The 72,089-nt window shown below is 42.9% G+C and overlaps 2 protein-coding genes across 3 annotated transcripts in view; one reads left to right on the forward strand and one right to left on the reverse strand.

Moving 5' to 3' along the window:
* Window positions 1–1,677, forward strand: part of Pdzk1ip1 (PDZK1 interacting protein 1) — a 4,790-nt gene extending 3,113 nt beyond the window's left edge. The window contains exons 3-4 of the mRNA XM_069987294.1: window positions 964–1,059; window positions 1,321–1,677. Coding sequence (XP_069843395.1) covers window positions 964–1,059; window positions 1,321–1,393 — 169 coding nt within the window. The 3' untranslated portion in view covers window positions 1,394–1,677. The remainder of the gene's footprint in view (window positions 1–963; window positions 1,060–1,320) is intronic.
* Window positions 1,678–11,818: 10,141 nt separating this feature from the next.
* On the reverse strand, window positions 11,819–39,258 carry Cyp4x1 (cytochrome P450 family 4 subfamily X member 1). Of its 2 annotated transcripts, none has more exons than XM_069987295.1 (12): window positions 39,082–39,258; window positions 37,915–38,056; window positions 36,486–36,530; window positions 35,033–35,160; window positions 31,135–31,262; window positions 30,894–31,048; window positions 25,007–25,107; window positions 23,229–23,419; window positions 20,116–20,249; window positions 18,246–18,310; window positions 16,377–16,459; window positions 11,819–15,485 (listed from the first exon to the last, which is right to left on the reverse strand). In XM_069987295.1, the coding sequence occupies exons 1-12, from the start codon at window positions 39,256–39,258 to the stop codon at window positions 15,320–15,322; spliced, it is 1,515 nt and encodes a 504-aa protein (XP_069843396.1). In that variant the 3' UTR covers window positions 11,819–15,319. The 2 variants fall into 2 exon arrangements, with proteins under 2 accessions (XP_069843396.1, XP_069843397.1); XM_069987296.1 differs by lacking the exon at window positions 39,082–39,258 and adding an exon at window positions 38,897–38,915.
* Between the last annotated feature and the right edge of the window lie 32,831 nt (window positions 39,259–72,089).

Raw genomic sequence — 72,089 nt, forward strand, 5'->3', positions numbered from 1 at the left:
TTACAAAGGTGACCCGATGGGCCAGGGTGCCAAGAGCAGCTCTGCATGGCTTGGAATGGAAACATAAGCGACTCAGTGAGTAGAGAGAAGAACAGAGATGCCCAGGATGAGGCTGGTGAGGTAGGCAAGACCTAAGCTAATTGATACCAATGGGCTTTAATTTAGTGCAGCAGGAATCCAGTGGGATGTTTTTAAAGCATGTGGCATGGCCTCAGCAGTCACTCTGATTGTCTCGTGGCAGATGTATGTTAGTGAGCATGAAGAGTCATAAGGAGGTTGAGCATCTCTAGACAGTCTGGCTCTGAAGAGGGCGAGGCAATGCAGAGAGGGGAGAGGTCTAAGAGCTGGTTAGAAGGGGGACCCATGATAGCTGGGCTGAGATAGGACTCAGACTAGGAACCAGGGAGTGATTTAGGAACCTCGAGGCAACAAACACAAGGGGAGAGCAGGTTTGGGGGTGACTACTGAGTTTAACTTTGAATCTGTGTGGGATGTCTAGGGACAGAGGAACAGATGGCAGGGTCCCTGTGGCCCAGAGTAGTCTCTGGGGTGGGGGAAGAGCCCACATTGTAGGGAGTTCACACTTGAGTAGGTGATAAGGAGCTTCCTGTAGGAAATGCTTTGTTCTCCACTGAGCCCAGCTCTGCCTTAGGTGTCCATTGATCACATCCGTTCCTAATTTGGAGCAGACCCTGAGACCTGCTGGGGTATGCTTTGAGGGTGCTGAGCTAGAGGAGTTGAAGAGGCAGTGGAAGGAGGCCTTGGACGTAGGACAAGTCTTTCTCAAATCTCTGCTCCCTCATTATGAAGATCATGTAGGCCGGAAGCATGCCATGGCGGAAACCCTGCTGGATAAAGGTGCTTCTGCCTTAGGGCTTTGAGAACCAGAATGTAGGGTAGGATTTGCTTGAATGGGGTTTGCAGGTGGTACTGATGAGCCCTACTCAGGATCCTCATTCCCAGGGAGCTCGCGAATGTGGTCATGACTGTTGGAAACAAGGCAGATGGAGTCCTGGTGGGAATGGATGGAAAGTACTCCTCAATGGCATCCAACTTCAGGTGAGGTGCTGGTACAGGGCTCCCTTCCGGTGCTCTAGGGGCCATGGGGGAGGGGGGAGGGGAGGAGTTCCCATGGGGAAGGGGATGATGAGGAGAAGCATTAGCAAGGTTCACTATGTGACGACCACAGAGTCCTAGGGGACAGATGAAGTTTACATGAGGAGAGGGATTTGTAATAGAGGAGGGGGCCCCAGAGAAGTGGGAGATGGGGCTTAGGGAGCTGGTGCTGAAGGTCTTCCGACCTGCCTTCTCCTCTCTCAGGTCCAGTGAGCATGAGAATGCCTACGAGAACGTCCTGGAGGAGGAGGGCAAAGTCCGCAGCACACCCATGTGACTTGGTTGGCCTGTGACCCTCAGCTGGGGCCTCTCACGTGCCTGTGGTGACATCCACCACCCTTCAGCCCCTTCTCTGTAGGAATCTGTAACAATAGATCAACTCCTTCACCTGACAACGTCATTTGAAGCTACAGCCAGGCTGGGGCCCTGGGGCCTCCTGGGATCTCTTATCCAGTACAGAAAAGGACAGCCAGCTCAAAACTTCCCACCCCACTTCCCATCTTCCCCACCATTGTGGACATGGCCCTTATTTCTGTGAAATAAAGACCTTTTGTACTTCCAGGTTGAGCTTCTGAAACAGCCCTCAGACTTGCAGGTTGGCCCTGTCTCCCTATCTCAATCAGGACAATTACCTTCGAAAGCCATTGTCATGGTGGCTTTAGAGATTACCCAGGAAGCTCTGGGATCTCTGGACAGCTGGAGCCAAAGGGCCCAGGCTGGAGAGGCTGAGAGCTCTACATCCAGGTAGAGATCAGAGCTGGGGTCTCTACCAGGCATGGAGGAGTTGGGGAAGCAGGAAAGCCAGAGACCGGTGAACCCACCCTGCCTGTGGGTCATCCTTGTCTCTTTTTTTAATTTTTTAATTTTTATTTTTTAAAATTTTTTATTGTAAAGATATTATACAGAGGGTTACAGTTACATGAGCAAGGTACACTTCCTATTGAGCATTGTTACCCCCTCCATTGTTTTTCCCCTACTATTCCTTCCCTCCCTACCTTCCCCGAGGTTCTTTTTTTTTTTTTAATTGTGATTAAGTGATTACATAATTTCCCAAATTTCACAGTATTGTGGCATAATGATGCTCATTTAAAGTCACAAGTTCATTCTAACTTTCCTGGAGCAAATTGTCTATCACAGTCTATAAGATATAACGATGTACACATATACACCATACATGTGATCAGCAGCATGGGGATAGTTAGTAGTCATCCTTGTCTCTTGGAGATTCATCTTCCTTTGGCTAGAGCAGTTAGAAAAGCTTCCCAGGCAGGGGACAGATCTGAGTGCCCCCAGGATGATTCTAATAATGGTCAGTTTCAAGATGTATCCTACGTTCTTTCATGTACCTAAGGCTGGAAGACGGTCTCAGAGGCCCGTGGGCTGGGGAACTCAGTCACTGTGCTCTTGTTTCAGGCATAGCCCTTCCTGTCAGTCTGCGTCCCCCATCCCACCTTCACCCAGATTCTGGGGTCCTTCCTTGTGCATGGTCACCACCCCACCTCTGTGCTGCCTGCACTACACTGGGTTCATCTTTCATCCTCCCAAGTGCAAGGCTTTGGCCGGGAAAGTCTGCGACTGTGATCACAGAGCCCAGATTTGTCTCCTTGGTCTCTTGCCAACTTGCTATGTGATCTTGAGAGAACTTCTATCCACTCTGAACTCTGCTTTCTCTGAGGGGGATCTGGCCAGTCTCTTCCCAGAGCTGGAGCCCTCACCAAAGACTCTGACTTGACTTCCTATCCTGGGATGGGGTGGAGGTCAGAAAATGGAGTCCTAGAGGGAATAACATGGAGGAAGAGGGCAGATGAGCGAGGAGGGATGCCTGAGCGCCTGGCTGTCCAGGGACCACCGCTGTGACTAGCTGGATATTTTGTTGTTACTGTTGACATGGGGCTTAAACTCAGAGCCTGGACATTCTCCCTGAGCTTTTTTTTGTTGTTGTTGGTGGTGGTCATGGGGCTGAACTCTGGGCCTGAACGCTGTTCCTCAGAACTTCAGCTCAGCGCTCTACCCCTTGAGCCATAGTGCCACTTCCGGCTTTTTTCTTTTTGCTTATGTGGTGCTGAGGAATCGAACCCAGGGCCTCAAGCATGCAAGGCTAGCACTCTACCACTTGAGCCACTGTGCCACTTCTGGTTTTCTGAGTGGTTTATTGGAGATAAGAGTCACATGGACTTTCCTTCCCCGGCTGGCTTTGAACCAGGATCCTCAGATCTCAGCCTCCTGAGTAGCTAGGATTTCAGGCGTGAGCTTTTGTTTTTAAGGCTAGCTCTACTTCTTAAGCCACAGCTCCACCTTTAGCTTCTGGTTGGTCAATTGAGTTTTCCTGCCTGGGCTGGCTTCAAACTGAAATCCTCAGATCTCAGCTTCCTGAGTATTTAGGATTGCTAGAGCCACCCATGCCCAACTGTCTTAAGACTATCTGTCTTAAGGGAACAGCTTCTGTCCTACTCCCTCCATATAAAGTTGCAACTGGAGCTAGTCTCGCAGGGAAGCATTCCTAAATCCACAGATGAGTGGGGCTAGAAGGCAGGAGGCAGTGCCCCTTGTCCCAAGATGGCCCTTGGGTGAGTCACCTGACTCTGTCACAGCTACCTGGCTTCACTGACACAGTCATTCCTTTACTGTCCAAGGCTCACCTGAATGCCCAGGAAGGCACACTTGAAATCAGAACCGCCCTCCTCATCTTGCTGGGCTTTGGGATGCATCCTGAGGCACACATGACCAGTGTCTGGTCTAGATCATCTTGGCCTTGCTGTGTAATCAGAGTCAAGTCACCTCCCCTCTCCGGGCTTGTGCTTTATGAATTGTGGCTGTTGCTCCTGTGATTCATAATCTAGGTTTTTAGGCCTCTCATGACTCATATACCTTCTTCCGTTTAAATCCACCTAGCTTTTCCCTTGGCCTAGCCAGGGTTCTTCCTCCTTTAAGAAATCTTCCTTGATTAAAACAGAAGACAAAAGCAGGTGACCGGGCAGCCCAGATTCTCACCCACTGAAAGAGAGACAGAGATTCCTAGAAGCCAGGCCTCTGCTAGGTCACAAAGGTCCCTTTTACCTTCCCAGCCCCTGGGTTGGGACCTTTTGGATGTGTGGCTCTCCTGGCTCCCTGCATGAGGCCACATCCCCACCACCTCTGTCCTTACTTGTCCACAGAAGGGGCAGCTGGGTTCATTTCTGCCCACCCCCCCCTCCTCCTGGCCTATCAGGGCTGTAGTAGTACCTGTGAGGTGTGGCCAGGAGGGGCCTCTGGCTTCTGCCAGGTTTCTGCTTTAAGGGCCTCCTTAGCTCCTCCACCCTCCATTTCCCTCAGTTTGGGCAGGAGGAGGCCGGTGGGAGCCCTGAGCGCCCCTGATGGCATTGACCTTACCCTCCACCCCCACCCCTTGCTCTTGCCCTGCCCAGGGCCTGGGATCATAGAGCTGCCCGCCCTAGAACCGCCAAGACCCCCAAGCCTTATCGCTGTCTCCCACCTGCCAGGCTGGCCAGATCAAGGAAGGGATGGGGGACTGGGCCGGGGCCAGGGCGGCTGCTTAATGACCCTCCCGGGGCCTAATCTCAGGCTGGCAGCCGCTTAGTGGCTCAGGCTCGCTCCTGGAGGAGGCTGATAACGCACCAGCTGGGCCCCCATCATCTACTGGGCGGCACTACCGGTCCTGGGGCGGTCTCCCAGGGACTGGGGCAGGGCTGGAGTAGGCTGGGCTGGGAGGGGCTCTGGGTTCTCGGAGTGACTGCGTAGCCCCCCTCCTCCCCTTTCTAACAGCAGTGGCTGATCCTTGCGCATCTCCTCTTTCCCGCTCCCTCCCCATCCTTTCTCTCCCCGAGCCAGCCTGGTCTCCTCTCCGGTCTCTTAGCCTCTGCTTTCACCTCTGGTCTCTCCGCTCTTCCTCCCTCTTCATCTCCCTCACAGAACTCACAGTCGACTAACCTCTGTCCCTTAGCATCTCTTCTGGTTCCAGAGCTTTCTCCCTGATCGCCTGCCAGTTCCTCAGCTCTCTGGAGCCCTTTTTCCTGATGTTACCCCCTTGGCTCCCAAGGACCCGGGGTTCTTCCCAAAGCTTACTTTGTGCAAGTCTTCCTCCCACTGATTCCTTCCACTAACTCTGCCCAGCTGAGAACTGCAGGTCTGCCTGAAGCCCCAGCGGGCTCGGGAGACCAGGATCTTCTTGACTAATTGGGAAGGTCTTGGCCTTCTAGAACAGGGCTGGCAGCTTTCTTTCCCTGTCCTACTTCAAATAGGTGAATTTCACAGGCAGGCATTATAGCTTATAGACAGGAAAGGGAAACCTCCACCTCTGCCCACCCCTACACAAGTAGAATCTTGTTGGAAGCACCAGGACTTTGGTAGATTTGAAGAGGAATTTTCAGTCTGGGGTTGATATTGACAAAGGCTGTGGAGTTCCATTTCCAGAGTCTCTCTGGTTGTGGGACAGAGTAAATGTGGTCAAGAAAAGTTTCATGGTCTCCTGTACTCAGTGTAACATGCAGAAAGACCATGTGCTTTGGGCAGGGTGTCCTTTCCCAGCCTCACTGGGGATAGAGGGAGGGTAATAGGGGTAGGATGGGCAGAGTCACAGCTGTCCATCCTCCTGGGCCAGCCTCTGGTGGCTGGAGCCATCAGAACTTGTTCTGGGAGGCATCTGCTACTTGCCCAGACCTGGCTGAGGGCCTGGACTCTGCAGCTCAACTCTCCTCCCAGTTTTTAGCTGCTGTCAATGTGCCAAGTGACCAAAAACTTGAGCTTGAGACTCCTGGATTCTGGTTCAAATCCCAGCTCCACTTCTCTCAGGTATGAGATCCCTTAGACTTTCAGATCCTTGCCAATAAAATTGATTTTGAAAGAACTTTCTTTCAGGGCTCAGAGTCACTTCTCCGGTGCCCCTCCCCCATCCCATCTCTGGGTGGCTTCAGCCCCTGCACCTCCCTCCCTCTTTGCACCTGCCCCACTGCCCCACTGCACTGGCTGTTTGCTTGTTGCATCCAGGTCTCGCTCCATTCAAGGGCAGGAATGGGGCCACATCCCTCTTTATGTCCCCAACACCCAAGATAGGACTTGTACAAGGACAAAGGAAGTTCAGGATGGGAGGAAGAGACACAAAGGAAGAGGACTAAACTATAACAGTCTGTCTGGCTATATGTGTGCTCTAATCTCTCTACCCACTCCAGGGTGTATGCACACGAGACGTATATACATGGGCACACTTATGTCTTCCCTTCCCCCTACCCCTCTGTGGTGGAAGGTTCTAGTGGATGACTGTCTCTGAAATATGGCAGCAGCACTGGTCCACTGAGCCTTCAGTTTCCTGAGCTGTTTGCCCTGTCTGCTGGTGGCCTTGGCTGCCACCTGGTGGCTACCTACTATTCAAGAAGACAGGGCTCTGCAGAACTCTTCCTTCCCTTTAGGTGTGAGGACCAGAGGCCTTTCTTGAGACGCCTCCCTTGTGGTGAGAGTCACTAGGCCTTCCTCCCACTGCAAGGGCTTCTGGGCCTCTCTGTGTTTGCAGTGGCCATGTCTGAGAATGTCTCAGGTTCGGCAATGTACAGGCAGAGTCAGGCTTTTGGGAATTTAACAGTCCTGCTCCTCATGCCACACCTGCTTCTCTCAGAAATAGCCCGGAATCCCAATGGTTTCTTCTGTGGGTATCTTTGCTCAGGGAGTAAGAGGTAACAACACTTGTGGGTCTTTGTCCCTTGAAGGCCCTGGCTTCCCAGAAAAGCAAAATAGAAAGAAATTAGAGCTGGGTGTCTGTGGCTCACTTTTGTAATCCTAGTTACCTAGAAGGCTGGGGTCTGAGGGTTCTGATTCAAAGCTAGCTTGGGCAGACAAATCTGAGACACTCTTTTCTGCAATTAAGCAGCAAAAAGCTAGAAGTAGAGCTGTGGCTCAAGTGCTAGTGCTGAGGAGGAAACGCCTAGTGAAAGCATGAACCCCAGTATTGGTGAAAGAAAGAAAGATAGATAGGAAGAAAGAAAGAAAGAAAGAAAGAAAGAAAGAAAGAAAGAAAGAAAGAAAGAAAGAAAGAAAGAGTAAGGAAGAGATGGAAGGAGGAAGGAAAGGAGAGGAATGGAAGGAAGGACAGAGGAGGAGAGGGGAGAGAATCCCAGTACCACTCCTGAGAGCAAGCTGGAAGATGTAGAGCTTTGGACTCACCCACACTGGGGCATGGTTCCTCAACCACACAGGCCTTGCTTGCTTCCTGTTCTTGTCACCTGGAGAGAGGAGCACCCTTTGCAGATTCTCACAAAGGTACTATAGAGACCAGTGGATGACACTGAGAATGGCAGGTGCCACGGACAAACAACAATGTGTGTGGGACAAGGCACATTTAGGGTTACTTGGAATTAGGGGCTCACGGGACATCAACATGGCAGGACTGGAAGGGTGGTTGGGAACACAGTTGAGCCAGAGGTTTTGTGTTAAAGTTGGACATTTCCTGAATGGTAAAGAAGCCAGGTCTGGGTCAGGCAGCCCAGATGCCACACAGCATGATGGTGGACAAACTAACTTCTGGTGTATTGTAAATTGGGGCACCTACCTAGTAAAAGATGTTGTGAATACTGAAGGAAACAATTCACATAAGAGTGATAGTACCTATAATTGTAGCTACTCAGGAGGTTGAGATCTGAGGATTATGGTTGGAAACCAGCCTGGGCAGGAAAGTCCATGAGACTCTTTATCTCCAATTAACTTCCAAAAAGCTGTAAATAGTACTGTGGCTCAAAGTGGTAGAGACCGGTGTGTGTGTGTGTGTGTGTGTGTGTGTGTGTGTGTGTGTGTGTGTGTGTGTGTGTGTGTGTGTGTGTGTGTGTGTGTGTGTGTGTGTGTGTGTGTGTGTGTGCATACATACACAACAAAAACAAAAAATACAGAATATTACCTAGCTCACAGTCAGTGCACAATAAATATTAACTATTTTAAATATTGTGCTTGTTATTATTGAAGGAAGTAGTTGCATTAGCTTCCAGAACGAGCTAGATTCTTACAATCACTAGTTACTATTACACAATCTACTATTGCACAAAGAAAGTCAAAACCAAAGGAAGAGACAGAACCTGCCCGGGGCCACCAACTGAGGAGGATGAGAAGCAGGCTGTTGCTGCATGGCTGGTGGGGACAGAACATGCAGACCATCTGCTCTGGAGGCATCAAGACAAAACTAGTTACACCCATTTCTTCTGTATTCTTAAGGCTGGTACAATCTGTGTAAGTAAATACTGGGTACTTGGCCAGCTCTAGCTGTGGGTGTGGGATACACTGGAGGTGTTCTGGCATGAGGGCAAAGGGTCAGGGGAGTGGGGATAAGAGGAAGGGAGAGGGTTGGGGAGGGGCTGGTAGAGGAGAGTGTGCCAGACCCCAAGGACACTAAGCTGGAACAGGAAGCTGAGAAGGGACTGTCCCCAGATACAAACACAGTAGTGTGATCATTTTTAAAAAATGCCAGTTACTAGGGCTTGAATTCATGGTCTGGGCACTGGCCCTTAGCTATTTTGCTCAAGGCTAGCTTTCTTCCACTTGAACTACAGCTCCACTTCCATTTTCTGATTAACTGTAGATAAATGAGTGTCACAGACTTTCCAGCCAGGCTGGTTTCTAACATGGATCCTCAGATCTCAGCCTCCTGAGTAGCTAGAATTATAGGTGTGAGCCACTGGCGCCCAGCTTCATCTGCCAATTTTATATTAACATGATGTTGGGCAAATTATTAAAAATATACCTCAGTGCCCATATACTGCCAATTAGGGGTAAAACGATGATGAGGTGTGGTAAAGAGTTGATGAATTACTAAGAAAGCTTATGGCAAGCCAGGTGCCAGTGGTTCACACCTGTAATTCTAGCTACTCAGGAGGTTGAGATCTGAGGATCACAGCTCATAGCCAGCCCAGGCAGGAAAAGTCCATGAGACTTATCTCCAATTAACCACCAGAAAAAGAAAACAGAAATGGCACTGTGGCTCAAAGTGGTAGAGCATTAGCCTTGAGCACAAAAGCTTAGGGACATTCCCAAGCTCTGAGTTCAAGTCCAATGAGTGACTCCCCCCCCCCCACAAAAAAGATGGTAAATGCTAGCAACAACTCTTTCTTGTGAAGCAGTTCTCTCTCTCTCTCTCTCTCTCTCTCTCTCTCTCTCTCTCTCTCTCTCTCTCTCTCTCTCTCTCTCTCTCTCTCTCTCTCTCTCTGTCAGACATTTGACATTGAGGAATTATCTCGCTTCCCCCTCTGTTCCCCATCATGTTTCATTCAGGGCCTCTACTTTTCTTTTGGCCAGCCTTGTCTCTTTTAAGATGGCTCTTACACCTCTTTGTACCTCACTGTCAGGTGGAGGTATGCTATGCTCTGGATCTGCCAGATCTTGGAGGACTGGGCATTCCTCAAGACACATTTCCTGCCTAGAGCAAAAGCTCAGTGCATGTGTGTTAGCCATTCCTTGCACAACCACTTCTATCAGCTGCATAACCTTGGGCAAATCATTTAGCCTTTCTAAGTCTCAGTTTTTTCTATCCCTAAGTGGACCCTAAGTGAAGATGCACTTCCTATTTGTGGTAACAGTCCAGTGTAAAACTCTAGCATATACCTGCCGTGCTATGAGCTTAGAGCCACCATATACAGTATCTGTCTGTCAGCCATTACTTGTGTCCACTGTCCATCAGCCTTGCCCAGCCTATACTCAGCAATGTTACATGGCTAAAGCTAAATTTAGCTAAATAGCTAAAGCCATTCAAATTTGTTTCTTCTCAAGAGTCTTTTTTTTAAAGAGAAGGTTCTAGACTTAATATGGAGTCCAGCTGGATCAGCTGAGGCAGGGTGTTCCTGTGTCTGGGAAGCAGACAGACTTTGCTTTCCTGAAGCCACTTGGCTTACTGTGCTGCAGGTTCTATTTTCTCTACCTGGCATCCTAGCTGGATCTCTGCATTCTGCTGCTGCCTCTGGATGGCATTGTCTTTGTGTCTCTAAAGAAAAGCCTCAGTTTTGTAGAGCCAACTCCCAAGCATGGAGTGCCTCCACTGAAGAATAAATGATCTGGAAGGTCCAAAGTGTATGTTCTCTCTTGCTTTTCTTAAGTGTTGAACCAATTTACGTTTAATCAGTTGTTAGGCATACAGTGAATGTGGGGGAATCTAGTTGGCTTTGAGGCCTCTTTCTAAAAGCTGCTCACAGCATATGTGTTTTCTTTCTTTTTTCTTTTTTGGGTCTGGTCGTGGGGCCTGAACTCTAGGCTTGGGTACTGTCCCTCAGCTCTTCAGCTCAAGGCTAGCACTCTACCACTTGAGCCACAGCGCCACTGCCGGCTTTTTTTTCTGCTTATGTGGTGCTGATGAATCGAACCCAGAGCCTCATGCATGCAAGGCAAGCGCTCTACCACTGAGCCACCTTCCCAGCCTGAGCATATGTGTTTTCTCTTTGCCATATCTGTTTGGTACCCCCACCCGCTTTTCTTCTCTCTATAGTGCTTGCAGTACCTGTAACAACAGCAAGAGGGAAGAATGTACACAGTTGGTGGGCAGATTAGTGCACCAGCAAGGACCACTTTACCTGTGCATAATAGTTGAGCCTGCCCAGATGAGGGTCTGGGTTGAGTGGCCATTGATGGGATAAAATGATGGGGTATGGTGGTGAACTAGTAGAGAAAGCCTTGTTAGAAGTTAGATGTTTGTGATTTCAAAACTGGCCTTGTCCTGCCTCGAGTTTAAGTTCTACCTTTTTTTCTTTTTTTTGAGGCAAGATATAATGAAAATATCTTGAGACTGATGGCATACTTCATAATGGTGTCCAGGATTGATAGGAAATGTATTAACAGGATTTCAGGCATGGGTAAGGGGTCATCTGGAAAGAGAGGTGAAAATCATATTATGTAAACTGCTCATCTGTGCCTAGTTGCCTCTTTTCTTTCACATCCCTGAACTTCCAATCTTCATTGGTCCCTTAAAAAACTTCTTTGGGTTCTGAAGGAGCGAGAAATGACAGAAAAATGACTCTTTATTAGCTGGGTGCTGGTGGCTCACGCCTGTAATCCTAGCTACTCAGGAGGCTGAGATCTGAGGATCATGGTTCAAAGCCAGCCTGGGCAGGAAAGTCCTTGAGACTCTTATCTCAAATTAACCACCAGAAAACTGAAAGTGGCTCTGTGGCTCAAGCGGTAGAGCGCTTGCCTTGAGCTGAAGAGCTGAAGGACAGCACCCAAGCCCAGAGTTCAAGCCCCAGGACTGACAAAAAAAATAAAAAATAAAAAAACCTCCTCATTATAATTACAACTACATAACGTAAAACAGTCTGTGAGTGAGAAGGGAAAGGCAGCACCAAAATACCTCTTCCATCAACTGCTTTACAAGGCTCTGCAGTGTCCTGTATAATTGCCGGAAGGCATTTTAATTCTCTTGAGCGAAAGCAGAGCCTCTGCAATTCATCATACCCTGCGCTCATCACTTTATAAAACTCAGTGTATGGAGATTCCTCCAAGCCTAAAAATAGTACTCACTGGACTCTATGATTCAGTGATGCAACTCTTAGGCATTTATCTAAAATATTTTAAGCCAAGATACAACTGTCACCTGAACACTCAGGCTTACCACAGCACAATTCACCATAGCCAACGTATGGAAACAGCCCATATACCCTTCAACCAATGAATGGGTCAAGATAATGTGATATGTATACACACACACATATGTATTTTATGTATCAGAATTTTATTCATTCATCAGGAAGAATAATGTTACGGTCATTTGCAGGGAGATAATGGAGTTGGAAAAAAAATAGTATTTATTGAAGTAATTCAGACTCAGAGATGAAAGAAACATGTTTTCTCTCATTTGTGGTAGTTAGATTTAATTATAAACATATATGACAATCCATATGGGGCCATATGCATACATATATATTATATAAATACATATATATATATATGATCAAACTGACTGAGGTATAGTATACATAGCTGTGGGTTTCTATGGTGTAACCCTTTTAACAATTAACAGCAAGTTTAACAAAATGAATGTTAGGAGGATGAAATCTGTCTGAGAAGGGTGGGACTTAAGGCGAGGGGGACAGACAAATGGAGAAAGGAGTGGTGGGCAAATACAGTTATAATACCCAGTGTAAATATGTGAAAATGGAACCAAGAAAATTGAACAGATGAGTGGGGTTGGGTAGATTGGAGGGGATGAGGGAAGGGATGACACTGATCAAGATATATTGTATACATTACTGGACATGTAAAATTGAGGCCAGCCCAGGAAAAAAGTTCACAAAATTCCATTTCAGCTAAAACTCCATTTTAATTGAGCAACGTAGTAAGTGCAAATAGGTGGATCATGTTCCAGGATGACTCAAGCATAAAGGGAAACACTATCTTGAAAACAGCCAATGCAAAAAGGGCTGGTGAAGTGGCTTGAAGCTACTTGCCCAGCAAGTACAAGGCTCTGAGTGCAATATCCAGTACCACAGACACAAAAATAAATTTCAGATTAGTTTCCCATGAGTGATGAATCTAGAAATTGTTAGATAAGTACAACTCAGAGTCTAGGGATATAGTTCAGAGGCAGAACACTTGCTTAGCATGTGAGGCCCTGAGTTTGAAACTCAGCCCCAGCAAACACATCAGTCTCATTTAGATTTCACAATAGTGACTACCATCAGAAAAGTATATAGAATATTTTTTGTAATATTCCAAATGTATACTTCCTTTTTTTTTTTTTTTGTCTGTCAGTCATGGGGCTTGAACTCTGGGCCTGGGCGCTGTCCCTCAGCTCTTCAGCTCAAGGCTAGCACTCTACCACTTGAGCCACCGTGCCACTTCCAGTTTTCTGGTGGTTAAATGGAGATGAGAGTCTCATGGACTTTCCTGCCCCGGCTAACTTTGAACCACAATCCTCAGATCTCAGCCTCCTGAGCAGTTAGGATTACAGGCGTGAGCCACCAGTGCCTGGCAAGACTTCCTTTTTTATATTTTAAAGAAAACAAAACACATAAATTTTACTTCACAAAATTTAGAAAGTTCCATACTGTAAAAGGTATCAGAAATACAGTTTTAAAAATTAAAATAATCTGAGGAATTAAAAAAAAAAGTAATTGAGATTTACTATCACAACATATCAAGAACATATGAATCAGGTATGGTAGTTCACGTCTGTTATCCTAGCTCTGTGGGAGGCATGGAAAGCAGAGTCAATCTGAGATTGTCCCTGGACAAAAACATGAAACCTTATCCAGAAAAAAGTCTAGCAAAAAAAAAAAAAAAAAAAAAAAGAGCCAGGCACTGGTGGCTCATGCCTGTAATCCTCAGGAGGCTGAGATCTGAGGATCATGGCTCAAAGCTAGCCCGGACAGGAAAAGTCTATGAGACTCTTATCTCCAATAAAAAACACTAGAAAATCAGAAGTGGCACTGTGGCTCAAGCAGTAGAGCGCTTGCCTTGTGCTGAAGAGCTGAAGGATAGCGTACAAGCCCAGAGTTCAAGCCCCATGACCGACAAAAAAGGCTGAGCACATGATTTAAGTGGAACAGAATCTGCCTAGAAAGTATGAGGTGCTAAGTTCAAACCTCAGTACTGTATAAAAAAAGTGAGTAAATAAAAAGACAACACCATAGAAAAACAAACGGAACAAGGCATATATCTGCACATATGGACATGACAAAATGAAACCTTGTACTACTAATTGAAGCTAATAGATGTGAAAAAAATAACTATAGATGACTTACAGACAAATTACAGAAAACAAGTCGATGATAAATGGCCAATAAGCACATTAAAAACTGGAAATAATTTAAATATCCAGTAAGAAAAAGGATTAAATAAATTATAGTACATCCATATATGATAGTATGCTATGAATCCATGGAAAGAGGTAGGTTTTTATGAAGTAAAAAAAGTAAATTAATAAAGATATGATTCCATCTATAAGAACACACATATATACATGTATGAAGCTTACAAGAAAAAGAATACACACATACATGTGCATGTATGCAATATTCTGTTTTGGGGAGATTGGTCACAGCATAGGGAGTGGCCTAGGTAAAGTGGGGTGTGTGTGTGTGTGTGTGTGTGTGTGTGTGTGTGTGTGTGTGTGTGTGTGTGTGTGTGTGTGTGTGTGTGTGTGTGTGTGTGTGTGTGTGTGTGTGTGTGTGTGTGTGTGTGTGTGTGTGTGTGTTAGAGCCTAGGGTCCCTGTTTGGGCACTGTCCTTCAGCTTTTGTGCTTAAGCCTAGTGCTTTATCACTTGGAGCCACAGTGGCATTTCTGGCTTTTTGGTAGTTAACTGGAGATAAGAGTCTTGTGTTTATATGCACATGTCAAAAGAATATGCTAAGACTGGCTTCAATCTGTGATCCTCAGATCTCAGCCTTCTAAGTAGCTAGGAGTACAGGTGTGAACCACCAGCACCTGGCTGAAGTGGGGTTTTAAATTGTATTCTACATGCTTTTGAGTGTTGGAAACTTTTTACACTGAGGAGCATGTGTGTATACCTTTTACTTGTGTAACTCTGAACTACTTAAAGAAGAAGATAACTGGGCATACACATGTGATCCTAGTTATTCAGAAAGTTGAGATCATGAGGATTCAGCCTCCAAGTCAGCTCAAATGGAAAAGCCCAAGAGATTCCATCTCCAAAACAAACAAACAAAACAAAACAAAAAACAAACAAACAAAAAACTTGGGCTTGCCGGGTGCCAATGGCTCACACCTGTAATCCTAGCTACTCAGGAGGTTGAGCTCTGAGGATCTCAGTTCAAAGCCAGCCTGGGCAGGAAAGTCAGTGAGACTCTTATCTCCAATTGACCACAGAAAACCAGAAGTGGCACTGTAGCTCAAGTGGTAGAGTACTTGCCTTGAGCTGAAAAGCGGAGGGACAGTGCCCAGGTCCAGAGTTCAAGCCCCAAGACATACAAAGAAACAACAACAAAAAACCAGGCTTGAGGTGGTAAAGCACCAGCAAGAAAGCCAAGTAAGTACAAGGCCCTGAGTTTAAGGCCTAGTACTCAAAAGAGAAAGAAAAAAAACTGAAGTATCTCAAAGTCACAGGGAAACAGATCTAGATGTCACCTGTGTTGCCTGGAAATGGGTTTGTGCAGCTCTTTCTTTAGTTATGTCCAAATCGCCCACCTCTGACTTTCCCTCCACAGCATGGCTCCTCTATATTTGCTTGGACCATTAGCTGTCATCTCTACTTTCAAACCAAATAAAGACATGATCCCCTTGGGCTACCATTCAGAGTTTTTTCAGGTGCAAATGGATTCCATGCTTGGGTTGGAGGACAATGTGGTGAGCAAAGGCGAGAGGCCTGGTGAGGTCTGGAGTGACTTTGAAGCGGAGCAGAGTCAAGGCGATGGCCACCTTTAACTCAGCCATGGCAAACTGCTGCCCGATGCAGCTCCTGCAGACAGTGAGGGAGAGACAGTGTCGCTTGAAGAAGTGATATTTCTTCTGACTCCTTAATAAATTTCTACAATAACAAGCCTGAGGTTCATTGTCTAGCAGTGAGTGAGTGAGTGAGTGTGTGTGTGTGTGTGTGTGTGTGTGTGTGTGTGTGTGTGTGTGTGTGTGTGTGTGTGTGTGTGTGTGTGTGTGTGTGTGTGTGTGTGTGTTACGTATGGGAGGGGGGCTGTCCTGGGGCTTGAACTCAGGGCTTGGGTCCTGTCCCTGAGCTTTTTGATTAAGGCTGGCACTCTACCATTTGAGCCACAGCACCGCTTCCAACTTTTTGGTGGTAAATTGGAGATAAGAGTCTCACAGGACTTTCCTGCCTGGGCTGACTTTGAACCATGGTGCCCAGATCTCAGTTTCCTGAGTAGCTAGGATTACAGGCATGAGTCCCCAGTACCTAGCTAGTGTAACAGCACTTTTGTACTAAATGTCTTAGAGACCTTTGGACTTTAGCCTTATTATTATTTCTACAAGAATATGGATTGGGAGGCTCCTAGGTGCTGCCCTCTCTAGGCAGCTGGAGTTACTGGGAGAACTGTTTCTTTTGCATTGTACGTACATATACATGTATGTGCGTGTGTGTGTGCTGCACTGAGCCTGTAAGCAATAAGCAATACTTATACCATGGGCTTGTTTTCTGAGGCATGTTACATAGGCTATGAAAGATGATAGGGTTGATCTTTGTGAGACTAGTTGACTTTTAGGAGCACTATGAGGGCCATACCCTATAAGAAGATGAGCTTCCAGGGAGGAATTTATGGAGCTGAGGGGCTAGAGAGAATGAGCAATTTCTAACTAAACATCTTTATACATTTTTCAAACATCTTCAAATTATACTCACCTTGGTCCTGCTGAGAATGGTAAGTAGGCATAAGGATGTCTCTGGTCAGAATTCTCCTTGGTAAATCTCAAGGGGTCAAAGACCTGAAATGAGAAAACAACCATACCTCACCCCCCAAAATGAACTCATTTCTTAATCTACTATTTTGTGTTGATCAATAGAAACATGAACTATATATGTATTTACAAATATTATGATAGCCACAATTCAAAAAGATATTACTTTTAATAATAGTTATATAACAAAAAAGCCCTCTATTGTTCCAACATAAATAATTACTAAGAATATATTTCACAGCCAGGCATTGGTGGCTCAAACCTGTAATCCTAGCTACTCAGGAGGCTGAGTTCTAAGGATCACAGTTCAAAGCCAGCCTGGACAGGAGTCTGTGAGACTCTTTTTTTTTTTTTTTTTTGGGTCCGGTTGTGGGCCTGAACTCTGGGCCTGAGCACTGTCCCTCAGCTCTTCAGCTCAATGCTAGCACTCTGCCACTTGAGCCACAGCGCCACTTCCGGCTTTTTTCTTTTTGCTTATGTGGTGCTGGAATCGAACCCAGGGCCTCATGCATGCAAGGCAAGCGTTCTACCACTGAGCCACCTTCCCAGCCCCTGTGAGACTCTTATCTCCAATAAACTATTACTCAGAAAAAGCCAGAAGAGGTGCTGTGGCTCAACTGGTAGAGTGCTAATCTTGAGAAAAAAGAAGTTCAGGGACAGTGCATAGGCAGAGTTTAAGCCCCAGGACTAGCAACAACAAAAAATAAAAAGAATATTTTTTACATTTTTTAATACTATGACTTCAAAATCGACACCTATTCTCAACTAGCCAAAATTTAAGCGATCAGGAGCCACATATAGCTGGCAGCTGCTTTGTTGAACAATGTACCACTAGACCTGCAGACTTTATTGGAGTCCCTAGTTGATTTGTTTGCTAGCCAGATTAAAATATGGTGGCAAGAGTGATATTATTTTCATGTTGGAAGTAAGAATGCTCACCCACTTAGAACTAAGTCAAACAAAATGACATACAGTAGTCTAGCTTCCTATTTCATGTCATGATCATAAATTCCAGTGGCTATGTTAAGGAAAGCACTGGTACTTATGTTTTGAGTTGTGAGAACGTTGAATGAAGGAACTCAGGGTGACTACTTAGCTTCTCTTTACATGCCCAGAACTTCTTTCCTCTCTTTCTCAGACTATTCTAGGCTCCAGGAAATCACCCTGTATGGTTTTCCATTGGGTTTGGAAAGGGCATTGGCAGAAGGGAAAGAGAGAGAATTTGGGGTCCTGATTCCTTGGCTTCTCCCTACCAGCTTGCTTTCTGAATCTCAACCACAGATCCTGGCTGATGGTCTTTTCTCTTGAAGCACTCCCTCCAGGTTCTGTTACCCTCTTCTGTGAGTTACAGAAGGCCTAAAAGAAGCAAGCATTTCTGGAAGATATCTATTTGCTTCCCTTAAATCCTGTCCATAAACAATTCCTTTGCAAAGCACTATAATCACTCAATTTAAGTGTGCCATCTTGTTCTATACAGCAAAGGAAAGGCTGAGTTGCCTGAATGACTCCATCAACTGTCCACAGTTATGTGGATATTTGGGTGAGTGGTTGGTACAGTTTGATAGATAAGTAGCTAAAATAGAGACTGGCTATTTAGAGCAGATTGTGGAACATTATGGCAATCTGGAGTACTTTATCTATCCAGGTAAAGTAGAATAGGGAAAGAAAACAGTTCCCATTATAAAGTTTGATACACTTTTGGTTATTATGTTGATTTTGGTTTGCTTTTTGTCATTTGCTTTAACTGTGGAGCTATCAAATCTTGAATTCTATATAGCCTTCCCTATACAGAAGGTCCAAGGAAGAGTCCTACCTTGGGGCTTTTCCAGACAGCAGGATTGTGGTGAAGACCCCAAATACTAAGAACCACGGTCATTCCTGAGGAAGGAGGGAAAGAAAAGAGAATGTGGGAGAAAGAGAAAATAGTGGGCTACTGCTATATAACTCTTCTGGTAAGGCTTTTCTTCTAAAAGGAAAGAGCTAGATCTTATCAGAGCTATGTGGAAAAGCATGTGCCACCAGGAAGGATGAAACTTGGGTCTGTAACCTTCATTTTTAATCTGTTTCCAATCTATTCAAGTCAGGGTCCTATTCTCTGGAACATTTGGTGTCTTTTCAACTGCTAGACTGTGTTGATGTCATGGCCACATTGAGAAGTTACAGACGTATCTGTTAATAGACTAGAGCACCCAGTAGACAGTATGGTTACCTAATATAGAAAAGATCTGCAATTCCATTACAAAGACCCAGTGACTAATTTCTCTTGCTGTTGTTCATTCATGAAAGGTGGAGAATTCTGGGAAATATTTATGTGGGTTGGGATAAGAAAAGAGTTGGGTATAGTGGCTCAAGCTTGTAGTCCAAGCTACTTGGGAAGTAGAGATGAAGAGATTCATGGTTTAAGGTCAGTCTACGCAAAGGTTCATGAGATGTTATCTTAACCAATAAAAAGTTAGGTAGCATGGCAAGTGCTTGTCACCCCAGTTACTCAGGAAATGTGAATAAGAGGATCCTGGTCCGTGGCCTGAGTACAAATGTGAAATCCTATTAGAAAAATGAAAGCAAAAATGATCCAAGTAGCAGGGTACCTGCTTAGTAAGTACAAGGTCTTGAGCTCAAACCCCAACACTGCAAAAGAGAAAGAAAGAAAGACAGACAGACAGACAGAGAGAGAGAGGGGGGAGGGAGAAATGGAAGGAGAGAGGGAAGAATGAGGGAGGGAGGGGAAAAAGGAAGGAACGAAGGAAAAAAGAAGGAAGGAAGGAAAGAAAGAAGGAAGAGGAGAGAGGATGTGAGCATCATTTTGGCACAGAAATAATTAATTCAGGCTCTGTTAACACAGATACAGTAACAGTGACAAGTTTGTCACAAGCAGATCTGTTATCTTATTCCTTAAGGCAAGTATTACTAGGACACACAAAAAAAGGCAAGGGAAAGTCTGTCTCTTGTAACCCTGCCTTCCCCTAGGTACACTGCTCAGAAACCTGTATATTCATGTCAATTAACCTCATCAGCACAATGGGATTCCTCCCATGTTTTGTTTTGTTGTTTTTTTTTTTGCCACATTAGAAGGTTTGCTTTTTTTGTGTCAGTCCTGGGGCTTACATTCAGAGCCTAGGTGGTGTCCCTGAGCTTTTTTGCTCAGGACTAGTACTCTACTACTTGAGCCACAGCTCCACTTCTGGCTTTTTGGTGCTTTAATTGGAGATAAGAATCTCATGGACTTTCCGTCCTGGTCTGGCTTTGAAGTATGATCCTCAGATTTCAGCCTCTTGAGTAGGACTATAAACATGAAACCAGCTCACATCAGAAAAAATTTTAAAAAGTGTTTATAAATATGTAAAGCATTATACAGGTATCTGTTAGGATTAAAATAATAACACTCATTTCCCATGAGTCTCATACTCAGCCTAACAAAGATGATCATAGAGACCATAGCTCACAATGAGAGAAACGCTGAGTGGGATTCTGTAATTGTGGATTCTGGGCCTAGCTTTACTACAACAGTCTATGTGGCCTGGGAATCACCAAAACTCACATCTGAAAAAGGAATTATCCTCTGAGTTCTTAGTACAAAGGCTAAGAAGCACACTTAGGAGCTAAAACCCACCAATCATTGTCACTGGTCCCAAGAGTGGATCTCATGCTCTCTAGGAATTGGTTAGAAAAAAAATGGAAAAGACCTGCAGGCAAGGAACGTCCATCTGGGAAGATAAGAGGCTTGCTGAGTTCTCTGGAAATGGATGGGACTGGGGGAAGCAATCGAAACATCTCCTTGATGCACATTGTGGTGTACGACAGCTCATCCAGCTTGTCCCTATGAGGACAAGGAAAAGAGGAAGAGAGAAAGGGAGGGAGGGAGGGAAGAAAGAAGAAGGGAGGGAAGGAAGGAGAGATTTAGACTCATCCACTTTGTAAATATTGGCATTTGTCTTTTTCCTAGAAAATGTCACCCTCAGGGGACTATTTTGCTATGCATTTATGCAGTACATTATTGTTTATATGAATTATATTAGCTGAGGTCCCAGAGGTGAAGTCAGCTGACACTGGCTAAGCTACTGGCAGAAGGGTTTGCCAAGGAGATTTCTTAAAACCAATGCTGCAAACCTTAGCTCATCATATATAGGAAAAATATTTAAGAAATATTAAGGATGGGGCTGGGAATGTAGCTTAGTGGTAGAGTGCTTGCCTTGCATGCATGAGGCCCTGGGTTCGATTCCTCAGCACCACATAAGCAGAAAAAGCTAGAAGTGGTGCTGTGGCTCAAGTAGTAGAACACTAGCCTTGAGCTGAAGAGCTGAGGAACAGTGCTCAGGCTCAGAGTTCAGGCCCCACAACCAACAAAAAAAATTAAGGAATGAAGATAGGAGATGAAAGATGTTTGAGAGGGGGAGAGAGAGAGAGAGAGAGAGAGAGAGAGAGAGAGAGAGAGAGAGAGAGAGAGAGAGAGAGAGAGAGAGAGAGAGAGAGAGAAGAGAGAGAGAGAGAGAGAGAGAGAGAGAGAGAGAGAGAGAGAGAGAGAACCTGTGATTTGAAGAGAATTTTCAATGCTGGAGTGCTGTGGACAGGCAGTAGGGTGTACTCCATGTTTAATGAAAAAAGAAAGGCTTTGTGACAGTCACTAAGGTGATCACACACATTCTCTTGGAGTTTGGGAAGCACAGGACAGACAAAGGCTGCAACTCAGAAGGGACAGAGGCAGCTGAGGGAAGATAAGGATATGGGGGGGGGTGTCCTATGGACTAGTATACTGGACAGAAGAGGGAGAGCTCTGGAAAAGCTGGATAAAGATTCTGCCCAAAGACCAGAATTCTCATGTCCTGTGAATCACCATGGGGATGTTCTAGTGATGGAGTGATACCCACTAATGAACCCTGTGAGAGAATAGCCCAGAAGCTCTGGGCATGATCAAGAGCCAGCTCCCTTTTCCTCACCTCTTTTCTCTTTGTAATCATTTCTGGAAGGTTCATAACTTCTGAGCAGAGAAGGAGCTGGTTGGTAAGAATAAGTCAATGACAAACCCCTCACTCTGGCAACTTCCAGGCCCAAAGAAATACCCAGCTGGAGTAGAGGAAGACATTTAAACAGACAGCTGCTATGGGAAGGGTTTGTTATTACATTAGGCTTCTGATTTAAGTGGATAGCAAGGAACTTCTACAAGACTCGCTCAAGGTTTTTGCCTCTTAATTGAAAAGAAGTTGCCCAAGAGCAAGTTTGAAGTATCAGCAGAATAATGAATTTTTTCATTTTCACTTATTTATTTTTTACTGGTCCTAGAGCATTTATGCTCAAGGTTAGTGCTCTACCACTTGAGCTACAGCTCTACCTCTGGATTTTTGGTGGTTATTTGGAGATAAGAGTCTCATGGGCTTTTCTGCTTGGGCTGGCTTTGAAGCAAGATCCTCAGTAGCTAGAATTGCAGGTGTTAGCCACTGGTGCCCAGCAGTTGTTTTTGTTTTTGTTTTAATTTGCATTCTAGCCAGTCAGATGCCTTTGATTAAAAATGATTGCATGTATTTGGTCTATTTGCCTAATTGTATTTCTAACATTTTTTGATTATGTATTTTGAATGCAGGCTTTGGCCACTCCTCAAGCAGAGGATAAAAACAGGTAAAGCTGCTTATGATGGCACTTTGAATAATTAAAGAAAACAATCGTATCCAGCTCAATCATTGTGCAAAAAGGAGAAAAGAATTTTGAGCCTACTTAGAAATGGCCTGACAGAGATTCAAAGAGAGAAAGCTGGACAGCTTTCTTAGTAATTGCTCTTTGCAATGTGTTTTTATTACTTGTCTAGAAAAATCATAATTTCTCAGAATACCACATAGAAATTTTACTAACTGTAACAATATGTACATGTTACAGAATGAAAACATATTTTGTTCTGTGGTATGTTTGCCTTTCTTTAAAGTACATGCAATTAACAGATCATCTGGGTATTTACTTTCTCACCTACTGGAGACTTAAGTTACTATTTTTACTTTTTAGCTAAACAAGAATGAGAAAAGCAATCTGGGCACTGGTGCCTCATGCCTGTAATCCTAGCTACTCAGGAGGCTGAGAGATCTGAGGATTATGGTTCAAAGCCAGCCCAGACAGGAAAGTCCATGAGACTCATATCTCCAATTAACCACGAGAAAACCAGAAGTAGAGCTGCTGCTCAAAGTGGTAGAGAAACTAGCCTTGAGCAAAAAAGTTCAGGCCCTGAGTTCCAGCCCTATGGCTGACCAGAGAAAGAGAGAGAGGGTGGTGGTGGCAATATTTGACACATGAAGGCATCTACCCTAGTCAATGTTAAAATATCTAATTTATGTTGGAAGGTGCTATTCAGTGTTTCCAAATTCAATGACTGAATAAAAATGATTGCTTAGCTAGATAGGCGGACAGGGGCTCCTACTTGGTTTTTCTTATGGCAGCAGTAATTTCACAGCCAAGCACAGACAAAAGTACTTTTGTGAGGCACTGCCTGATCTGACAATGTACTAGAAGCCTATGGCAATCAACTCAGCATTGCACTTTGTAAGAACAGACACATCAGCCTCCTCTTTTCCAATGTCCCAGAGCTTGGGTAAAAGGAAGAAATGTGGTATTTTACACAGGATTGACTAGAAAAACAATGACAGGAAATTTCTGGATGAGTATACTTCTTTTGCAAAAGACAAGGGGGCAAATATGAGATTCTCTTGAGGAAGAATAGAAAAGTAACCTGCCTTTTCTGCGTTCCCAAGCACATATCTTGAGGAGCTGCCATCACTAAGGTAACAGGAAAAAAATAGTTCAGGGATGCAGATCTTACCAGGTGATGGAAGACCCATCCCCCAGGATGCTCCTGACTTCCTCCCGGCATTTCTCCTGGTGCTCAGGGTTCAGAGCCAGGCAGTAGAGGAGCCAGGATAGGCTGGATGCTGAAGCCTCATGCCCGGCCAACATGAATGTGGCCACCTCAGAGCGCAGGTCAGCCTCTGAGAAGCTGTCTTCATTTTCAGCCTAGGATGTACAATGGTGACATTTTAATGAAATGTCAGCATACTGATGTTTGGAGGCACAAGTGAAATAATGGCTGTTGGGAAAATTTTCAGGTTTTAAAGAAACTTGATTTTAATTCAGTGCAGCGAACCGCAATGAGCCACACTGCTGTCTAGAGCTCAAAAAGGGAATCAATGTTAGATAAGAAAAGCAGGTTTTTGCAAAGCGGGGCTTTTAATGTTTCCATCAAAATATTTAGATGAAAACATTTTCAGATTTTGTTAAATACATGTTTATTAGCTATAAGAGCATGAAGATTAACAAGTTAATAATTACAGTTCCCCATGGAGGTTTAGCCAGTGGTATACAGCACTTGGCTACAAATGCACAGCCTTAGGTTTGATTTCCAGAAGTGATAAATAAACCCCACATATATATGTACCTGCATTTATGTAGGTATATGTAGTTTATACACATACTGTTTATATATAACCATATATTAAATATAGTTATACATGTTTTCATCTACATACAAATACACACATTTACACACACACATATATATATATATATATATATATATATATATATGAACACTGACATTGTAATTCCTACTACATGTGAATGAGTATGTTTTATTCAAGATCAGGTAGGTTAGAGATTCATTCAGAGATCAATTAGAGCTTTACTCTTTGATTGTGGATTGTCACTTAATGCATGAATAGTCCTCCTTTTTGCTTGATAAAAAAAGCCAGCATTTAATAATAAAGCAATGTAGGAGGGATTTATCATCACTTTAATTAAGAACTGACTGGCTGGTGGACCTGTTGCAACAATGAGAAGCACAAGTTGTCATGTCCAAAACGAGCTTTACAACATCGGTGCGGGGGGGGGGGGGGGGGGGAGAGGGGGAAGGAATAGGATTGGGATGGGGGGGAGGGGGGAGGCTGGGAAGGGATGTGAAGGGTAAACAAAGGAGGAGGCTACAATGCTTGGTAAGAAATGTACGCATTATCCTGCCCATGTAATTGTAACTCCTCTGTACAGTATGTTCACAAATAAAATTAAATTAAATTAAAAAAAAAGAAATGTACTCATTATCTTACTATGTAACTGTAGCCCCTCTATAATCACTTTTACAATAAAATAAAATATTTTTAGAAAAAAAAAAAGAACTGACTGGCATTCTTCCATCCAGCATATCCAGATTAAAAATACCAGCTCCTCATTTTACATGTTTGCATGTATGACCCATTTCCTGGGATTCTCTGTATTCCATGTACTATATTATAATTCTCCAATCCTGTCAAATAAGTAATTTAGTCATCACCGAATCCCTCTAGTGGAAGAATTGCAGAATTCACTCTACCCCAAATTGCATGGAGCCAATCTCTCCACAGTGCTGTTGTGCCAATACTGAGGTTTGAACTGGGGTCTCATGCTCTTGGTTGGCTTTTTTGCCAAAGTCTAACACTCTACCACTTGAGCCACACCTTTACTTTCAAACTACTGTTGCATTTAGTTGGCCAGTTTTGCTTTTGTCTTGACACCCCATCTCTACACAACGGACTAGCTGTTTGAGCAGATTTAAATATTTGGAACATTTACCTGTGCAGAAAGAATAATATCCAGAATATCCTGATCCTTCTGAGTGTTATCCTGCTTCATTCCAGTTCTGTGGGAATTTGTTCTTTCTTGAATTATCTTTTCTGAGAAGAATATATCTCAATTACCAAAGTGACGGCAAAGCCAATCCAAGTCAAATAAATTATGAACCAATGCAGGGCCTATGAATAGCTTCAACCTTTGCCTGCTTTCCAGAGGCCAGAGTTAGTCCATTACATTTAAATAGATTAATTTTCACAGATAGTTTATTTAGCTCAAATGTATGACATTTGAGAAAGTTGCAAAGATAAACAGAACTCATAAGGTAAATAGTTTATATTCAACAGATAAGCAATATGATTTCAGATTATTTTCTTTCTCAGTTTAAAAATCTTCTCTTCATGGAAACCATTAAATAAAAATTCAAAACAAACAATTATTTGAAACTACCTTTTTCTACAGAAAGTAGTCCAAGTTTTCTCTCTTGGGGTGAATTTTTGTCACTCCATTTTCTATTTTGTCTAGCTTTTAAAAATAGGAGTAAAAGAAAAGCAGTGTATTATGTTTTTCAAAAACATCTTCTGTGTATCAAGAACTTTTTTCCTCCTCGCCAAGCCTTATTTTGTAAATTTGTGATTTCCCCCCCCCTTTTTTCCTGTTTAAAACTAGCTAATATTTACTCTGTGTGTGTGTGTGTGTGTGTGTGTGTGTGTGTGTGTGTGTGTGTGTGTGCGCGTGCGCGCTGGTCCTGGGGCTTGAACTCAGAGCCTGGGCTCTGTCCTGAGCTTTTGTGCTCAAAGTTAGTGCTCACCCACTTGAGCCATGGCTGGGTCCACTTCTGGCTTTTTGGTGTTTAATTGGAGGTTGAGTCTCACACACTTTCTTGCCAAGTTGCTGAGCAAAGATCCTTAGATCTCAGCCTCCTGGGTAGCTAGACTTACAGGCGTGAGCCACGGTGCCAAGCTTGTCGTTGTACCTTGCTAATTTTTGTATATTGTTATTTTCTTTTGTATTATTTTTATTATATTCTTTTTTTAAAGATGATTTTTTTCCTCGTTAATGGCTTCATTTTAATTTTTAATGCTTTATGGGAGTAAGGTTGGGACAAAACCTGGAATAGCTAACCTAACATTAAAGAACCAAGCTAGAGGATTGATACTGTTCAACTCCGAGATTTACTCTAAAATTACAATAATCAAGGCAGTGTGCTATTGGTAAGGGAATTGGTGAACATATAAAAGGGTCACAATAAAAAACATAGAACTATTCAAATAGAGTCAACTGGTCTGTGATTTAAAAGGACAAAGATACTTTTTCAACAAATGGGGTTACTAACTGGACATGCACAGAAAAAATCCAGACAATCTTCTTTCACCAAAATTAACTTAAAACAGATCACACATTAATTTTTAATACAAACTTATAAACTTCCTAGAATAAAACATCGGAAAAAAATCTAGTTTGGCAATGACTTTTTAGACACCATACCAAAACATGATTCCTGAGAGAAACGAACTCGTAAGCTGGACTTTATGAAAACTTAAAAGCTTTCATTCCACAAAAGGTTCTGTTAAGAGACGAGAAAGACAAACCACAGACTTGTAAAAGTCTTTGCAAATGGTATATTGGATCAAGGACTGGTATCCAAAATTTTAAAATATCGGGGCTGGGAAGGTGGCTCCGTGGTACAGCGCTTGCCTTGCACGCATGAGGCCCTGGGTTCGATTCCTCAGTACCACATAAGCAAAAAGAAAAAAGCCAGAAGTGGCGCTGTGGCTCAAGTGGTAGAGCACTAGCCTTGAGCTGAAGAGCTGAGGGACAGTGCCCAGGCCCAGAGTTCAGGCCCCACGACCGGACCCCCCCCCAAAAAATATATAAAGGATTATTTTGTGTGTGTATGTGTTGGTCCTGGGGTTTGAATTTAGGGCCTGGGTGTTGTCCCTCAGTTTTTGTGCTCAAAGCTAGCATTCTACCACAGGTCAACTTCTGGTACGCTCTCTCTCTCTCTCTCTCTCTCTCTCTCTCTCTCTCTCTCTCTCTCTTTTAGGTGATTAATTGGAAGTGAGTATCACAGACTTTCCTGTTTGAGCTGGCTTTGAACATCTTCAGATCTCATCTTCCTGAGTAGTTAGGATTACAGGCATGAACCACTGGCACCCAGTGAAACTTTTTTTTTAAGACTTACACAATTTGGCCCAAATAAAAAAATGGGCATAGGATCTGAACAGAGATCCTACCCAAGAAAATATGAAGATGGCAAGCAGGTATATGAAAAAATGCTCAAAACCATATGATATCACATGGCTAAAATCCCACATAGCAGTAATGCCAAATGTTGCCAGGGACAGGAACTCATGGTAGGAATGAAAAATGATTTAGGCATTTTGAAAGACAGTGTGGCAATATCTTACAAAGTGAAACAAAATCTTAGCATGTGATCTAATAAGTGTGTCCTTTGCTACTTATCCAAAAGAGCTGAAAACTGATGTCGACACAAATCCTGCACATACGTGTTGTGTTGCTACTAGCTTTGCTAATTACCCAAATAATTATAATTATCTAAACTCAAGATGGTTCCCAGTAGGTTAATGGGTGGTAACTTGTGGTAAATGCAGACAATAAGTTATTATGTAGTTAAAAAAAGAAATCAAGCCATGGAAACCTATGGAAGGAACCTTGAACTCATATTGCCAGATGGAAGAGGCAGTCTGAGAAGACTACACTGTGTATGATTCCAATGACATACATTATGGAAACAGAGAAAACATCAAGATAGAAAACAAAAAAACCAACCAAACCAGGTGGTTTCCATAGGTTCATAGGGAGGGAGGTGAAATTAGTAAGTAGAGTATAGGTCAATGAAATTATTTTGTATAAGATGATAATAATGGAAATACAGTCACTATATCTTTCTAAAAGCTCTAGTGTTTACAACACAAAGACTGAACTCTGAATTATGGCCTGTTGTCCATCGCAATGTACCAATAGTAACAAAATAATTCTAACAATGTACCACAGTGATGCCACAGAAAAACTGTAATGGGGCGGGCTGAGGAGGCCCATAGGAGCTCTGTACTTTCTGCTCAAGTTTCTGATTGCCTAAAACTAATATAAAATTAACGTTTATCAATATTAAGTGAAAACCTACAATGTCTCTCTCTTTTTTAGTCAGTCGTGGGGCTTGAACTCGGCCTGGGCACTGTCCCTCAGCTCTTCAGCTCAAGGTGAGTACTCTACCACTTGAGCCACAGCGCCACTTCCCCTCCAAGGTCTCTTTAATTAAAACACTTTAGTAAATAATAGACTAATGGAACAGAAGAGCAAATCCAGAAACAGGTCCAAGTATATACATCAGGTTAGAATATGATAAAGGGGTATGTCTCAAATCATTGGAAAAGAACATTTAGATAAAAACATGATGAGATGACTGCATAACCATTTGGGAAAAAAATGGATCAGTGCTTCACACCATAGAACACATAGGAGAGTCTCTAAGTAGATCAGACAACTCAATGCAAAAACAATAAACTCATACAGGAATTATTAGAAAACACAGATGAATATCTCTGTGACCCAGTTGTGGGGAAGTAGTTTTCAACTGGGGGGCAATTTTGACCCCAGGAGACATTCAACAATGTCTGGATGCATTCCTGTTTGCCACAACTGAAGAAATTCTACTGGCACCAAGCATGTAGATGTCAGAGGAGCAGCTAAGCATTTCACAAAGCTTCCCACAACAATTCAAGGTTATTAGGGTCAAGGGTTGGGAACCACCAGAATAGAGGACACTCTCCTCCTAATCCTTTGCATTAAAAAAATCAGAATTGTATCGTACAAAGAAAATACAAGGAATTGTCTTATCAAGTCTTCTGTAGCTGCCCTCAAATCCATTCCTGTTTGCTCCAACAAACTATCTAATACTGATATTTTTGTGTGTGAGGATGGGGTCATAAGGCCAAACAATGCCTACCTTTATCTTAAATTTTTCTAAACTGCTTCTCTGAATGTCCTTCTTATAATATGTGTGTATGTGTGTGTGTGTGTGTGTGTGTGTGTGTGTGTGTGTGAGAGAGAGAGAGAGAGAGAGAGAGAGAGAGAGAGAGATAGAGAGAGAGAGAGACAGAGAGAGACACAGAGAGACACAGAGAGACACAGAGAGAGAATTTGTCAGTGTATCTCTCCAACTTCCTGGGGGCAAAGGTAGTTGATAATAGTAACCCTACTTTATATTTAATGCATATTCAGTGTGGAGAACTGTTCCAGGTGCTCTACATTCAATAGCACACTCAATATCACCACAAAACCTAGGAGCAAGGTTCTATTTTATCCCCACTGAACTGATGGCAATGAAGCAAAGCAGTAAGTAAGCCAGTCCAGTCATGTTGCCAATAAATGGTGAAGCTGATGAAGGATTGGCAGCTTCATATACTTTCTCTATTATGGCGTTCATGAAAAGAAATGTCAGCTTGTGTTAGATATAATGTCACAAAAGTAATTTAAGATTTGTGGTTTACGTCTCACTATTGTAAACATATTTTTGAATCAATCTACTTTTGATTACATATCCATGTCTACTCTTTCTCTGGATTCATTCCAATATCTCATGGGTATTTTAGCTTGTAATTACTACTGTAATCACTTTTACAAAACCAACTTGCCATATGTACTTTGAAATTCTCAGTGGCTTCTTGTTAATTTATATTTATGCTCACTGCATATGATAAGTTTGTATATTGTGTAGAAAAGTTCTGATATGATTAATGACTATTATGGATGCAGCAAGTGATAGGAATCTGCTTTGTTCTCATAACTCCATGCTGCTCCCATGGCCCACTGACCCATGGGACCTTCCTGATTCTCAGGAAAACTTCACCCCTGACTATTTTACTACCACAGATCCTAACAGGACAGCTCAGACAATAAATCCTCAACAGGATTGGCAAAGACTTTGCAAAGAAGAGTCTGACCTCTTTCCTTGTCTCCTCTTCCAGCCCAGTCGTTTTACATATCCAAAGATGTTCTATGAAGGACTTGCCTCTCCCTTCTTGGCCTAATCATTTTATGTATCCAAAGATGGAATATTAAGGATTGATTCCCACCCTATTATCCCAGGTGCATACAGACGCCAGGCAAAACCTCAGGTATGCGCAGACATGCTTGATGTGCAGGCAGGGCAATCCACCCAAGTCTGGCTGTAAACATTCCATTGTGGGCCTAACTGAAAATCCTTTCACTTCCCTAGGCTTTTTCCATTAACTTCTGCCTCCTTGCTCAAAGCTCATATAAGCCCGACCTCAAATCTACCCTGTGACACAACCTCCTAGACCATGGGAAAGTTGCTGCCCCTAGCTGTTATGTCTCAATAAACAGGCCTAGCCTATTGAGAATAGAGTCCAGCCTATTCCATTTTCCTTTCAACTCCATTTTTCTAACAGCAAACTCTTTTTAAAGGTCTCAAGTTGTCATTTATTTGAGCACTGTCCTTGTCAAAGCTCTATGAAGAACAAAAATTTGGTCAGGTGCCAGTGGATCATGTCTAAAACTCCTAGCTACTCAGGAGGCTGAGATCTGAGGATTGTGGTTCAAAGGCAGCCCAGGCAGAAAAGTCTGTAAGACTCTTATCTCCAATAAACTACTCAGAAAAAGCTGGAAGTGGAGGTGTGGCTTAAGTGGTAGAGTGCTAGCCTTCAGTACAAAGAAGCTCAGGGACAGCGCCCAGGCAACTGAGTTCAAGCTCCAGGTCTGGCAAAAAAAAAAAAGAAAGAAAAGAAAAAGAAAAATTCTTTCTTGTTCACATTAACGTCAATTAGTAACTTTCAGAGAGGTATAATGCATTCATAACAGTGCAAGTTTGGTCAAGCTCAAGCCCAAGAAATACCTGCTTATTTACCTGTGTATTGATGTAGCACTTTGGTTAACTCCTGGAAGTGATAGCCCTTAGGACTGAATTTGAAAATTATGTCATAATGATGCCAGAAATTGTATGAGCGATAAAATATAATTTTCCCAAGTTCCAATGTCACTTTTACATAAGAATCATGGGTGCTAGAAGATAAGAGTTGAATCAATGTGTTAATAACTAACTTAGATCATGATGAACAAATATCCTTTTTTGCTCTCCTGTCACTGACCTGTTTATCTGGCAGTTGGTCTCCTGGCTGAAAGCACATTTCATGATTATGTCCAGGGCCATCAGGTTGATATGTTCAAAAACCTCCACGGTTGTGTCATGAATGCTGCAAATCTTCTCCCACTTATCCTGGTACAGGAGATCAAGATCAGCATCAATGCCATCACCAATCTGCCTTTGTTTGCAGGTTCTTGTTTAATTTTGCCCTAATGGTCTAAAGGACACAGCCCTGACACACAGGAACCAAAGGTCAGAGCGTAAACAAGCCACTGTGCTTACTCTGGGCATGAAGGAGGGAAAATGTACACTCAGCTGAAAGAGAAAACCATGCAACAAACTGCACATCTGGAAAATGATCAATGATAACACAATTCTGCTTCCAAACAGACCAGAGGTCCATAGGACAATGGATCACCACCCCACCCCAAAGGCTTTGGTTTCTTTCAGTCCTTAACATGCTAGGTACTCCCTCCCTACTCTCAGCCACCATAAGCACACTTTAAAAAGATCTGAACATTTTCAAAAGACATCTTAGACTCAGAAATTGGGGACAGGGCTGGGAAGGTGGCTCAGTAGTAGAGTGCTTGCCTTGCATGCATGAGGCGCTGGGTTCGATTCCTCAGCACCACATAAGCAAAAAGAAAAAAGCCGGAAGTGGTGCTGTGGCTCAAGTGGTAGAGTGCTAGCCTTGAGCTGAAGAGCTGAGGGACAGCGCCCAGGCCCAGAGTTCAGGACCCACGACCGGACCAAAAAAAAAAAGAAAAAAAAAAAAAGAAATTGGGGACAGAGAGAAGGTAGGAGTGGTTGCATGGAGCTGGTTCCCGGCCAAGCACAAACTGCCCAACCAGATTCCACACAGACTTCCATGGTGCCGGAGCTGCTTTGCTTGACTTTTCTTTCTTTCTCTTTCTTTCTTTCTTTCTTTCTTTCTTTCTTTCTTTCTTTCTTTCTCTCTCTCTCTCTCTCTCTCTCTCTCTCTCTCTCTCTCTCTCTCTCTCTCTCTCTCTCTCTCTCTTTCTTTCTTTCTTTCTTTCTTTCTTTCCTTTCTTTCTTTTGGGTCCGGTCGTGAGGCCTGAACTCTGGGCCTGGGCGCTGTCCCTCAGCTCTTCAGCTCAAGGCTAGCGCTCTACCACTTGAGCCACAGCGCCACCTCCGGCTTTTTTCTTTTTGCTTATGTGGTGCCGAGGAATCGGACCCAGGGCCTCATGCATGCAAGGCAAGTGCTCTACCACTGAGCCACCTTCCCAGCCCTTGACTTTTCTTAATTCCACCAAACCCCCGTTATAAATGACAGTATCTCTTATGTAAAAATCTTTTGAGTAAAACACTGAAATTCTTAAATTCAGTTCAAACTCATAGACTGATAAAAACTTGAGAGACTGAATAAAAGGTGAAGGGTATTTTTAAAATGTTGCTTAGCCAAGTGCCAATGGCTCATGGCAGGAAAGTCCATAGACTCTGATCTCCATTTAACCACCAAAAAGCTGGAAGTGAGTTGTGGCTCAAGTGGTAGAGTATCAATCTTGAGTGACAAAAACAAGGGATTGTGCCCTGGCTCATAGTTCAAGTCCAAGTACAGCATATACACAACAAAACAAAACAAAATAAAAAGTTTACCTAAATGTTGACTTCTTAGTCAGAAGGCTTCCATTCAAAAAGCTTAATATATATGCAGTACTGAACTAAAGGTTTGAATTCTAAGTAGAATTCACTTGCTAAGCAAGTGCTCTACTGCTTAGCCAGCCCTTTTTTATTTTAGTTTATTTTTCAGAGAGGGTTTCCAGCTCTTACCCAGACCAGCCTCAGACCACAAGAGCCTCCTACCTCTACTTTCCAAGTAGCTGGGGTTATAGATAGGTACTACCACACTTGGATCTAACATATTTTTGATTAACATGTGATAGTTATACACATTAATGAGGTTCAGTAAGATATTTCTGTTCATAAACACAGCATGCTCTGATGGGTACAAGTAGTGAGTTTGGGAAAAATGAAAGGGAAGACATATGGGAGGAACTCAGGGAATTATGAGACAAGGAAGGCAGAAATGGCTCCTATAAATTGGAGGCAAAACTCAAACACAACCACTGGCAGATATGAAATTGCGCCAAACACTTAGCAATATCAGAATCAGAAGATGATACAGACACACCCCTTTCCCTCTGGCCTGCACCTGGAGCTCTCTAGTTTCTGCCTGAAGCATTTACATCCATGTTTTCACCACAAAACCAATAGGGATTAGATCTGCTCTTGTGAGCTTGGTTTTTAGGACCTGGCTGATGAACTGGTAACAGTAGTTCTTTGGGGGAACAGAGATAGATTTGCCAATGAGAGTGGAGGAAATTTGACTTTGTGGAATTTGAAGTTTATGAAGAAATTATACTATCTGGTATTATTATTATTATTATTATTATTGGCTAAGGGGCTTGAACTCAGAACCTGGGTTCTTCCTCTGAGCTCTTTTTGCTTGAGGCTAGCACTGTACCACTTTGAGCCACAATTCCACTTCTGGTTTTTGTGGTTAATTGGAGATAATAAATGGAGATAATAATAATGTGGAGTCTCAAGGGGACTTTTCTGCCCGAGCTGGCTTCTAACTGTGATCCTCATATCTCAGTCTCCTGTTACATAAAAATTTTTTATGTAAAAAATTGACATTCTTAAATTGAGTTCAAACTAATATTTATTGAATGCTAGGATTACAGGTGTGAGTCACCAGTACCCAACAACCATTTGGTTTTAAAAGAAATACAATTTAAAGATAAAAAACCAACAGCAAAATAAAGCTTTGGAATAAAACTCATTTCTAAATCAGAAGCCAGCCACCAGAATGCTCCTATGTACTGTCCTCTTGATCCTTTAGAAGATACAGGACACTTCCTCAAGATCCTGTACCTGTTACAAGAGGAAACTGAAATCTGTGACTATACTAGAAACACTTATCCTTTGCTCAGTCCTTCCTGGCCATCAGAAAAGGCCATTTACTCTGCTTAGAATTCTCTCATCCATATTAGCTATGTAGGTAATTTCAGCTTATAGTTCAAGATAAATTTGAGTCTTAGACAGGTGCCCGTGGCTTATGCCTGAAATCTTAGCTACTCAGGAGGCTGAAATATGAGGATCACAGTTCAAAGCCAGCCTGGGCTGAAAAGTTCCCATGAGGCTCTTACCTCCAATTAACTACCAGAAAACTGGAAGTAGAATTGTGGCTCAAAGTAGTAGTGCACTAGCCTTGAGAAAAAGAGCTCAGGGATAGCTCCTAGGCCTGGAGTTCAAGCCCTATGACCACCACCAACAAAAATGTTGTCTTTTCTGAAGACTGAAGTTCCAACAGATGCTTTTGGCTTTTTATCGATCACATCATTTACTCTCTGAATCTTGCCACTTTGTACTCGGCTTACTGCCAGAGACTCTCAGAAATATCTTAGACATAGGGTCAGATTTATTTTCTTTCCCTCCCTCCTTCCCACCCTTCCTTCCTTCCTTCCTTACCTCTTGGCCTAGATGCTACACCAGAGTTATTTTTTGCTCAAGGCTAGCACTTTACTATTTGAGTCACAGCTCCACTTCTGGCTTTTTGGTGGTTAGATGCAGATAAGAGTCTCATGCACTTTCTTTCCTGGAATGGTTTCAAACTGACATCCTCAGATCTCAGCCTCCTGAGTAGCTAGGATTAGAGGTATGAGCCACTGATTCTTAGCCTTTTGTGTTTTCTTTTTTAAAAAAATCACCCAAATAGCACAGCAAATGCTTACAAAGATACTTACTACTCAATGCATATTTGTACATGATTAATTTTTAGAAATTCTGATTTTCACTATTCACGAAATGAATGCCTATACAGGGCTGGTTGGAAGCATTTGCAGTGGCCCAGCACTCCATGTGCTCACTGCACTTACCAGCATTGTGTTCACAGAATGGGCCATTGCATCCACGTATGTTTTTAGGGTATCACAATGGAATCCAGGAGTCAGTAAGCGACGGTGCTGGAACCACTTGGGCCCATCTAGATTCAGGAGTCCCTTTCCTTGAGAAATAAAAGGAACACAATCTCAAGGCATTGGATTATGTGAGAAGGAGAGGTTGAGATGAGGCACACAGACAGCATAGAGTGACTTGATGCACAGTCATCATGAAATAGTGAAATGTTAAAGTGGTGCTTGCTGATTAAGATGGTGAGAGTCTTGACTGATGCCTGCATCTGGAATGGATATATTTAACACTGTGAGAAAGTTTCAAAGTCTGATGCATTTGGAAGTCTGATGAGATGAAAATGCCAATTCTAAAAATCACAAATTATAACCTACGAGTCATTGAGGAAGTAACAACCTTCCTGACACTTAGTTTTCTCTGCAATCGAGTGTGACACTACCATGTTATGAGGATAAATGAAAGTGCATAGTCCCTCCTTAGTTCATGAAAGAAACTATACTCATTTCCTGTTCACTGAAAGCCAATACATAAGCCAAACTGTGAAAATGAATTTATCGAAAACTAGACAAGGATGTCCATTTGGTTCCCCGATTTCATCTTCGTGAGCTCTAGTTTGTTAATGGCACAGTTTGGAAATGTTAGGCAAGGTTAGTATCTTAATTGCCTATTGCCAGAATGATTATTAAGGATTTGGCTTTCAAAGAACTTTATGATCGACACACTCATTGAATGTTTACAATATACCAGGCTCATGGTGCATGGCTTTGTGCTATTATAATACCAGCCATAACAGCATGTACTAGAAATATGTGTTTCACTTATATCAAGCAGCCAGAACAGTGACACTTATTCTCATTTTCAAAGCTGAGGAAATTGAGGCATGGAGAGATTAAATTGCTTAAAATTACATTTGATCAGTCTGTTGGGATAAGGGGAGGATTCAAATCTGTTGGAAATGGAGGCAGGAGCTTATATTCTTTCATTAAATTCTCTCCTGGTCAAACATAAATACCAATTACTTGACAAAAACCTTGCTTCATCTATTCACAAAATGTATTTTAGAGAAAGTTTCACTGTTTGACATACAGAAATGGGAAGACTCCCAAAAGAAAGACAAGAAAAAGAACTTCAGGAAACAAGAAAGACAAAAGAGTAAAATCAATTTGAAAAAAAGAGGAGAGGATCTCATATATGCTGCCTTGAAAATGGAACTGTGAAGAGACCAACAGATCAGGAGTCATCCCAGGATGCTTTGCTATTTTGACCTTTGAGCTCCCTTTGATCTTCTCCTAGATGATGTTCATTATAGATCTACCTTACTCTTCATGCTTTTGAGCTCAGATCTGAGTCTTTTCTGATTATTTTCAACAGAAAGGGGACTTGGGACAAGGGTAGATTACCTGTCTCATTGGCACATACCAAGACATGGTGTCATGAACTTGTGCAGGTACTGAGATTTAGGGTCTGCAGATTCAAACAGAAGAAACAGAAGGCAGTATTAGAGGAAACACTCTTTACCAGTTCAAGACAGGGAAGCTTTTTTCATTTGCTTGCATTTAGCCTGAACATTAAGCAAAAGGGAGCTAACATTTAGAAGCAGGGGGAAACTGTAAGTCTAGATTAAATTTCAGAGAATAGCAAGTCCCAGGAGGCAGAGAGGACCCATATTCAGATTCTCTTTTGGTTTCTACCTCTACCAAGAGGATCAGATTGCTGGAGGACTGCCAAGTTTCCAGAGCAGGAGTGCCTTGTGCAAGTGTCTTACAACTCTTGAGGTGAACTTGAGACATATCAGGAGGACTGAAAAACATGGAGATAAATAAAGGCTGTTTCTTCTTACCAGGGTTTGTTTGTTTCTTTTTGTGCCGGTCCTGGGGCTTGAGCTCAGGACCTGGGTGCTATTCTTGAGCTTCTTTTGATCAAGGCTAGCACTCTACCATTTGAGCTCCAGATCTGGATTTTTGGAAGTTTATTGGAGATAAGAGTTTCACAGGCTTTCCTTCCTGAGCTGGCTTTAAGCCTCAAGCCTCAGATATCAGCCTCCTTAGTAGCTAAGATTACAGGCATAAGCTACTGGTGCCTGGCTCTTACTAGGGTTTATTAAGGATACACAGAAGGGAAGATTAGAATATGAGATCTTAGCTAGGCATCGATGTCTCACACCTGTAATCCTAGCTACTCAGGGGGCTGATATCTGAGGATCACCGTTCAAAGCCAGCCTGGGCAGGAAAGTCCATGAGACTCTTATCTCCAATAAACCACTCAGAGAACCAGAAGTGACACTGTGGTTCAAGTGGTTGAGTGCTAGCCTTGAGCTGAAGAGTTGAGGGAAGTGCCCAGGCCCAGAGTTCAAGCCCCATGACCGACAAAAAAAAAAAAAAAAGAATATGAAACTTTGATGAATAAAAGCTGGCCATTTTAGCTTTGTGCTATAAACTAGGCCATGATAGATGCTCTGAAATTGGATTGGATGACTCATGCCTCCCAAAAGAACAGAAAGGGAAACCAGCATGGATCATAATCAAGAGGTTGGACTGGTAAACACTCTGGCAGCCAATGTTACATTCTGAGTCAGCAGAGGGAGAATCTTCTGATTTCCTCTGAGCACAGAGTGGGGCTGGAAAACCCCTGGCCAGGCTGGGCTCTGAAGAGCCCTATGGCTAGGGAGAAACAAGGGTTTAGGGAGCTTTTGAAAATTTCCTTCACCTGGCTAGGATACCTGACCCATCTCTGTATTTACTCCAGGGTTTCTTAAAGACATAATACCAATTTTTGCTTCAGATCCTGCCTGTGGGTCATGTGCATCTCCTCAAAGGATTAGGTTCCTGAGATTTGCTCCTTTTCTTACCTGTTCTGTTCAGAAGTGTCTTTGCATAGTCTGGGTCATAGATAAAGAAAAAGGCCTGGAAGGGCCCAATCCAGCAAGGGAAAGCACAAGGGTATTTTTCAACAATCTCATCAAGTTTCTCCATTGTATCTTCCTGAAGAAACTGCAATGTCAAAAAAATAATAGAAATTAGAAAACTAGCAACACCATTCTTAGGTATCTATCTGAAGAGATGAAAGTCAGGAAACAATAGACACTAGTACACCCACATATACGGAAATGGTACTTGTAATATTGCTACAAGAAGGTAGGTATGTTTCCTATCACTATACTAGATATGAGTTCATAGTGCTTGGGATTTAACACTACTCACAGTGGTGGGTAACTGACAGGAATTGGTATAAAGTGATTCCAGGTTCTTTTTCCGCAGGATAACTCCAAAGTGCACAGAGTTCTCCAGTGGGAGTATGATTCAGTTACCTACAGCAGTAACCTGCTTGACAATGACTTGATGTGGTAGCCCTCCCATCCTCTCACCTGCCAAATCTGCCAAAATTACTCTTGCAAAAATAAATTCCTTGCTCTCAATCATTGTCTCATACCTATTTCTGAAGAACTAAAACAAAGGTTAAATTATTATAAAATGTTAAGAGAACTGCCAGGTGCTGGTGGTTCACACCTGTAATTCTAACTACTTAAGAGGCAGAGATCTGAGAGTCACAGTTCAAAGCCATCCCCTGAAGACAAATGGGAGAGAACGTTATCTCCATCCAAATAACCAGCCCAAAGGTGGAAGTGGAGGTGTGCCTCAAGTGATTGACTGCCAGCCTTGAGCAAAAAGGCTAAGCAAGATCACAAGATTCTGCACAGGCACACAGGTGCACACACACACACACACACACACACCCCAAAAATAAAACACTGTATGTGGATGGCATTTTGCAATGTGGAGAGATACGGGTGAGACACTGGAGAAAGGCTGTCTCCAATTGGAGTTATACACCTGGCTTTCTTTTTCAAGGTCCAGGCTCTCTAGATCCATCCCAGCATCGCACTGCTTCCTCTCGGTGCCCTTTTCCTGTAGGGCTGCGGGAGAGTCTCTAGAGAAAGAAGCTGAGCTGTCAGTGCAGGGCCCAGGTCCCCAGGAAGGGAAGGAAGCAGCCGCCTTGGCCCCTCCCTTCCATCTACCTTCTGGTGGCCATGGAACCAGTGGGTGGGCGGCGCGGGGAAGGGGCGAAGGTCCCAGAGCAGCCGCTGTCTCCTCAGGTAGAGCTTGATGGCCTGCAGCAGCGCCAGAGCCAGGCAGAACACCAAAGCCAGGTGCAAGGGCCGCGCCCAGCGCGTCTCCAGCCACGAGGCCTCCATCGCTCTGCGGCGCGGCGCGTTCTGCGCTCTGTGCACCAGAACGCCCGCCAGCAGCCCAAGGTGGAGGAGGGGGCGGGGGGGGGGGGGAGGCGTGTACTGGGCGCGTGCGCTCTCTCTAGACCCTGGAGGAGAGGAGAGGAGAGGTTCTGGCTCTGCCCTCCCCTCCTCTGAGCCAGAGGAATCCCGGGAAGGAGGAAGGGCGATGGGAGGGGCAGCTCAGTGCAGGAGAGGGGAAGCAGGCATGCTCTGGCTCCTGCATCTCTAATCCTTCATCCAAGGGACTGATTGATTCTCGCTTCAGGCTGATTTCTTAGAGCTGCTGGGTGTCAGACTCTCAATGGCAGAAGATTTGAATTTAGATTTTGAAATACCGTTCAAGCTGAGATAATTTTTCGTCTTCTTTGTAACAAATAAATGAGCTTCTTTTACCTACATCCTCCCTGGGATATTTCAAGCTCTTTGTATGAGGGCAATGAACCCTAACTTGGGAAGACAGGCACAGCATCACACCAAATGTAGTTTTGTTTTGCCCAGATAAGGATCCCCAGAGCTCGAGCCTGGATTCACCAAGGTCACCAACGCAGCGGGTCAGAGTTGAGAGCCCCGACTTCCAGTTTAGCCGGGTTTTTATTGTGGTTACAGCAAGGGTAGTGTAAGGTCTGCTCCTGGATGGCCAGCAGACTCCACCCTCCTCGCAGCAAAGTCTCCACCCAGTACCTGCGTTACCTAGGCAACTGGCACACCTGGAAGAGGTCACATCTGCATCCGCTGAGGTCACATCTGAATTTGATGTGGCCACACCTTTCTCCGCCCATACCCTAGATAAGGGCTAGCCCAGGTCCAGACCCTCTCTCTCTGTTCTATTCTAGCTCTCTCTCTGTTCTTTTCTGCTCTCTCTCTCTGCTCTCTTGCTGCTCTTTTCTAGCTCTCTCTGCTTTCTCTCTGCACTAGCTCTTTCCTCTCTCTTTTCTCTCTTTCCCAGCTCTCTCTCATTCCCAGGCCTTTCCCAGCCACGTGGAATGCCAACCTTGCCTGGTTCCAGAAGGTCTACAGAATAAACCTACCCCTTACCTGAATACCACATGTGTGCTGGTGCTGTTCTTACTCGGATACCTCCTTCACCATTTATGTTAGTTTTTTAAAAAGAGATAGCCGAGTAAGAACAGCACCAGCACGCACGTGGTATTCAGGTAAGGGGTAGGTTTATTCAGTAGACCTGCTGGGACCAGGCAAGGTTGGCACTCCACATGGCTGGGAAAGGCCTGGGAAAGAGAGAGAGGAAAGAGCTAGAGCAGAGAGAACAGAGAGAGCTAAAAAAGAACAGTGAGGGAGATAGGTAGCAGAGAGAGCTAGAATAGAGCAGTGAGAGAGCAGAGAGCTAGAAACGAACAGAGAGAGAGCTAGAATAGAACAGAGAGAGAGAGAGCTAGAAAAAGGCAGAGAGAGAGAGTCTGGGCCTGGGCTAGCCCTTATCTAGGGTATGGGCAGAGAAAGGTGTGGCCACATCAAATTCAGATGTTACCTCAGTGGATGCAGATGTGACCTCTTCCAGGTGTGCCAGTTGCCTAGGTAACGCAGGTACTGGGTGGAGACTTTGCTGCGAGGAGGGTGGAGTCTGCTAGCCATCCAGGAGCGGACCTTACAGGTAGGGGGTTACATGATTGGTTAACATTTAGTGAGTGAATCTTGTAACAATCTTATTGGCTAGCATGTGCAGGCTTAAGCAGTAAACTATGTTAACTATGCTATCTTAAGAAACATTTGCAACTGTAGGTACCTTCCTGTCATCAGCTGATGGCTATTGCTAGGGGAATTATGGGCAGAATGTTATTGGGACATTTCACAATTTTTCCAAGAACCTGAGTTCTTACTTTCTGTACAAGTCTTTACCATGGAAACTTTTCGGTAAAGGCCCTCACAATGGATACTTTCAGTGAAGGCCTTCAAAATGGATACTAAGTCCAGAATGGCTGTACTTTGGATAAGGCCTCTCATTCCCTCCCCCTTCCTCCCCTTCTCTAGTAACTAAGGTAGCCAATCATGGATCCCATATTTTCTATGGGTTGAAACGGAGCCCTTAGTACCATCAACTGAACTGTATTGACTCTTTTATGAATACGACCAATCTGTTGATTATGCAAGGTCCAATTGTGAGTAACAGAATTAACAGTACCAAAGGCCCTATTAGGGGAATAATCCATTGAGCCTGAGGCTTATATAGCCATCTGAAGTCCAGGTTGTTAGCTGGGCACTTATGGTGTCCCTCACACAGTTTTTCTAAAGCCTTTACATTTTCTTCCACCAGTCCTGACTCTGATCACAGTTAACTTAATTTTATACCAGCTGTACTCATAAGCTCCAATTTTAAGACATACTCATACCATTTGCTACATAAACTTTCTGGGGTTTGTCTTCTTCCCTTTTTCACTCTGATACGAACATTTTAAGACAATCCTTACTTTTCAAATCCTTTCTTATCCTGGAGACCATTTTGCCCCCAATTCCTTTCCCAAGGCTTTCTTTACTACTCTCTTCTTTCCCTGAGTTTCTTTGCCACTAGAATTTAAAACTGCCCATTTTTTTTCCTCTTTGGCTTGTGGAACCAAGTTATCTCAGAACAGCCTCAAGGCACCACTGAGGTGGAAAAGCTTGCTAGATTTTAAGACTAAGAGCAGGGCTGGGTCTCATTTCTCTACCTCCATTGATAAAAATCTCTGAATACAAGGTAGAAGGAGATGTAAGGGGTATGGTATTCTAGGCTCACACAGGGGCTAGTCTGGTGGGGTTACTACTCTTTAACACTCACCCAGGAGGAAGCAGGTTATTACCATACCAGAGTCAAACTAGGCTGTGACTACAGAGTGGATTTCCAGTCCCGATGACCTGAAGTGCCTAAGGCCAGTGATGTCCTTGCCCCAATATCTACTGTGGGAGTAGAGAAGATTACTGGATATCATCAAAAGAGTGTCCCACAAAGTCTTAGTTTTAGCAGACTCAAAGCAGTTTTCCACTGGGAAACAGTCTCAGGGGATGGAATCAGGCAAGAATTCAAGTCTACTTTTTCCACGGTGGAGGTGGTCCAGGTGACAATGTAGATTTCCTCCAGGTGACTGTCAGGCTGTCATTGAACTTTATCCATTAAGGTGTGCAGCAGTAGCAGTAGCAGCAGCAGGGTCTCTTAGTGGCTCCAAGGGACTGTCACACCTTGTGCTGGGCTGCAAATTCCTACACAGACTAGTTAAGGATACATTACATAGGCTTGGCAGGCTGTGCCCCCCCACCCCGTTTTTAAAGACTGTTTAGACAATAGCCTAGGATAATTTACCAAGACAACAACTTTTTACTAGCCAGATATTTTTGTAACCATCTCTGACAGATGCAGTCTACACTTGCACACCTGTTAACACTATTCTATTTTGCCTCGTTTTTCCAAAACTGACTCTGGACTCTTGATCTTAAAAGGGGGTTGATGGGTGGAGGTCCATCTTCTGTAACTTCTTCAAGCTGACTTCAGGGGCATTGATCCTACTTAGCCAGGAACCTATAACCTTAGCTATTTTACATGTGGAATCAGAAGAATTATTACTTTGAAATGATACCAGCGGAGAATGATACCAAGCATATGCCCTTCCAAATTCAAGCCCTACCCCATGAGTCTCTGCCCTGGGACTGTACAGACCTCATACTGAAGAGGTACAGACTTTTTTTCTTATCATTAGTTTCTAAATTATAATTACAAGCCTGTGCTGGTGGCTCATGTCTCTAATCCTAGCTATTCAGAAGGCTGAGATCTGAGACTGAAAGTTTGAAGCCAGCTTGGGCAGACAAATCTGTGAGACTCTGATCTTCAATTAATCAGCAGTAAGCTGGAAGTGGAGGTGTGGCTCAAGTGGTAGAGCACCATCCTTGAGTGAAAAAGCTAGGCAAGAGTGCAAGGCTTTGAGTTCAAGCCACAATGCTATCACACACACACATTTAGATTGTGTTAGATTGTATGTCATCTTGAGAGGATTTAAAATATTTAGTATAGACTTGGTGTGATATGTGTAAGGCTGAAATTGAGGCTTGTCTGGGCAAAACAAAGATGATATTTGAAAAATAAACAAAAAAAGGGGGTTTGGGATACAGCTCAAGCAGTAAAGGCTTATTTGCTTCATGATGTCTAGACTGTTTTGGTCCCTGGGTCCTTTGTGACCTGAGTGACAATAATATGGTGTGACAATAATATGATGATTCTAGTGTGGTTCTAGTGTCAAAGCCTGGAGATACAGTACCACCTAGACTTTTACTTATGGTATGAATTTCTCTGAGGCCTAAACAATCTGCACCGGGGCTTATTTGCCCCAATCCCACCCCATCCCATGTCTTTTTGTGGGCAAAATTTGCACTACTCACGAGCGTAAGGAAGGATTAGAGGTGCTAGCTCTGCTTCACTGACCTTTCCTCTCTAATTTCTCACCAAAGGAAGCCAACCCCAAATCTCCTGTCCTTTCAACTTTTGCTTCAATCTACATGCTATGTAACTAGGATTACAGATGTGAGCCACAGGCATCTGGAAAAACTGCCCCTCCCCCCAAAAAGAATTATTTTATTAGCTTATATTAGTTGCACAAAGAAGAGTTTCCATTGTGACAACTCTGTGTATACAATGTATTCTGATCAAACCCTGCTATCAATCCTCCTTACTCTTTATCCCTTCTAAAACAAATTTGACAGGTTTTATTGTTCTATTTTTATATATATGAATAAAGTACTTCAACCACATTCATTCTCATTTACCTTCTCTGTTCATCTTTTACTCTCCCACTGATACCTGCCCTCAATAGGGACTGCTTTGCTTTCTTGTCATTCAGGTTTTTGTTTTTTTTTTTAGAGTAGATTAATTATACCAAACAGTTTCACCACAGTATTTCAGATGTGCATATGTTATGCTTTAATCAGAGCAGTTCTGATTGCAGATAGAAGGAAAGCATAGACCAGGAAGAGAAGTGAAAGCAGAACTATGAAAGAATATAAAAGAGGGTGAGAGAGAGAGAGAGTTCACATTTGCCCAAATCAGATATATACAAAAATCAATAAGGACCAATAAAATATCAAAACAAAAATAGTAAGACGTCATAAAAAAGTAAGTTCAAAGCACAAATTAGGAATTTTTATTATTCCATTGTGTATATATATATATATATATATATATATGGAATTATTCCATTGCATCCATATATATGAATGCAAGTATGCATACATCTGTCTATCTAAATAATTTTCCTCCCTTATGTATCAGAATTCTTCTAGCCTGTAGATGACAGTCTAGGGATTTGGATCCTTTTCCAGCATTGGGAGGAAGGACTTGGGAGATCTGAGTCTAATTTCCAATGAGGGTTTCTGGTACTTGGATCTTTAATCTCTGAGTCTCTTAAATTTGTAGTTTCTGCTGCTCCCTAGTCTCCAAGAACCAACAGTCTGTTGTAGTCTGTGCCAGGAGACTACAGACGTTTCTGTGTTGTGCTTCCTGACCAACTACTGAGGTGCTGGCACCCCCCCATCACCTTGATTTCAATGTGGCTGGTATGGAACTCAGTCCTACCTACAGGTTCCTATCATCTGTCTCAGTGAAGACTCATCCAGTAAGTACACTAAGAGTATTGATTCAGGGTTCTTGGGTCCATATGTGATACAGAGACGCCATCAGTGAGATACAGAGAAGCCATACTTTAAGAGTTGAATCTGGAGTCTTTATTAGAAAGCTGGTGACTGCAAGCAGACTAGCATCCCAAAGCACCTGCAATTGTTTGCATAAAGCTCATCAAGGCAAAAACCACATCAAGGCAGATGCTGCATGGTATGGGATTAGCAAAGCGTGTTTACAGAAGTAAAACAAGTCAATTATGGTTAACTAAGGAGAGCAATTAGGATTTGTTAGAAGTTAAATAGTGGGGACAATCATGGGTAGAGATTTACTGGCATCCAATAATCTTAACTATCAGGGGTAAAGGGTAGGGATTCCCTGGTGTCTAACAATCTATGTCATCTCTGCATCTTGGAATGACTTATGCCCTATCTATAGTTCTCAGAATTGAGTGAAATGTTCCTGTTACTATTAGGGCATTAAAATGGCAGTGGGGACCAGATAGAATTGCTTAGACCCAGTATCCATATTTCCCATAGAAGCATCTTCGCCTTGATATGTGACTCAAAATCATGGCTATTGGGGCCAGGGTGGATATCCTCTGTACTAATGACAGGGTTGGGGCTGGGGGTCTGTGTCTTACAGATCTCCAGTGCATCTTGAAGACAGAGTTTGAGGCCTTGTCAGAGGGCACTGGATTGTCCTCATTAGGTAAAAGAGGCTGGAGTGTGGCACTGGGTGATTCTGTGAGCCTATGAGTCCTGTGTGGGTTGCACAAGGATTTTTGTGGCCAGGGTTTGTGAATCTGACTTCTAGTCCTGTGATGCTGTTGGAGTCCAAATTAGTTTGTCAGCTTCACTTCCTTAATGGTTTTATAGGCAATTAAGTACAGGAGCAGTTGATTAGAAACCAAGTAGAATGCTTGGTTATTCGAAGCTGAAGCTGGTTTTGTTTTGTTTTTAAAGGTCGCCAACTAGGAGATGCAGCCTTTATAGAAGAGTAAATATAAACAAGAAATATAAAATTTATTTCAGCATCAAACTCAACTTTATTATAACCCAGAAAGAAGGCGGCTCTGAAGTGACTTACCCACGGAAATAGTCTTGAAAGGCTGTGATATGTATAGACCCGTCCAACTCTGTTTTATGAAGAAGAAGGAAAAACCCTAACAAAACAAGAAGCATAAAGGAATGAAAAATATTCCTTTCTATAGTATGGCACTCGAACCAAACTCAGTGCATTGATAATGATTTACCCAGTCCCAATGTTACACATTTGCCTGTCTTCCTCATTCACTAAGTCAGTCAGTACTTACTAAGCATCAACAGGCACAGCCCATGGGAAGCACAGGGACACACCATGCAGAGCTACAACCTCCCCAGGTGGCTTTTTAAAGGTTATTTGGGAGGGGGGACCAAGATGGCGACGGGGCAGTAGGGAAACGCCACAGCTCTCTCCAACCAAAAAGAGAGTTCGAGCTCCAACGCTTAATCTCCCCAAGAGACCGACAACAACAAAAAGACGAACACTCAGAGAAAAACCAGAGGCGGAGAATAACAAAAAAGAAACAGAGGAAAAGAAGAATTTCAGAAGAAAAGCGAAGACCCCTCCCCCAACCTTTACTGGCCGCGCGGCAGTGCGCCAAGCCGCCGGCCAGCCGGCCCGGCGGGGGCTGCGGGAGCCCCAAGAGACACAGCAGAGACACAGGGGGCCGCTTTCAGATCACCAGGTACTGGTTTACAGAACAGCGGATCGCCAGGAACAGAGAAGCCTACCAGCCGGGAGTCTCCACGAGGATCCCACCCCCACCCCTCACTCTCCACCTGAGCAGAGAGGCTCCATCCCGCCAAAGCCGCTCGGCACCAGCAGCGCGCCCGCCCGATCGCGATCGCAACGACCCGGCACTCTCCACCCGAGCAGAGAGGTTCCATCCCGCCAAAACCGCCAGCAGCGCGCAAAGGGAACTGTCTGCAGACCACCCACCCGCCCGCCCGATCACGATCGCAACGACCCGGCGGGGCCACTCGGGCCCCAGAGGTACCGCGAAGAAGCTGTCTGAGCGGGGACACTCTTGACCCGACAGCTTCGACAGAGGCAGAGACAGAAAAGAATCACACAGAGCCACCACCGCCCAACCCAGCCCGGATTGCAACAACACCACACAGAAACAACCAGCTCCAGGGTGAGTACCCCACAGGGGAAGTGTATCCCTCAAGGGAGACCAGAGCTGGAGGGAATCCCCAGACCCTGACCTAGACTCCCTACCCCAACACCCGGACCACAGGACCCACTAAAACTGGGAACTGTTTGAGAGCTCCACCAGCCCGTGGAGCACACTCAGCTGGCCAGGCTAGAGCAAGAGCACCCCTGGAAGGGAGCTTAAATGCCCAAGCCAGGAACAGCGCCCCTGGGTCAAGACTACCAACAGTAGAAGAAATTTGAACTGTGTCCCCCAGGCTGTATAACCTAGGTGGTATACACATCAGCACAGGCCTAACGAGTGCGCTCCAGGCTGCATAACCTAGGTGGTATACACATCAGCACAGGCCTAACAAGCGCGCTCCAGGCTGGGGCCGGAACCAGGCCCGGGGATCCGGCGCCTGAACAACACAACCAACTCCTCCCAATTGAAGTAAAAAGCTGAGCATACGCCTCAACAGAGGGGAGAAAACCAGGAAACAACACTCCCCCGGGAAGCACGCCTGTGACAACAAAAGACCTGGAGGCCCAGGACAAGAGAAGCCCAAACCCCACCAAAACTCCACCCATATACCCTAGACTGGGAATTGGGCAACACAGGCTGCCAGCACCTGATAGTAAGCAGGAGCTCAGACTGTTAAGGCGGCTCAGCAATAGAGTGATAGTCTTGGATGTATGAGGCCCTGGATCTGATTCCTCAGCATCACAAAAGCAAAAAGGGTCAGAAGTGGTGCTGTGGCTCAAACGGTAGGGTGCCAGCCTTGAGCTGAAAAGCTGAGGGACAGTACCCAAACCTAGAGTTCAAGCCCACAACCAGCCCAAAACAAACAAACAAAAACACATCAGGAGCCCATAGCAGACTCCAGCATTTGGGAGAGTGCATGCAGAGCATCTGTTCTTCACAAGAGCACCCGTAGGAGCAAACACAAGCAGTCTAGGCTGCTCAACCCTTCCAAAGGCGGGAACTGCCAGCAATCTACAGCAGAGAGCTGAGAATCCTAAGTAAGACAGAATAGCAGCTGGAAATAGGCTCCCAACAGAACCCAGATCAGGCACAGACTCTCTCTACCAATACAGAATCAGCAACCAAGCAAAGACAGACACACCAAAACAAAATTGAAGAGCAGTCTCCTGAACCTCCATGCGAAAATCACAGAGAAAAATCACAAGGTTTACTACCACCCAGGACAGCAAGCTCACCTCAAAAGCCAGCAGCCACACAGGGGAGAGCCCCAGTGGGAGCAAAGCAGGAATGGAAGACAAAGGCTACTTCCAAGGGTTGCTGGAGGCAATGACTCAAGAAATAAAGCGAGAAATTGATCAGAAATTGAAAGAGCACAAGGATGATCTATCCAAAGAGATACAGGGTATCAAACAAGAGATGCATGCAAAAATAGAAGCTGCACAAACCTCAGTAAGAAGTGAGATAAACGCCAAATTAGAGGTAATGCATACCTCATTGAGAGGTGAGATCAGTACTCTGAGAACCAACATTGAATCCATAAAGGGATCCATTTCCTCCATGCAAACCACAATAGAAGCCACTGTCAACAGAGTGAATGAAATGGAAGGTCGAGTGTCAGATACAGAAGACAGAATACACCAACTGGACCAAAAAGTGACAGATATGGAAAAATTACTCAAATTAAACCAAAGGGATATTCAAGAGCAAGCAGATAATGCTAAAAAATTTAACCTTCGCATAATTGGAGTGGACGAAGGTGAGGAATTCCAGAGCAAGGGAATGCACCACCTATTTAACAATATAATCAATGAAAATTTTCCCCACCTCAAAAACGACCATCTTAACTACATCACAAAAGCTTATCGAACACCCAACAAGCAAGACCCCAGGAGAAACACTTCTAGACACATTATAGTAAAAATGATAGATTTGAATAATAAGGAAACAATCCTGCATGCAGCAAAAATGAAGAAGGAGCTATACTACAATGGGAAAAAAATAAGAATTACTGCAGATCTCTCCACACAAACAATGAATGCAAGAAAAGCCTGGGAAAGCACCATACGAGCCCTGAGAGCCAATAACTGCCAACCCAGACTGATCTACCCGGCAAAGCTAGCATTCACATTTGATGGAGAACTGAAAACTTTTAATAGCAAAGAAAAACTAAATGAATACATAAACATTAAGCCAGCATTACAAAGAATTCTAAGAGGGGGGACACAACCTGAAGAAAGCAGCCAGGAACTGGGGCCTGCCCCAAACAGGCGTTACTCAAAGTCTAACTGAGCAAGCACAGGAGGAAAGGAAAAAAGAAAAACTTAGGAAAACGGAATGGCAGGGACAACAATGCATCTCTCTATACTTTCTCTTAATATAAATGGGCTGAATTCACCAATTAAAAGAAAACGAACTGAGGACTGGATAAGAAAACAAGACCCATCCATCTGTTGCCTTCAGGAGACCCACCTCTCAGCCAAACATACAAACAAACTCAGAGTGAAGGGGTGGAAAAGGATCTACCAATCAAACGCCCCCAGTAAGAAAGCAGGTGTAGCTATCCTGATATCTGACAAAATAAACTTTTCATTAAAATCAGTACAGAAAGACAAGGACGGACACTACATATTAATAAAGGGAACAATCCAAGAGGAGGATATAACCATCATCAACTTATATGCCCCAAATATTGGTGCACCCAGATATGTCAAACAAATGCTCTCAAACTTACAGAATAAAATAGATCCCAATACGATAATACTAGGAGACTTTAACACACCACTCTCACCAAAGGACAGGTCTACCAACCAGAGGATTGGCAAAGAAGCTACCGAATTAAGAGAGGCCATACTGCAAGCGGAATTAACTGACATCTACCGAGTATTTCACCCTAAAACAACACAGTACACATTCTTCTCAGCAGCTCATGGAACTTTCTCCAAAATAGACCATATCATAGTTCATGCAAGGAACTTAAGCAAATACAAAGGGATCGACATAATCCCCTGTATCCTATCTGACCACAGTGGAATCAAGCTAGCTCTCAATAACAAAGCATACCGCAGAAATTTCTCCAATACATGGAAATTGAACAGCACACTCCTTAACAATGCCTGGATAACAGAAGAGATCAGAGAAGAAATAAAGCATTTCCTACAACTCAATGAAAATGAAAACACCTCACAAAGAAACTTGTGGGACACAGCAAAAGCAGTCCTGAGGGGCAAATTTATTGCCCTCAGTGCCCACATCAAGAGAATGGAGACAGACCAAGTAAATAATCTCATGTTGCAATTAAAACAGCTAGAAAAACAGGAAAAAATGGGACCTAAAGCTACTAGAAGAAGCCAGATAACCAAATTAAAAGCAGAGATTAACCAATTAGAAAATCAGAAAACCATAACCAAAATAAACCAAACAAAAAGCTGGTTCTTTGAAAAAATAAACAAAATTGATGGCCCATTGGCTAGATTAATTAAAAAAAGAAGAGAGGAAACCCATATTAATAGGATTAGGGATGCCACGGGAAACATCACCACACGTACCCAAGATATCCAAACAATTCTAACAGACTACTTTCAAAAGCTATACTCTCTAAAGGAAGAAAATCGGGCAGAAATGGATGCATTTTTAGAGAAATACAAGTTGCCCAAACTGAGCAAAGAAGAAGTTAACCAATTAAATAAGCCAATATCCTATAATGAGATACAGGAAGCTATCAAAAGTCTTCCAACAAAAAAAAGCCCAGGACCAGATGGATTCACAGCAGAATTCTATAAGACCTTCAAACAAGAACTAATACCCATACTCCTCAAGCTCTTCAGAGAAACAGAAAAGGAAGGAGCTATCCCAAACTCATTCTACGAAGCCAATATCACACTCATCCCCAAACCAGGCAAAGACCCAACCAAAAAGGAGAATTACAGGCCAATCTCCTTGATGAACACAGATGCAAAGATCCTTAACAAGATTCTAGCTAACAGAATCCAGAAACACATAAAAAAAATAATTCACTATGACCAGGTAGGCTTCATCCCAGAGACACAGGGATGGTTTAACATACGTAAGTCAATAAATGTAATCCAACATATCAACAGAGCCAAGGTCAAGAATCACATGATTATCGCTACAGATGCAGAAAAGGCCTTTGACAAAATTCAACATTCATTCATGCTAAAAGCTCTGGAGAAAATAGGAATAGAAGGAACATTTCTAAAAACAATAAAAGCCATTTATGACAGACCAATAGCCAATATTATACTTAATGGGGAAAAGCTACAACCAATTCTCCTAAAATCAGGAACAAGGCAAGGATGCCCACTGTCTCCACTCCTCTTCAATATAGTCCTAGAACCCTTAGCCAGGGCAATAAGGCAAGAAAAAGACATTAAAGGGATCCGCATAGGAAAAGAAGAAGTTAAACTATCCCTTTTTGCAGACGACATGATACTATACCTCCAAGATCCCAAAAACTCCATCCCCAAACTCTTAGAAATCATAAATCACTTTGGCAAAATAGCAGGATACAAAATAAACCCACAAAAATCAGTTGCCTTCCTATACACTGATAATGTACAGGAAGAGAGGGAAATAAAGGGAGCAACCCCATTCACAATAACCTCCCGAAAAATAAAATATTTAGGAATTAACCTAACCAAAGATGTAAAAGAACTATTTAATGAGAACTATAAAAAGTTAAAGAAAGAAATTGCAGAAGACACTAGGAAATGGAAAGACCTCCCATGCTCCTGGATAGGCCGACTTAATATAGTAAAGATGGTAATACTTCCAAAACTAATATACAAATTCAACGCAATTCCTATTAAAATCCCAATGACGTACATCTCTGAAATACAGAAAACAGTCCAAAAATTCATATGGAACAACAAAAGACCTAGAATAGCCAAAACAATTCTAGGGGATAAAGACAATATGGGAGGGCTATCCATGCCGAACTTCAAACTCTACTACAGAGCTATAATAACAAAGACAGCATGGTACTGGCACAAAAACAGACCCGAAGACCAATGGAACAGAATAGAAGATCCAGAAATAAATCCACAGGCCTACAGCCAGCTGATATTCGACAAAGGAGCCAAAGACATACAATGGAAGAAACACAGCCTCTTCAACCGCTGGTGCTGGGAAAACTGGGCAGCCACATGCAGAAAACTAAAAGTGGACCCCAGCCTATCACCATGCACCAACATCAACTCAAAATGGATTAAAGACCTTAACATTAAACCTGAATCTCTGAAACTACTGCAGGACAGAGTAGGAGAGACACTTGAACTAATAGGCACAGGAAGGAACTTCCTGAACAGAGTCCCAGGGTCACAACAAATTGGAGAGAGACTCGACAAATGGGACTACCTTAAAATAAAAAGCTTCTGCACAGATAAAGCTATCGCAATCAAGCTAGAAAGACAACCAACTAATTGGGAAAAAATATTTACCAGCAATATATCAGACAAGGGGTTAACATCCTGTATATACAGGGAACTCAAGAAACTAATCCCTCCCAAACCTAACAAACCAATTACTAAATGGGCAAGGGAACTAAAGAGGGACTTCTCAAATGAAGAAATAAAAATGGCAAAGAAACACATGAGGAAATGTTCATCATCCCTGGTGGTGAAGGAAATGCAAATAAAGACAACCCTGAGATACCACCTTACCCCAGTCAGAATGTCCCACATCCACAAATCAGCCAACGACAAATGCTGGAGGGGATGTGGAGAACGAGGAACGCTATTACACTGCTGGTGGGAATGTACACTCATACAACCACTTTGGAAAGCAGTCTGGAGGGTCCTTAGAAAGCTAAAGATTGACCTCCCTTACGACCCAGTCATACCACTTCTAGGCATCTACCCTGAACAACAGGAACCAATATACAAGGACACGTGCACCTCCATGTTTATTGCAGCACTGTTCACAATAGCTAGGATATGGAAACAACCTAGATGCCCCACCACAGATGAATGGATCCAAAAATTGTGGTATCTATACACAATGGAATATTATGCAGCCATTAGAAATGACAAAATAATGGCATTTGCAGGGAAATGGATGGAGCTAGAAGGAATCATGTTGAGCGAGGTAAGCCAAGAACGAAGAGACAAACAGTACATGGTCTCCCTGATAAGCGGATGATAAATCCAAAATGTTAGGTGATATGACAAAACTAACAGGACTTAAGAAACAAAGAACTCCCACTCATCTGGTTGAACCACTACTAAATATCCCCATGCTGCTGATCACGTGTATGGTATATAACATATGAACACCGTTATATATTACAGACTGTGATAGACAATTTGCTCCAGGAAAGTTAGAATGAACGTGTGACTTTAAATGAGCATCATTATTCCACAATACTGTGAATTTCCGGAAATTAAGTAATCACTTAATCACAATCAAAAAAAAAAAAAAAAAAAAAAAAAAAAGAACCTTGGGGAAGGGAGGGAGGGAGGGGATGGTAGGGAGAAAACAATGGAGGGGGTAACAATGTTCAAGAGGAAGTGTACTCATTACCCCACTCATGTAACTGTAACCCTCTGTATAGAATCTTTACAATAAAAAAATTTAAAAAAAAAAAAAAAAAAAAAAAGGTTATTTGGATACCAAAAGATAGAAAAGATGTTTATTTATTAATAAAATTTAAAAAGAACAAACATGGCTGGGTGCTGGGGCACTGGTGGTTCATGTCTATGATCCTAGCTACTCAGGAGACTGAGATCTGAGGATTGAGGTTTGAAGCTAACCCAGGCAGAAAGTCTGTGAGACTCATATTTCTAAGTAACTTCCAAAGAAAGCCAGAAGTAGAGCTGTGGCTCAAGTGGTGGGGCACTAGCCTTGAGCAAAAAACTCAGGGACAGCACCTAGGCCCTGAGTTAAAGCTCCAGACACACATATACCACAATTTTGATAAGATTTAGGCTTACTTTGTCATAAGCCTTACTCATATCTCTTCCAGTCTCCATGAGCACCATGTTCTAGGCTGCACACATCTAACCATATGTTTTGCTACACTGTTTCATAGGATATTACCTGGATAGTGAGGTCTGTATTTAATTTTTTTGACACACACATGTTTGTTTAAAAGATAAAGAGGCAGTTTTATTTTATTTTATTTTGTCAGTTGTGGGGCCTGAACTCTGGGCCTGGGCACTGTCCCTCAGCCCTTCAGCTCAAGGCTAGCACTTTACCACTGGTGCCACAGTACTACTTCTGGCTTTTTCTGTTTATGTGGTGCTGAGGAATCGAAACCAGGGCCTCATGCATACAAGGCAAGCACTCTACCATTGAGCCACCTTCCCAGCCCTGGCAATTTTATTTTAAAACAAATTCTATCTTCAGTTCTCAAGTAACTTAGACTACAGCCTGAGCCACCATACTCAGCTTGCTTATCTTTGAGGCAGAATTTCTAGCTAACTTCGGCTTACCTCTCTAGTATCTGGAATTACTGCGATTTGTCATTCAGTTAATCAATTCTAGGCTGTGATATCAAGCTCTGCCCTTATCCTTTTCTAGCCTACTGGTGGACAGAGCTGTCAAGCAGGATTTAAGAAGGGGAAGTGGGGGAGGGTAAGTGACAGCAAGGGACAGTCAATGATACAGAAGCCATTGCACCATGAATGTCTTGTCACTGAGCCCTACTAGTTTCGTGAGCATAAATGAAATCTTCCAAGTGGTCTTTCTGCTCTGCCTGATTCTGCTGCTGTCCAAGATAGCCCATCACTACCTTCACAGACAGTGGCTCTTCAAAGCCCTTCAGGATTTTCCTTCTCTACCTTCCAACTGGTTCCTTGGTTGCTATTTGGAGGTAGGAAGGACTGAGAATGAGAAGCAGGCATCCCTACATTGAGAGAACAGTGGCTAGTGCTTCCTGAACCCTTTCTTCTCCAGTTTTGTGCATTTCTAGTTCCTTCAGCTATTCTTAAAACAATCAGGCTTCTAGATGATTCCCTGCGCCAATTACTTAATGCTATTGTTTCTGTCTAGCCTTGAGTCTGTTTGGGAACATAAAATCCTTGCCCTGTAGAGTGCTAGATGTGTAGCAACAGTTGATATAGATGTGAGAAGTCACATAATAGCACCCTGCCAGGTGCTGGTGCTCACTCCTGTAATCCTAGCTACTCAGGAGGAGGAGATCTGAGGATCACTGTTCAAAGCCAGCCTGGGCAGGAAAGTCCATGAGACTCTCATCTCCAATTAACCACCAGAAAACTGGAAGTGGCTCTTTGGCTCAAGTGTACAGCGCTAGCCTTGAGCTGAAGAGCACAAGGACAGCACCCAAACCTAGAGTTCAAGTCCCACTACCAACTAAAAAAAAAAAAAAAAAAAAGAGTTCACCCTGCTGGGGTAGGTTTGCCTAACATAGTGGCATTTTCCAGAATAGGTGACTTACAGGCTAAAATCCTGAAGGTCATGGACACAAATGAGAGGGATGGCTGCATGGTGACCAGCGGCATCGGGGAGTGAGGTTGGATTGGTCTATTGAGTAGGGTCTGCTTCCCTTTCAACCATCTTCCCACACACCCTCTCTTGTGAGCTCCTGGGAGCTGGGCACACTATCCCCTCTCTGTACCAGGAGTGTTAAGTGACAACCAGAGATAGTAACAGCCTAAGAGCATTGGAGGAGTAGCTTCAACTCTTCTCAGCATGGTTACCTCTGAGCATGAAGGGTGGGGTGGGGGGAGGGGGAAAGCACTAGGTACCAAGCTGTAGATAATGGCACTCAGCAGGGAACTGTGTGCACATTTAGGAGGAAATGGAGCAAGTAGTGTTTGTGTGACTTGCTGAGACTCTCATGTCCACAGCTCTTCAGAAGCACCATTCGACAAGGTCACAGATCTGGCTCAAGACAATTCTTGGAGACAGCAAATGTTTAGATGACAGGCATATACTGAATGTAAGAAGCAGCTCCATTCTTGACTTCTGCTGATGTTTAAGAACTATGTCCCACGGCTGTCCTGCCTTCACTGCAGTCTGAAAACTAGGAATAAACGATGATACATGTTTTAATGATTTATCTTTCCTCTTATGTGAAAAAGGACCAGGAGCTACAGCAAATTCTTTCCTGGGTAGAGAAATTCCCAAGTGCCTGGCCATGATGGTTCTGGAGCAAGCAAGTATGCATTCTGGCCTATGATCCTGACTACATGAGGATAGTCCTGGGGCGATCAGGTGAGAATGAACCTCATCCCACCTGCAGCAGATCTTGCCTGCTAGGTGCAGGCCCTGGGTCTGTGAAATATCAAAAGACATACATGTCTAAACATACTCTGGCCACAATCCAGGGAATGGCCCACAATATATAGTATATATACTATATACAATATATGATATATAGTACTGGATATCTCAGACCCCTGGGTATGGCTAAATATCTCTCTCACATCAAACCAAAATGATATCTATCTATCTATCTATCTATCTATCTATCTATCTATCTATCTATTCTCATATCTCAAACCCAAACTTCATATCCATATTGAAACCTCTGCTTTCCTTTGTCCTCAGTAATGGGATGACCAGGCCCACTGCCCACAACCTACAAGGCTGGGTTATATTCTTGCCCTATGGCCTCTGTGTGCCAGAAAATCCTCACTCCACTTTCAGGAATGTGGATCTGCTGGTAAATAGAGCCTGGCTTTCAAAGTTAAGACAGAGAAAGACTACTTGAGAAGTAGTAGGAGGTGACTTGAGACAAACTGCCAACTCCGAGGCATCAAGAACTCATGGTGACCCATGGCCTCAACCACAGCTGTCTCAGAAATGATTTACTGGGTTATGACAGGGGTGCCTATTAATGATTTACTTTTCTTTCAGATCCAAAGTCTCATGATATGTACAAATTTATGGTTCTGTGAATTGGTAAGTATGATTAAATAAGAACTGGGGTCACTACACTTTGAGGTTTCTGAGTGCCATTTCTCTAACTCATAGAGAACAAGTACTCACAGTCATGAGAGTGAGGATTCATGTCTAAATCAAGGTGCATTTTTCTGTTCCCAGACTTTTACTTCCTTTTCCTAGTTTGAGCCCCCTTGAGCTCAGAAACTTCTGCATGGCTTCTCAGTTCTCTCCAAACATTCGCTGCCTAATATTTGTACATGTTCCTCCTTGCTCTACCTCCAACTTTCTTTAATTCTTTTTATTGGTATATTATTTGTACAAAGCAGTTTCATTATTATGATATGTCAGTACACATGTATATTGTACTCTGCCAAATTCACCCATTCTATTACTCTTGTTAATCCTCGTCCTTTCTCACCATTAAACTTTTTAGTAGTTTTTATTATACTATTCTCATGACTTATATAATATACTTCAATTATATTCCCTTGCACCCTTAAGCACTTTCTCCTCCCCTCTTCCTCTGTGCTCCCCACCTCCCAATCCCTCTTTTACACTCATGTCTTTTTTTTTTAGGTCTAGATACCACATAGGAGAGAAAACATGCAATGTTTGCCTTTTTGAGCTTGACTTACTTTGCTTAACATTATTACTTCCAGTTTCATCCACTTTCCTGCAGATGGCATAATTTTATTTTCCTTTTGTCTGAATAATGCACCATTGTGTATTTATACCACACATTTTCTTTATCCATTAATCTGTTGATGGACACTTGAGCTGATTCCATAGCTTGTCTATTATAAATAATAAATAATACTGTAATAAGAATGGATATACAGGTATCTCTATTGCATGGTGATTTATGTTCCATCAGACATGACCAATAGTGGTATAACAGAATTGTATGGATATTTTTTAGTTGTTTTTTTCTCTTTCTTTTTCTTTCTTTCTTTTTTCTTTTCTTTTCTTTCTTTTTTTTTTTTTTTTTTTTTTGTCAGTCATTGGGCTTGAACTCTGGGCCTGGGTGCTGTCCCTCAGCTCTTCAGCTCAAGGCTAGTTCTCTACCACTTGAGTCACAGCGCTACTTCCAGCTTTTTCTGCTTATGTGGTGCTGAAGAATAGAATCCAGGGCCTCATGCATGCAAGGCAAGCACTCTTACCACTGAGCCACCTTCCCAGCCCCATTTTTTTCTTTTTTTGATGAAACTCCAAACTGATTTCTGTAGTAGCTGCACAATTTATATTCCCACCAACAAAGTTTAAGGGCTCTTTTACCACCATATCTTTACCAGAATTTGTTTTTTGTTGTTTTGTTGTTTTGAAACTCCGTTCTGAATGGAGTGAAATCTCACTGTGACTTTGATTCGTGTTTTCTTTCTGGCCATGGATGTTGAACATTTTTTGCAGGCACTTATTGGTCATGTGTGTGTCTTCCTTTGAGAAATGTTTAATTTATTTGTTTGTTATTATTGGGTTATTTCTCCTTGTGGTATTTTGTTATTTTCTTTTTCTTTCTTTTTAAAATCTTTTTATGGTTCGGGGTTTGAACTCAGGGCCTTACACGTCCTTGACAGACACTCCATGTCTCTAGCAGTTTTTGATTTCTTTATACATTCTGCATACAAATCCCATTTTTCAGGCAAAGGTTTTGTCAAGTCCTGTAGATTATCACTTTATCCTGGCAATTGCTTCCTTTGATATACAGAATGTTTCTAATTCAATGTAATACTATCTGTCAATTATTTAACTGGTGGAATCTTTTTTCAGAAGGTTGTTGCTTATGCCTATCTTTTCCAGTGACTCCCTCCATGTTTTCAAATTTTTCTATCTTATATTAGATCCATTTTGAATTTAATTAATTAGCTAATTATTTGCTGGTCCTGGCACCTGGCCGAGACACTGTCCCTAAGTTGTTTTTTTTTTTTGTTTTTTTTGGTGGGTTGTGGGGCTTGAACTCTGGGCTTGGGCACTGCCCCTGCACTCTTCAGCTCAAGGCCAGCACTGTACCGCTTGAGCCACAACACTACTTCCAGTTTTTGAGTGGTTTATTGGAGATAAGAGTCTCACAGACTTTCCTGCCCGGGCTGGCTTTGAACCGTGATTCTCAGATCTCAGCCTCCTGAGTAGCTAGGATTACAGGCGTGAGCCACCAGTGCCTGGCTGGTTTCTGCACTCAAAGTTAGTGCTCTACCACTTGAGCCACACCTCTACTTCTGGCTCATTTAGTGATTACTTGGAGTTAAGAGTCTCATGGACTTTCCTGACTGGGTTGGCTTTGAATGGTGATCCTCAGATCTCAGCCTCCTGAATAGCTGGGATTACAGGTGTGAACAACCAGTATGCTGCTTGAATTTGTGAGAGATAGGGATCTAGCTTCAGTTTTGTACATATGGATATCCAGTTTTCCCAGCTCCATTGCTCAAAAGATTGCTGTCTTTTCTCCAATGGTACAAAGGTGCCCAAAACCATGTGGGTATAGTTATATGGGATCATTTATTTGGATTTATGTAGATATAACTGTATGGGTTTTCTATGCTATTGGTCTACATTTCTGATTTTATCTCCAAATCATGCTGTTTTTTTTGTTACTATGGCTCTGCAGTTGATTTTGAAATGACCTATTATGATTCCTTTAGCATTCCTCTTTTAGCTCAGGATTGCTTTGGCTAATTTGGAGTATTTTGTGCTTCCATATGAATTTTAGGATTGTTTTCCTCTATTTCTGTGAAGAATGCAATTGGAATTTTGATGGTTATTGAATGGAATTTATAAGTCCCTTTCAATAGTATAGATATTTTTATAATACTGTTTTGATCATGTACATTAAAGGTCTTTTTATCTTTAGTGTCTTCTTCAATTTCTTTCTTCAGTGTTTTACAACTTTCATGGTAACAGTCTTTTACTTTCTCAATTAAATTTATTTCTAGATATTTTATTTACTTTTGAGGTCTTTGTAAAATAAGATAGTTTTGCTAAGTTCTTTCTCAGAATGTTTGCTATTGTACTTTCATATGATATTTTGTAACAGGCTACTTTGCTGAAAATGTTTATAAAATCTCAGAGTGTTATTGTGGAACATTCAGGTTCATTTAAATACAAAATTTTATAATCTGCAAATAAGGGCTATTTCACTTCTTCATTATCTTGCCTTATTGCTGTGGCCAACAATTCAAGCACTACATTGAACAAGAGGGGAAAGAGTGGACACCCTTGTCTTGTTCCTGACTTTAAAGGAAATAATTTTAGTTTTTCCTTATCCAGTATGATGTTGGCTATTCATTACATACAGACTTTATTATGTTAGGCATATCCCATTTACTTTGGGTTTATTTGGGACTTTTTATCATGAGGGAGGCTGAATTGTATCAAAGGCTTTTTTAGTGTCTATTGAAATGATCATGTGGTTTTTGTCTTCAATTCTATTTATGTACTATATTTCATTTTTTGTTTTGTATATGTTTTCTACCCTTGCATTTATGGGAAGAAATGTTTTGAAGAATTTGGCTCACAAGTATTTTCTGACAAATTTTGCATGTATATTCATCATGGAAATTGGTCTATAATTTCCTCTTTTTTTTTTTTGGCTGTAGAGCTATCTAGAAGATTATGGTTTGAAGATAACTCAGGCAGAAATGCTCTCAAAATTCCATCTCCCAAATAACTACCAAAAATCCAGGTTGGAGGCAACTCAATTGGTAGAATGCCAGCTGAACAAACAAGTCAGACAAACATGAGGCCCTGAGTTCAAATCCCACTACTTAGTGTGAAAATGCACAGTATAATTATTGAAAAAGACCAAAACAGTTGGGAGAAAAAGGAAAAACCAATATATATTTCTTCCTGGCTGAGAACGAGGATGAATTCAGGCGGGGCACATCAGGAAAGCAGGATTTTCCTCTGGTGTCTTGACCTAGAGTTCCATAAGGCTTCCTTTATGTATTTGCTACTGTTTTCCCTTGGACTTGGGCCTTCAAGTGATTCACTGATATGGGGAGATCTTTGGAAAGTTGGACACATAAAAATTTTTTTAAATCTTCTGTTTCCCAGTTGGGTGGCTTATCTTTCAAATCTTTCCTAAGTAAAATGGTGAGTGAGTTATAAGTTACAGGAAGCCACTTCTGTGGTGTCTGCCACCCTAAACTTCATGCAGAGTGCCAGTTTGTGTGCTTGTTAAGTCTTCCAAGAGGGCTTTCCTCCTCTCCCTTTGGGAGATTTTTGTTTTCCTCCCCCTAAAATTTTGCCTAGAACTCTACATTAGGGTCTTGTATCTTTTCTTTTTATCTTAATTGATCTAAGGTTGTCTTTCTAGATATAACCTCTTCTCTAACAACGTACTTTTTTTTGGTGCCAGTCCTAGGGCTTGTACTCAGGTCCCCTGGCACTGTCCCTGAGCTTCTTTTGCTCAAGGTTAGCTCTCTACAGTTGGCTAGCTCTACTTCTGGCTCTGTGTGTGTGTGTGTGTGTGTGTGTGTGTGTGTGTGTGTGTGTGTGTGTGTGTGTGTGTGTGTGTGTGTCTTAATTGGAGATAAGAATCTCAAAGACTTTCTTGCCCCAGCTGGCTTCAAATGACGATCCTCAGCTCTAAGCCCCTAAGTAGCTAGGATTATAAGCGTGAGCCATCAGCACCCTGTTACTCTGCTCTTTAATGATGCCCACGATTACATTTCTAAGCTTCCTGCCTCTCCTTGAGGCCACATACCTAAGATTCTATTTTCAAATTTGTGGAGGTGCAGAAAAGTGGTGAATATCTATAATTTAGCCCCACATCTCTCATTTCAACCTTCATGTTTCAGCTGTCAGAGTTATCTGCAAGATTCACATAAAAAATACTTTTGTCTGAGATTTATCTGCCTCTTAATGTTCTCCTCCTGCATCTTTCTGTGTCTTTCCAAATTGTTCCATTATTCTAGCCTATTATAAATATACATACGCATCTCTGGCACAGGGTGCAGTTTGGTTCTAGTAAATGGACAGACATGGTTCCAACACTGGTGGATGTTAACCCCAGGCTTCGACAGTGACACTCAGAAGCCCTATGAGTGAATCATGGCAGACTCCATGCAAATGATGCTGGTGAGCTTCTCACTGTCTCTGCCTCTGTCTCTCTCTCACCTACTCACTCAGAGATTCCACTTTCAGAAAAATGTGTCCAACCAATACTCATGAGACAGTCATATGAATTTGTGTGTGAATATTCTCCATAATGTGGATTAGACTTGGTTATCCAGCCACACTTCATTCATTATCCAAGGCAGAGTGTATCATAGTGGAAACAAAGCCAAACCCTAAGCCCAGTGGACTGGAAGAGTAGTTAATCCCACCAGACAGCAACAGAAATACCGGTCCCTGGCAGATATAGGCAAGGCCAACATTCTTACGATGTCACAAAATCAAGCATGGTATGGGCTCAGTGATTTTACATGGACTTCAGTGACCCAGGCAGTGAAATGGACATCAGGTCCACATTCCCAGACTAACCAGCTATATTGTCACCTCCCTTCAAGACTATGCATTCTGTACTCCACATGAATGAAAAGAATTTGGAATTCCAAATGTCTTTGTATTAGAAATGTTCATTCAGCAGGCCTAGCATACTTGCTCTTTTAAAAAGAAAAATTTAAACATGAAAGAAATGAAATTCTCTAGCCAAGAAATGGAAATACTCAACATCCCTAGGTGTAAAGAAAATGTAAATCAAAACAACTCTGAGATTCCATCTCACCCCGATTAGATTTACCAACGTTGTGAATTCAAACAACAACAAATCTTGGTGGAGATGTGGGGAAAAAGGAACTCTATTACAGTGTTTGTGGGAATATAAACTAGTACAACACTCTGAAAAGAAATCTGGAGGTTCCTCAACGACTAAACATAGATCTTCCCTATGACCCAGCCATACCATACAGGGCACCTACCCAGAACTTCACAAGCCAGGATACAATAAAGTCACTTGTCTATCCATGTTCATTGCTGCACTATTCACAATAGCCAAAGTATAGAAATAACACAGATGCTCTACAAGATAAGTGGATCCAAAGGTGTGGTGCCTATATGCAATGGAATTTTACACAGCCATTAGAAAGAATACTATATAATTTTCAAGGAAATGGATGGACTTTGAAAAAAATAATTTTAAGTAAGGTAGTCTAAGCTCTGAGAGACAAATGGTGCATATTTTCTCTCATTTGCAAAAGCTAGAACTAAAATACTCCAGGACATGATAAATTGTATAGGACTCTAGGCATTCACACACAGTGAAACAAAAGGAGAATAGTTAGGGAAGGAATGCCTATGTGCCTATAGGCCAGATATGATCCATTTTCAGAGAAGACCTCATGTTGATGGAAGAAAAGAGCTCATGACCACATCTGAGACCCTTCCTATGGTAGGAGCCATTAGCAAATGCATTTGCTCTCAGCCCTGCCACATTCTAGCTGTGGAATCTTAGAATATTTGTGGGACTCAGGAACCTTGTATAGATGACAATAAATCAAGTCTTGCTTAGCAGGTGATGGTGAGTATTCTCCAAAGGCTTATGGAAGGTATTTGATAAATGAGTAGTACAACAGTGAGTCTTTGACATACATTTGTTTTTATTTCCCACACCAATGATTTCTCTTCCTTAAGCCCACATATTTTGCTATACCTGTCTTTTTGCAACAGGACCATCTTGCTCAAAGTAATGATTTATGGTATGAGGCTTTTCCAACATGAACCTGTTGGCTTCATGACCAGGTCCCATCCCATTGGCATACTTAGTTTTCTGTCTTTTGTCTTCCTGCTGCATAGGTATCACACTTCTGCTTTCCTTTTATGGCCTTCACCATAACCCCAAAGTGAGGTATGAGTCCTCTGAATGAGAGGAGGAGAAGATCTCTCAGGACCAATACCTCCTCCATCTCCCACCTCTGAGCACCTGGCTCCCTCCTGGGGTAGAACCAAGGATTTGATCTCCATCCATGCTGGTCCTGGTACTCTCTCTAGGTCTCTGACCCCTTCTGGTTTGCTGTCATGCATTCCTGCCCTTCTCAAGAGGATCAAGGTGAGGCATCCTGTGTTGGTAGTAACAGGGAAAATGGGAATAGTGGGGTGTACACCAAATATCTGTATTTGCTCAGGTTTCTATGTGGCATCTTGTTGGTGCTTTGGAAAAAGACACCTCATGAAAACATGTTTGTGCACTAAGGAGTGGGGCTATTTCAGGATATGTAGTGTCATTCCCAATGGCCAGCCAAATTCCACATGACAGTTGTCACATACTTGGCTGTCTCTCAAGGATTTTCTCACTTGGGAGTATGAATCTTCAGAATTAGACTTTCTTCTGAAAACTCACCAATTGTTTGCCTTTATTGACTGTCAAATATCCTTAAGGATGGCTTTTCTCTCTTTTCTCACATTCTCAGTGAAGCCCAATGCTTTTCTACTTCACTTGCTACTCAGCCACTGAGATGAGTCACTGTTAAAGCCATGAATATGAAAGCTCACACCCTACTGTAGATGGCTGACCCCACACAGTGCTCTTCTACATTTATAGCTTCTGTCCTCCAATTCATTCACGGAATATTAACATTTGCATTATCTTTGTGTAGTTTTCCAGGTGGCAAAATCTTGTACAGGGAGATAGTTCTTATATTTTAGTGCCATAGTTCGCTATAACATTGACAAAAATATAAGAATGAGGATAGTAAACAAGCCTGAGCAGAAGCCTACTGTGTAGTTTTGACATGCAGCATATGGTGGTATGTACTAGAAATACTGGCTGAACTGCGCATGCAAATACTCAACTCAGCCAACAATAGCATACAACATCCAGTTTGCATAGTGGTTTTGGGTCAGGGACTTAGATTTAAAGGTAACCAATTGGGTAAAAAAAGAAACAAACATCCAAGTGGACTAAGTGAGGGCTAGCCCTGGAAACATGAGAGGGCTTGTTAAAGGCTAGAACATGCCAGGTCTGAAGGAATTCCTCGTTTATATATGCCTCTAATCCCAAACTGTGGGAGACTGTAGCAGGAGGAGTGAGAGATTAAGGACACCTGGGCCTAGCTTGGGCTATCTAGTAAGACTTGTACCAAAACAAAGAAAGAAGAAAAGGTCAGTAGTGTTTGAACAGTATTCTGGAGTAGAAGTGTGAGTGACCTGTGAGGACATGGGTCAGGCTGCACCCATGAAGGAGGGCCATGAATGCCCAGCTTTGGGCTGTGGCTGAAAGGCCAATGCCTGCACAGTTTAGGACAGAAACAGTGGCCATTTCTCCTTTCATTGTCCCTGCCTGGCCCAGGAACTGCATCGGGAAATAATTTGCCATGAATGAGATGAAAGCGGCCATGGCCTTGACCCTGCTCCACTTTGAACTGCTGCCAGATCCCACCAAGATCCCCATCCTCCTACCGTGACTTGTGTTGAAGTCCAAGAATGGGATCCACCTGCATCTTGGGAAACTCTGCTATGTCTAGAGGGAACAGGAAATGTTCTCCATCCCACCTAGTATCTCGTATTCCCTTCCCCTACTTCTCTGCCCACTCCCTTGTCTTCCCACTGCCTGCTGAACCACTTTCAGTCTTCCTATCAGCTCTCCTTTCTTTTGCTCATCTGTCTCTAGAATCTTACAGGATTTTCTGTCTATCGATATACAACTGCCTGTAGCTGTACTCTTAATCCTTGGTTGTCTGAACTCTCACTGGTCTGCCCCTCTACAGATTTTTTCCAAGACTGTCTATGCCTGTGTGAGCTACCTATTGCACCTAGAATGAATTACTACAAACTTAGTGGCTTTAAATGACATACATATATTCTAATTAATTAATTTGGCTTTGGAGTGTTGCAGTGTTGTGAAATGGGTTTCACTGGAATTATAAAGAGGGTACTGGTCCTGACCTATGATAGTTCAATTTACACATTTTCAGGTTCACCAGAAGCAGGTCTCACTTGGTCCACTTGGATGTTTGTTAATTTTTTATTTTCACTTTTTACCAAATTGGTTACCTTTCAACCTAAGTTCCTGGCCCAAAACCACTATGAAACTGGATTTTGTATACTATCATTGGCTTAGTTGAATATCTTTCTGTTTAGATGTTCTACCTCCTTTTCTGGAAACATTTTAATAGTACAACTCAATAGTGATGTGGGTCCCATACTTTGAGATGATACAAAGTTCATTGATTTACACCCACTAGCGAGGGTGCCGCTATTGGGGCCGATGAATTTTCCAGAGTATTTTATTGGAATTGCTACAGCTTTCAAACATTTTTTTAAAATATGAATTTGTTACAGAAACATGCCTGCAAGTGCAAAATATACAAAGCATAGGTTGCATACAGATAGGAAATTTTCCTTATAGTATTTTAAAACTCCTTATTTCAAACAGGCAGACACAAGCATACCCTTTCCTGCCTGGGTTGGCTTCATACTGCAGACCTCCAATCTCAACCTCTTGAGTAGTTAAGATTTAGGCATTAGCCCTTATCACATTTTGTTTTATGAATATCTTTCTTGTTCTGCCATTAACTAAAAGATTGTGAAGTCAAGGAATATTTGTTTGCTTTGTTGAATGCCTAAAAAACGAGCTGTCTTGTGAGCATTTTGGAAGAATACTATTACCACCTTACAAAAGGAGATATTCAGAACCAAAAGGGATCTGTTGCTACACACACACACACACACACACACACACACACACACACACACACACACACACACACGTGCACATGCACGTGCACACACACAGTGGCTGACACACTGTGCCAAGAACAGGTTCAGGGAACATTGCAGAGAAAGCTGGAGCAGGCAATATGGAGTCCAACACAGAAGATATTAAATGTCACTATACTTGTTGAATATTTGGTAAATGTTGGTAACGTTGTTGAACATTTGGTAAATGGTAAATGAATCCTGTGAAGTTAGGATTCTACTGAAATTACTTTATAGCTCTGCCTCACCAGTTAACATTCTGCTTGGCACATGGTAGGTGCTTTTTTATGAGTAAAGTAGAGAGGGAAAATGAGAGCAAGAATGGCCATTATTACTGTCAGCTAAGAAGGCTTTGCTTTTACTACCCTTAAATAAATAATTTAATAAACTCTGTATTTCAAGGACAAGCACTACCCTCACCTTTCTCCCTCCCACAGACTTCAAGCAAAGTAAGTTTTGGGATTTAGTGGCAGGGAAGAACAGCCTATGATCCAGAAGCCTCTGCTCCATGAATGTCTCTGCACTGAGCTCCACCAGATCCCAGGGTAGCATCTCTGGCTCATCCAAGTACTCCAACTGGCCTGCTTCTTGCTGCTGCTCAAAGTAGTCTAGAGCCACTTGTGCAGACAGTAGTTGCTCGAAGCCCTTCATCAGTTCTCACTTCTATTCTCACTGGCTCTTCAAGCAGAAACTAGAGGACAGAAGGAGATGGACAAGGTAGTAGAAGCCAGGGTGGACTGGGGATCTTAAAGACTCATCAGAAAATCCTCCAAAACTGCCATTTGTTTGTGTGCTTGCTTGCTTGTTTAGGGGTGCTTGGATATTCAATCCAGGGTCCCACACATAGAAATTTACCACTGAGCTACATCCCTAACCCTAAAAGATGAAGCCTCTGATGCCATGTCACTGTGGCATTTCTATTAGGCTGGACTCACCCTAATGAAAAGGAGCTCACACCCTCACAAACAAGCTTGTCCTTCGGTGACTCAGCTCTGCCCAAGCCCCTTCCAGTGTGTTGTATGTCTGATGTGGCCTAGCATCTAGAGGCTGTGATTGATCTCCCCTGAAATTCCTTCTTCTCTAGGCTTAGCACCTCCAGCAACTTCAGCTAATCTATAAGAACCAGGCTTCTAGATGCTTCCCCACTCCAGTCATTCAGGTCATCCTCTGTGCCTGACTCAGAGCATTTTTGGGACACAGATGTCACTGTGATAGAATTCTTGCCCTATGGTTTCCTTGTGTGGTGACAACAGACATGAATCTCAGGGCATAGGAAAAGCATGCAGTCAAGTAAGATGGATGGATGGATGGATGGTGTGTGTGTGTGTGTGTGTGTGTGTGTGTGTGTGTGTGTAAGTTATAAGGATAAACTGAAAACCAAGCACTGATGGCTCACACCTGTAATCCTAATACTCAGGAGGCTGAGATCTGAGGATCTTGGTTCAAAGCCAGCCCAGGCAAGAAAGTCCATGAGACTCTTATCGCCAATAAACCACTAGAAATCTGGAAGTGGTGCTGTGGCTCAAGCAGTAGAGCACTTGCCTTGAGCTAAAGAGCTGAGGGACAGGGCCTAGGCCTAGAGTTCAAGCCCCACAACTGACAAAAAAATAAAAAGGATAAACTGACTTGAATTTCCCATGAATGGTAAATTTAGAGCTCAAAATCACAATGGTAGCCACACATGTGGGAGGCCAATGGCATGTTGCTCTTCAGCAGTGATGTGTTAGTATCTCCATTGAACAGAGTCTGTGTGTCATGCAGCTCGCCTCACACATCTGGACCCAATTACACCATCCCTTCCTTGTAACCCTGTGATCCACACAGAGCCTGGCGCAGGTGTGTGGTGTTATCCAGGAAAGAGGGAAAGGAATGGCCGAGGTCTGGGGGAAGAGAGCGCCAACCACAGAGAATTGGCCACAGAGAAGTAGCCAAACCCTAAGAGCCAGACTTTGGTCATGCAATTTATTATACTAATAGCATAGATTATTTTTTGATGTTGAGACATTGTGACCTTTTGTTTGATGTAGGTGGCCCCTAATTGAACTGTTTTCTTTTTTTTTTCTTCTTCTTTTTTTTTTTGGTCAGTCATGGAGCTTGAATTCAGGGCATGGACACTGTCTCTGAGCTTTTCCACTCAAGGCTAGCACTCTACCACTTTGAACCACAGCTCCACTTCTGGTTTTCTGATGGTTAATTGTAAGTAGGAGTTTCACAGACTTTCCTGCCTGGACTGGCTTTGAACTGTGATCCTCAGATCTCAGCCTCCTAAGTAGCTAGGATTACAGGCTTGAAACTGTTTTCTGTTTTTTGTTTGTTTGTTTTTGGTTGTGGAGCTTGAACTCTGGGCCTGGGTGCTTCAGCTCTTCAACTCAAGGCTAGCACTCTACTACGAGAGCCACAGCACCACTTCCCGTTTTCTGGTGGTTTATTGGAGATAAGAGTCTCATGGACTTTCTTGCCCAGGTTGGCTTTGAACAGTGATCCTCAGATCTCAGCCTCCTTAGTAGCTAGGATTACAGGTGTGAGCCACCAGCATTCAGCCTTGAAATTGTTTTCTGAAGAACAGTTGCTATAGAAACCAGTAGACTTCTCCAATAACATTTCCATTATACTAATGACTTTTGCAGACTCAATAAAAAAGTTCTTTTCACATAAACAGTATTTTCTTTTTTTTATTGTGAAAATACTGTACAGAGGGATTACAATTACATGTGCAAGGTAATGAGTACATTTCTTATCAAGCATTGTTGCCTCCTCCTTTATAAACAGTATTTTCTTGATACTGAATTACTCCTTAACTTCTGTTGATAAATAACAATTGCAGCCCAGAATCTTTTTTTTTTTTTTTTTTTTTTTTGTCGGTTGTGGGGCTTGAACTCTGGGCTTGGGCACTGTCCCGGTGCTCTTCAGCTCAAGGCAAGCACTCTACCGCTTGAGCCACAACACCACTTCCAGTTTTCTAGTGGTTTATTGGAGATAAGAGTCTCACAGAGTTTCCTGCCTGAGCTGGCTTTGAACTGTGATCCTCAGATCTCAGCCTCCTGCGTAGCGAGGATTACAGGCGTGAGCCCCAGTGCCGGGCAAAGCCCAGAATCTTTATCCCTTGTAATTCTGAGACTATTAACTATCTCTATTCTTGACTAAGTTAGGAATAAGTATGCTGCCTGTCATTAGTCTGAACGATGGCAAAGATCAGGAACAGGATTTGCAAGCAGCAGACTGCCTTGGGCACCAAGTAATCATAAAGGAGACACACTACTGTTCTGATCAGAGTCCTTAGGTCCCTTTGTTGTAGGCAGATCCAGTTGTGGGAACAAAGAAGCTACCACTTAAAAGGCTGAATTTGGAGTCTTTTTTGGAGTGCTAGCGGGTGGCAGGGACTCCAGTCACAAAATCCTACTGCCCTGAATACAACTAACACATGGTTTATATGGCCAAAACCCACAAAAGGTGCATGAAATTAATCTTAACAAAGTAGAATGCAAATCAGATGTGAACACAATCAAAGTAAATAAAAAACCAGTGAGCACTCAAATGTAAACAAAGATGTTAAATATAGGCCAAAACAAATCAAATGTGGACACCATCAAGGGAAATCAAGAATCAATCATCTAAGAGTCTCCTTACTTCACTTTCAGGGTTAATGTGAAAAGATCTTGCAAAACAAAACCATGTAGTTGGGTGTTACAGGTTTCACTGGTCAGTACTTGCTATGGACAAGGGAAGCTTCTTTTTTTTGTTTTTGTTTTTTTGGTCCGGTCGTGGGGCCTGAACTCTGGGCCTGGGCACTGTCCCTCAGCTCTTCAGCTCAAGGCTAGCGCTCTACCACTTGAGCCACAGCACCACTTCCGGCTTTTTTCTTTTTGCTTATGTGGTGCTGAGGAATCGAACCCAGGGCCTCAGGCAAGGCAAGCGCTCTACCACTGAGCCAACTTCCCAGCCCAACAAGGGAAGCTTTTATATTCAAAAAGACCAGGGAAAACAACCACAAAAAAATTCCTAAATCTAGACAGGGCAATTCTCAGTCCTTGTGGGGACTGAAAGCCCACACTTACCCTCTATGGTAGCATGGTCTGTGCTAGTTCACTGATTCATCCTTAGCTCCTCAAAGGGAATCAACAAAAAAGTAAGTCCTGGGCTGGGAAGGTGGCTCAGTGGTAGAGCGCTTGCCTTGCATGCATGAGGCCCTGGGTTCGATTCCTCAGCACCACATAAAGAGAAAAAAAGCCGGAAGTGGCGCTGTGGCTCAAGTGGTAGAGCGTTAGCCTTGAGCTGAAGAGCTGAGGGACAGCGCCCAGACCCAGAGTTCAGGCCCACGACCAGACCAAAAAAAAAAAAAAAAAAAAAGTAAGTCCTCAGTAAGTAGTTATGAATGGATCCATATCTCTTTCTACTCTATGTAGTCAACTGCTGACTATATTGGAAGCATTTTGACATCTCTGCCTAGCTTACTCTTCTCTCAGATTTTCTCTCCATGAATCCTAAAACCCTTGGAAATCTCAGCTACATGGACCAAAGACACAAAAGCCACATCAGTCAGCTTTTCAGGACAAGACTGAAGATAGCATACAGATATGACCTGTAGTTGCATAGTGATGTATCAGTGCAGGAAGAGCAGGAATGCTCAGGCTACCACATGACCCTGAACTGAAGATGGATAGGGGTTTTTTTATGATATATGATTTTTGTAAGTATGTGCCGGTCCTGGGGCTTAAACTCGGTTTTGGTGCTTTTTTTGTTTAAGGCTGGAGCTCTACCACTTGAGCCACATCTCCACTTCTGGCTTTTTTTGGTGGTTAATTGAAGATAAGAGTGTCATGGACTTCTCCTGCCTGGTCTGGATTTGAGTTGTGATCCTCAGATCTCAGCTTCCTGAGTAGCTAGGATTACAGGCATGAGCCACCATTGCTCAACTGATACACGATTTTTATCAGAAGGTTTTACAAAAGTGCCTGGTTTACACTGGAGCCTCAGTGAAAATTTCTTTGATGAATGACTGCATTGATGTACACAAAAGTCTCAGGCCAGGGTCTGGGAAGGTGGCTCAGTGGTAGAGCGCTTGCCTTGCATGCCTGAGGCCCTGGGTTCGATTCCTCAGCACCACATAAGCAAAAAGAAAAAAGCCAGAAGTGGTGCTGTGGCTCAAGTGGTAGAGCACTAGCCTTGAGCTGAAGAGCTGAGGAACAGTGCCCAGGCCCAGTGTTCAGGCCCCATGACTAAACCCCCCCACCTCCAAAAAAAGACTCAGGCCAGCAGCTCAGAGTCCCTACTTATGTCCCTAATACACCTGGGCTTTCCCTGACCACAGGTTTCATGGAACATCACCTTCTTATATAGTTTTTACTTTCCCTTGCATTAGCTTAAGATTAGATTCCTTATTTTTAAAAAATGATTTATTTTTATCGAACTATCACCCTTTCATACTCCTATGAGAACTTATTGATTCTTTCCTGCACTTACTCATTTCTTTGTAAAAATGGCATGGTT

This window comes from Dipodomys merriami, unplaced genomic scaffold (genome assembly GCF_024711535.1).
Source record: "Dipodomys merriami isolate MVZ:Mamm:240054 unplaced genomic scaffold, mDipMer1.0.p SCAF_34, whole genome shotgun sequence".
In the NCBI taxonomy this organism is placed as follows: Eukaryota; Metazoa; Chordata; class Mammalia; order Rodentia; family Heteromyidae; genus Dipodomys; species Dipodomys merriami.

Excerpts from the sequence above, each read along its gene's own strand:
- Cyp4x1 (XM_069987295.1), bottom strand. The coding sequence starts at position 39,258 with ATGGAGGCCTCGTGGCTGGAGACGCGCTGGGCGCGGCCCTTGCACCTG. Across the intron at positions 31,049-31,134 it reads ACCAACTGCCAGATAAACAG|CACCCATGATTCTTATGTAA; the intron begins GTCAGTGACAGG and ends CTTATCTTCTAG. Across the intron at positions 20,250-23,228 it reads GATGGGTCTTCCATCACCTG|GGACAAGCTGGATGAGCTGT; the intron begins GTAAGATCTGCA and ends TTGTCCTCATAG.